This window comes from Metopolophium dirhodum, chromosome 1 (assembly GCF_019925205.1).
Source record: "Metopolophium dirhodum isolate CAU chromosome 1, ASM1992520v1, whole genome shotgun sequence".
NCBI lineage: Eukaryota > Metazoa > Arthropoda > Insecta > Hemiptera > Aphididae > Metopolophium > Metopolophium dirhodum.
The window spans coordinates 136979880-137051968 of record NC_083560.1 but is presented as its reverse complement, the minus strand read 5'-3'; the positions used below and the strand labels follow the sequence as shown (position 1 = coordinate 137051968).

Here is a 72089-nt window from a genome sequence, read left to right as displayed (position 1 = left end):
AAAGTCTCACCTCCCCGTCGACGCGATATTCGCGTTCCCAGCTAAATTTATAGGCCGCGCGCGGCCGTACTTCGTCCGAGACGAGTCCCGGGGCCGCGGGACGACGCCGAGAGCGGAGCGCCGATATCGCCGCCGTCGAGTGGGTATTACTATATACGGGCATAAATACGTGCGTCGGAGGGTCCGATTTTTTTTTCGCGAATATCGCGTTTTCGACGTCCGGGGGTGGCGGAGCCTGTCGTCCGCCGCCCGAAGCGGTGGGATCGCCGGCTCGAAAGCCCTCCGCGGACGCCGGGACCGCGTTCGCGATTCGCCGGGACGGCGAAACCGCTTAAGAGTCATAGATTCGACACGAGTTTTCAACTCGGTAGGTAGGTAGGTAGGTAAGGCGTCGGTGCGGTTGACCCGGGGGTCGTGGTTTCGATGCCGGCCGCCGGGAATTTCGTTAATTTGCGGCGGCCGTGATATTTCGGAATTTTTTTTTTTCGCGTTTTTTTTTTCGTCATTTTCCTTTCGCCATCACTTTCGCCTTATCGTGATATACGATAGGTTAGATACGATTTGACGAAAATTTGACGTTTTTTTTTTTAAATTCGAGTTTCACCCCTTTTGAAGACGTCGGACCTCCCCGTCGAAGACTTATTCGCGTTCCCCGCTAAATTTATAGGCCGCGCGCGGCCGTACTCCGTCCGGTACGAGTCCCGGGTCCGCGGGACGACGCCGAGAGCCGAGTGCGGAGAACGCCGCCGTCGAGTGGGTATTACTATATACGGGCATAAATACGTGCGTCGGAAGGTTCGATTTTTTTCACGAATATCGCGTTTTTGACGTCCGGGAGTGGCGGAGCCGGTCGTCCGCTGCCCGAAGCCGTGGGATCGCCGGCTCAAAAGCCCTCTGCAAACGCCGCGAGAGCGTTCGTGATTCGCCGGGACGGCGAAACCGCTTAAGAGTCATAGATTCGACACCGGTTTTCAACTCAGTAGGTAGGTAGGCAGGTTTAGGCGTATGTGCGGATGATCCGGGGGTCGTGGTTTCGATGCCGGCCGCCGGGATTGGAGATAATTTGCGGCGGCCGTGTTAATCCGGAATTTTTTTTTCACGTTTTTTTTTTTCGTTATTTTCCTTTCGCTATCACTTCCGCCTTATCACTTTTGATGAATTTTTTCAAAATTTCTTCAAAATTAGTGTTTTAACGCCTTCGCGCACCTCGGACGGCCCCGTTCGGACTTTATTCGCGTTCCCCGTTAAATTGTGAGGCCGCGCGCGGCCGTACTTTGTCTCGGCCCGTCCCGCCGCGGCCGAGACGACGTGCGATAGGAGTGCCGCCGTCGCCTGCGTTTTTCGATAATTTTTTCGAAAAGTCGAGTTTTAACTGTTTTGGAAACGTCTCACCTCCCGTTCGCGACTTATTCGCGTTCCCCGTTAAATTTATAGGCCGCGCGCGGCCGTACTTGAATATCTTAGAGCGCCGCGGCGTAGAGAACGATAGCGAAAAGCGCGGCGTCGTCGCCGTCTTACCGAGTTTTCCGAGTTTTTCGACTAAAGTCGCGTCTCACCGCTCTCTCGAAAGTCTCACCTCCCCGCCGACGTGATATTCGCGTTCCCCGCTGAATTTCTAGGCCGCGGGCGGCCGGACTTCGTCCGGGACGAGTCCCGGGGCCGCGGGACGACGCCGAGAGTGGAGTGCCGATATCGCCGCCGTCGAGTAGGTATTACTATATACAGGCATAAACACGTGCGTCGGAGGGTCCGATTTTTTCGCGTTTTCGACGTCCGAGGGTGGCGGAGCCGGTCGTCCGCTGCCCGATGCGGTGGGATCGCCGGCTCAAAAGCCCTCCGCGGACGCCGGGACCGCGTTCGCGATTCGCCGGGACGGCGAAACGGCTTAAGAGTCATGGATTTGACACCAGTTTTCAACTCAGTAGGTAGGTAGGTAGGTTTAGGCGTATGTGCGGATGATCCGGGGGTCGTGGTTTCGATGCCGGCCGCCGGGATTGGAGATAATTTGCGGCGGCCGTGTTAATCCGGAATTTTTTTTTCACGTTTTTTTTTTTCGTTATTTTACTTTCGCTATCACTTCCGCCTTATCACATTTGATGAATTTTTTCAAAATTTCTTCAAAATTAGTGTTTTAACGCCTTCGCGCACCTCGGACGGCCCTGTTCGGACTTTATTCGCGTTCCCCGTTAAATTGTGAGGCCGCGCGCGGCCGTACTTTGTCTCGGCCCGTCCCGCCGCGGCCGAGACGACGTGCGATAGGAGTGCCGCCGTCGCCTGCGTTTTTCGATAATTTTTTCGAAAAGTCGAGTTTTAACTGTTTTGGAAACGTCTCACCTCCCGTTCGCGACTTATTCGCGTTCCCCGTTACATTTATAGGCCGCGCGCACCCGTACTTGAATATCTTAGAGCGCCGCGGCGTAGAGAACGATAGCGAAAAGCGCGGCGTCGTCGCCGTCTTACCGAGTTTTCCGAGTTTTTCGACTAAAGTCGCGTCTCACCGCTCTCTCGAAAGTCTCACCTCCCCGCCGACGTGATATTCGCGTTCCCCGCTGAATTTCTAGGCCGCGGGCGGCCGGACTTCGTCCGGGACGACGCCGAGAGTGGAGTGCCGATATCGCCGCCGTCGAGTAGGTATTACTATATACAGGCAAAATACGTGCGTCCGATTTTTTCGCGTTTTCGACGTCCGAGGGTGGCGGAGCCGGTCGTCCGCTGCCCGATGCGGTGAGATCACCGGCTCAAAAGCCCTCCGCGGACGCCGGGACCGCGTTCGCGATTCGCCGGGACGGCGAAACGGCTTAAGAGTCATAGATTCGACGCCGGTTTTCAACTCTGTAGGTAGGTAGGTAGGTAAGGCGTCGGTGCGGATGACCCGGGGAGTTATGAACAGTTATGAACGTTGTCCGCGATTCGACGCAGTCGGATTGCATACTTGACGAAGTTACCCAGCCGTCGCACATTGTCCGCTATCCGACGAAGTCGGATTGCCTACTCGGACCACTGAGGTGACTGACCTGCTAGACACCCTTAAAAGACGATTGCTATATGATTTGCATAGAAGCCCGAAATGTTTTGAATTTTTTTTCACGTAATTAATTTTTCCGTTTTCGGTGACAGTTATGAACGTTGTCCGCGATTCGACGCAGTCGGATTGCATACCTGACGAAGTTACCCAGCTGTCGCACATTGTCCGCTATCCGACGAAGTCGGATTGCCTACTCGGACCACTGAGGTGACTGACCTGCTAGACACCCTTAAAAGACGATTGCTATATGATTTCCATAGAAGCCCGAAATGTTTTGAATTTTTTTCACGTAATTAATTTTTCCGTTTTCGGTGACAGTAATGAACGTTGTCCGCGATTCGACGCAGTCGGATTGCATACCTGACGAAGTTACCCAGCCGTCGCACATTGTCCGCTATCCGACGATTGCCTACTCGGACCACTGAGGTGACTGACCTGCTAGACACCCTTAAAAGACAGTTACTATATGATTTGCATAGAAGCCCGAAATGTTTTGAATTTTGCATAATTTTTTTTCACGTAATTTATTACTTAATTTTGCATTTTTGGCGACAGGTATGAACGCTGTCCGCTATTCGACGCAGTCGGATTGCATACCTGATGACGTGACCCGGCCGACGCATATTGTCTGCAATCTGACGAAGTCGGATTGCCTACCCACACCACTGAGGTGACTGACCTGCTAGACACCCTTAAAAGACGATTGCTATATGATTTGCATAGAAGCCCGAAATGTTTTGAATTTTTTTCACGAAACTTATTACCTAATTTCGCGTTTTCGGCGACAGTAATGGACGCTGTCCGCGATTCGACGCAGTCGGATCGCATACCTAACGACGTGACCCGGCCGTCGCATATTGTCTGCTATCCGACGAAGTCGGATTGCCTACCCACACCACTGAGGTGACTGACCTGCTAGACACCCTACCATTATTATTACGGTGAACGTCATTTGAGGTGACTGATCACCTAGACACTCAAAAATATACGACGGCTATATGACTTGCATGGACGCCCGAAATGTTACAATTTTTTTCATGAAACTTATTACCTAATTTCGCGTTTTCGGCGACAGTAATGAACGCTGTCCGCGATTCGACGCAGTCGGATTGCATACCTGACGACCGGCCGACGCATATTGTCTGCTATCCGACGAAGTCGGATTGCCTACTCGGACCACTGAGGTGACTGACCTGCTAGACACCCTTAAAAGACGATTGCTATATGATTTGCATAGAAGCCCGAAATGTTTTGAATTTTTTTTCAAGTAATTAATTTTTCCGTTCTCGGTGACAGTAATGAACGCTGTCCGCGATTCGACGCAGTCGGATTGCATACCTGACGAAGTTACCCAGTTGTCGCACATTGTCCACCATTCACAATCCACTATTCTTATCATTAACCCAGAATCCTTATCAGAAATCCAAAATCCTTATCACTAATCCACCATCCTTATCATAAATCCACTTTTCTTATCAAAATCTAAAATCCTTATCACTTAATTTTTTCACAGATCCCTATCACTAGACCTCTGTATCACTCATACACCGCGTCGGCTTCGGTTGACGACCAGACCACAAGACCACTGCGGCATCCGACATCGACAACACTCCTCACCAACCACGGGGGGTCTGGGGGTCTCCCCCAGCGACGCTCGGAGAGCTAGTCTTATAGTATAAAACAGAAACCCGAGGGCGCCCCCTATGGCGTTTTCCCGTACCAGCATAGAGGATAATGGAGGGAAAACAGAGAACCCGCCAATGGGACGGTCGGGACGTGGCGGCGGAGCCGTCGCCGCGCTATCACTTCCGCCTTATCACTTTTCGCGATTTTTTTCCAGATTTTCAAAATTTCTTCACGTTTTCGAGTTTTACCCCCCCCCCGGGGGTCCCCGGGCGGCCCTGCTCGGACCTTATTCGCGTTCCCCGCTAAATTTACGTACCGCGCGCGGCCGCACTCTTTTCCCGGCGGGCCCGCCGCGGTGGTGATTACGTGCAGACCGAGCGCCGCCGTCGCGCGCGATTTTTTGCCTTTTTTTTCGAGAATTCGAGTTTTAGCCCTCTTCGAGGCGTCCGCCCTCCCCGTTTGCCCCTTATTCGCGGTCCCCGTTACGTTTATAGGTCGCGCGCGGCCGTACTCGAATATTTTAGAGCGCCGCGGCGCAGAAAACGATAGCGGAAAGCGCGGCGTCGTCGCCGTCTTACCGATTTTTCCGACTTTTTCGACTAAAGTCGCGTCTCGCCGCTCTCTCGAAAGTCTCACCTCCCCGTCGACGCGATATTCGCGTTCCCAGCTAAATTTATAGGCCGCGCGCGGCCGTACTTCGTCCGGTACAAGTCCCGGGTCCGCGGGACGACGCCGAGAGCCGAGTGCGGAGAACGCCGCCGTCGAGTGGGTATTACTATATACAGGCATAAATACGTGCGTCGGAAGGTTCGATTTTTTTCACGAATATCGCGTTTTTGACGTCCGGGAGTGGCGGAGCCGGTCGTCCGCTGCCCGAAGCCGTGGGATCGCCGGCTCAAAAGCCCTCTGCAAACGCCGGGAAAGCGTTCGCGATTCGCCGGGACGGCGAAACCGCTTAAGAGTCATAGATTCGACACCAGTTTTCAACTCAGTAGGTAGGTAGGTAGGTTTAGGCGTATGTGCGGATGATCCGGGGGTCGTGGTTTCGATGCCGGCCGCCGGGATTGGAGATAATTTGCGGCGGCCGTGTTAATCCGGAATTTTTTTTTCACGTTTTTTTTTTTCGTTATTTTCCTTTCGCTATCACTTCCGCCTTATCACTTTTGATGAATTTTTTCAAAATTTCTTCAAAATTAGTGTTTTAACGCCTTCGCGCACCTCGGACGGCCCCGTTCGGACTTTATTCGCGTTCCCCGTTAAATTGTGAGGCCGCGCGCGGCCGTACTTTGTCTCGGCCCGTCCCGCCGCGGCCGAGACGACGTGCGATAGGAGTGCCGCCGTCGCCTGCGTTTTTCGATAATTTTTTCGAAAAGTCGAGTTTTAACTGTTTTGGAAACGTCTCACCTCCCGTTCGCGACTTATTCGCGTTCCTAATTTATAGGCCGCGCGCGGCCGTACTTGAATATCTTAGAGCGCCGCGGCGTAGAGAACGATAGCGAAAAGCGCGGCGTCGTCGCCGTCTTACCGAGTTTTCCGAGTTTTTCGACTAAAGTCGCGTCTCACCGCTCTCTCGAAAGTCTCACCTCCCCGTCGACGCGATATTCGCGTTCCCCGCTAAATTTACAGGTTGCACGCGGCCGTACTTCGTCCGGTTAGGTTCCCGGGGCCGCGGTACGGCGCCGAGAGTCGAGTGCCGATATCGCCGCCGTCGAGTAGGTATTACTATATACAGGCATAAATACATGCGTCGGAGGGTTTTATTTTTTTCGCGAATATCGCGTTTTCGACGTCCGAGGGTGGCGGAGCCGGTCGTCCGCTGCCCGAAGCCGTGGGATCGCCGGCTCAAAAGCCCTCCGTGGACGCCGGGACCGCGTTCGCGATTCGCCGGGACGGCGAAACGGCTTAAGAGTCATAGATTCGACATCAGTTTTCAACTCGGTAGGTAGGTAGGTAGGTAAGGCGTCGGTGCGGAAGTCCCGGGGGTCGTGGTTTCGATGCCGGCCGCCGGGAACGTCGTTAATTTGCGGCGGCCGTGATAATTCGAAATTTTTTTTTGCGTTTTTTTTTTCGTCATTTTCCTTTCGCCTTATCGGGATATACGGATTTGACGAAAATTTTACGTTTTTTTTTTAAATTCGAGTTTCACCCCTTTTGAAGACGTCGGACCTCCCCGTCGAAGACTTATTCCCATTCCCCGCTAAATTTATAGGCCGCCGGCGGCCGTACTTCCTCTGGGACGAGTCCCGGGGCCGCGGGACGACGCCGAGAGTGGAGTGCCGATATCGCCGCCGTCGAGTAGGTATTACTATATACAGGCATAAATACATGCGTCGGAGGGTTTTATTTTTTTCGCGAATATCGCGTTTTCGACGTCCGAGGGTGGCGGAGCCGGTCGTCCGCCGCCCGAAGCGGTGGGATCGCCGGCTCAATAGCCCTCTGCGGACGCCGGGAAAGCGTTCGCGATTCGACGGGATGGCGAAACGGCTTAAGAGTCATAGATTCGACTCCAGTTTTCAACTCAGTAGGTAGGTAGGTAGGTAAGGCGTCTGTGCGGATGACCCGGGGTCGTGGTTTCGATGCCGGCCGCCGGGAATGGACATAATTTGCGGCGGCTGTGTTAATTCAGAATTTTTTTTTTCACGTTTTTTTTTTTCGTTATTTACCTTTCGCTATCACTTCCGCCTCATCACTTTTGACGATTTTTTTCAAAATTTCTTCAAAATTCGTGTTTTAACGCCTTCGCGCACCTCGGACGGCCCCGTTCGGACCTTATTTTTTCGAAAAGTCGAGTTTTAACCGTTTTGGAAACGTGTCACCTCCCGTTCGTGACTTATTCGCGTTCCCCGTTACATTTATAGGCGTAGAAAACGATAGCGGAAAGCGCGGCGTCGTCGCCGTTTTACCGATTTTTCCGACTTTTTCGACTAAAGTCCCGTCTCACCGCTCTCTCAAAAGTTTAAATTTGTTTAAATATTTATTTTACCGGGTCCGCGTCCCCGTTCGCCCACTTATTCGCGTTCCTCGCTAAATTGATTAATATATTTACTTGGAGGTATATTATATACCTACTTGGTATATTTTTTTTATGCGTTTTTGTTTTTCGTCGGGAGTCGCGTTTTACCCCCTCCCTCTAAAGTCTCACCTCCCTGACGGCGCGATATTCGCGTTCCCCTCTAAATTTACCCCCGCCGGAGCGAAGACGTTAAGAGCGGACGGCCGAGATCGCCGCCGTCGCTTCGTTATTACTTATAACCATAGGTATACAGGCATAAATATATGCGTCGAAGCGTTCGATTTTTTTTCGCATATTTATAGAGTTTGTACAGTGCTGTTGACTTTATATACAATTATATTTGACTACGTTATATTATGACATATTATACATATATCTATATATATCGATTAACAGGGAAGTCAGTTGGTAAATTTAGATGTGTGGATTTATTAATTCACATAGGTAGGTATTTTTCGGTATTTATTGCTTAGGTTAAAATATATTATTCATTAGTCATTAATACAATTTTTATATTACACCTTAAAGCGAGATATTTGGTCGAGTTGATTCAATAGCTACCTATGAGCCTACCTAGCTCACACCACGAGCAGTATGTGCTTTCGACAATGTTGTCCGTGAATATCCACACTATAATATTTGTTGTGGTTGTTTTGCGTAATTAATATACATAAGTATGTGTATATTGTGTGTTTGTGGGTATGTGTGTGTGTGTGTGGGTGTGCAATATATCACTGCAATACCACGTAGTTGTTACAGTATGACCAGTAGATTATGATTATACGCATTCGTCCTCGGTGGTGTGGCGGTGTGCGGGGGACAACTTTAGCGACGCGGTGCGCGTCCGTGTCATCCAACGTCATCTTGTGACCGGCGCTCTCGCAACGCACGTCTACGAACACAGAAAAATCTATAAAGTGATAAAGTTTGTTGTTTAGAGCTTTTCTCTGTGTTTTGGTGTGCTTTGTTTTGGGCGCTTTTCATACCGGTGAGTACAAGTCAAGATAGGCACTATAATATTCAGATTACCTTTTCCGCACACACGTGTATTCGCGGTAGCGCGTGCCGTTTAACTACTTACACACACATCGTTTTCCGTTATTTTGACCACGTCGCTTTTTTTGTTTTTGACACCGCAGTTTCATTGTACTTTTTTAACTTTTTTATAGCCGCATTCGTATTGACAATTATCAATTGCTCTGATCGACGTAAGCCCGTTGGCCGTTTCGGCGCGTTACCATTGCGGTGACTATTATTTACGTTTTTAGTCGCTTTAGCATATTTTTACGCAAACAGTTAGGTGTGCTACGACGAGCTGGGTATGTCATTTTTCACATTTTCCAATTTTCTCTTACGTACACTACAATGTAAGGTGTATACCTATTAATTCTAAAAATACCACACGAGTCGCGTAGGTACATCAACACTGATAACAGACTGATACCGTCGTTATATTCGATTACAACGAGTTTTTCATATTATTTACTATTTAGTATATTTTACTTTTTACTTATATAAATCTTATAAATCAGATAATATAGATTTATTGAAGGAAGTAGGTTATTATAACCTGTTCGTGATGTCTTTAGGCTATTCAATATGGTCAAACGCTGCATTCTATGCGGAATCGTGGACGACATCAACGGCGTTTCAGTACACGGGTATTTACGATTTCACACAACACGTCAATGAATATCAATGTAATAAAATCAATAATATGTCACCTTTAGATTTCCGAACGACGTGCGTCGTCGTCTTGAGTGGGTGGCATTTGTGGTGGCCCAGGGTTTTGCTGTGAACCACGCCTCCAAAGTGTGTTCAAGGCACTTTATTCCGGGTTCTGACTACCTTGTAGGAAATGCACATCGCCGCCGTCTGTTGCACACAGCAGTGCCGTCTTTGGTGAGTATAAATTTTATTATGGTGGACCTCAACACTGTCACTATTACTGTCATGTACTCCCATAAGTTTAATGTAGGTACCTACTGTGTATTTCAAACTTGATTTAATAACTTAACTCAATGACATTCAACTATTTTGTAGCAACATACAAGTATACTACTAAACATAATAAATAGGTATGTACTACGGTTCTGTAACAAAGGTCATGATATCACATTGATATACATTTTGATCATTTACAATATGGGATTGACTTAATATAGTGTTTTTCAGATAGTGGAACCCACTTTTTAAACATCATTCTGCAGTGCTAATTTCATTTAATTTGTTCAAGTTTATTCCATAATGTGTAATTATCAGAGTTAATCCAATGACAATAAGTAGTGTCTTACTGCTGTTCAACATTTTAATTGGATATTAAACACTGGGTAAAGCTTATTTTAATACATTAACTAAAATTATTACGGGTATATTGACTTAACCTAAACAGAGTGCTTGACGTTTTCTTACATGAATTTACATTTTCTTAATATTACTACTACACAAAGTATTACTTGACTACTTGACTACTAATGTGTGGTAAAAGGTCATGTTAAACTGCCATCTCATACACAATTGTAGGTAGTGTGAGTTACAATTATCTCACTTTGTTTCAAACGTTATTTAATTCATCAACTTTTACTACGGTGTGCATTAAAATATCACATGTGTTTATTATTTCAATATACCCATGTGCCAGGTATTTCATAGCGGCTAGGTACTGTTTGATGCTTTACCAGACTGCAAACCATTTACAATAGGTACTTGCATTAAGTTATTGTTGTTGGTTAACATTCTGTGTTAAATTATACTCTTATTTTGTTATTGCTTTTATTCTTTAAACAATTACGAACAACATTGCTGTTTCATTGCATATTAAACACTGGGTCAAGTTTATTGTGATTCATTAACTAAAACAAATAATTATTTTGTTAATGTTGTTCAGTTGGACTTTTTTCACTTCAAAATGTCATGTTAAACTGTATATTATCTACTCATACGCAATGGGTAGTGTAATTTCCAGTTAACTCACTGTATTTTCACTTTTATTATGGGTGTTTACAACCAATAAACAAATTGAAATAAACAATGGGTGTATCATAAACCTTAAATTATCATGCAATTTCACTTATACAGTAAGATTATTTCAATACTTTCTTGACTTTATTTGTATGACTAACTTTGTTTAAAATAAAATATGTACACTGTGCACCCTGCGTATTATTTGATAGGTGTACTTAATTTTATCACATTGAAGACTCTTTAAAAAATAATTTTAATCATATCATGTATGCTTCTATTAGTGTAACATAAACCTTATATTCAACTTATCATGTGATTTAATATAAATGCACTTATTGCATATGACACTTACTGTTAAAGAGTACAATACATTTTTAAAATGTAAGTCATTGTCCACTCATACACAATTGTAGGTAGTGTGAGTTACAATTATCTCACTTAGTTTTAAATATTACCTAATACATCAACTTTTACTACGGTGTGCATTATCATGTGTTTATTATTTATATACACCCATGTGGTAGGTATTTCACAGTGGCTACAGTTTGATACTTTACTAGACTGCAAACCAAATCCAATAGCCTACTTGCATTCTGTTTTTTTGTTATTGCTTTTATTCTTTAAACAATTACGAACAACATTGCTGTTTCATTGCATATTAAACACTGGGTCAATCTTATTGTTTAGGTTAGGTTAGGTTACCTATATAATGTTGTTCAGTTGGACTTTTTTCATTTCAAAATGTCATGTTAAACTATATATTATCTACTCATACGCAATGGGTAGTGTAATTTCCAGTTAACTCACTGTATTTTCACTTTTATTATGGGTGTTTACAACCAATAAACAAAATACTTCAACGTTTCCTCACACTGTTCTTAATATTATTACTACTACTACTCACTACTTATTACTGACCTAGGTTTAATCTCCTGTAGTTTGAGTTACAATTATCTCACTTTATTTTAAATGTTACCTACTACATCAACTTTTGTGCATTAAAATGTGTTTATTATTTCAATTTACCCATGTGGGCGGTATTTCACAGTGGCTACAGTTTGATACTTCACTAGACTGCAAACCAAATCCAATAGCCTACTTGCTGTGCTGATGGTTTATAATTATCACATGATTTTATAACTAATTTTATTTCAAATAAAGTGTGTAGGTACACTGTACTACCAGTACGAAATGACAACAGCAAAAACATTCTATAAACCTTATTGCCAATATTTGATATAGTTATGGCGTTCAATATACAGCTCACTTTTTAAACTTCATTCAACCAAAGTTTTAATTTAAAGTTTAAATTTATTTATTTCACTGTAACAAAATTCAGTATACCTACTATTACCTACCTATTCAATATACCTACTGCAATGTTATCATAAAAGATTGTATTAAGGTTAGGTTAGGCAGGGCTTGTATATAGGTGTGACTTGATCACATTCAGCTAAACATTATTTTGTAACTATTTAAAAAAAAATTTGAACCATAACATGTATGCTTTTATTTGTGTGACATAAACCTTATTTCATATAAATTCACTTATTGCATATTATAGGTACCTACGCTTACTGTCAATTATTGTTGTTATTATTATAATTATATAGAATTATCAATACAATTGTACCTACTCTAAACTCAACCTAACTTTTAGGTGCTTGGGGACGTCGAGATGGAAGAGAGAGAGGACGTGGAGATCGTCGGCGTCCCAGTGGAGGGTGTGGAGTACGTGGAAGTCGTTGGTGTCCCAGTGGATGTAGGGGATGATGTGGAAGGAGTGGAGGTGGTGGAGGACATGGAATTTGTCGAGGCCCTGATGGAAGGTGTGGAGGAAGTGGAGGACGAGGTAGTCCAGATGGAAGTGGTGGAGGACGAGGTGGTCCAGATGGAAGTGGTGGAGGACGTGGAATTTGTTGAGGTTCAGATGGACGGAGGGGATGACGTGGAAGTGGTAGAAGTCCAGATGGACGGAGGGGAGGACGTAGAAGTGGTAGAAGTGCAGATGGACGAAGTGCAAGCGGAACTGGAGTTTGTGGACATGCTCGACGAGTTGCAGCCAGACGTCGACGAAGAGGTCAGTAAATATGTCTTACTTATAAAAAAAACCATAGATAAAACTTATCATTTAAATTGCAGTTCCGACCACTTGCCGTGGGTGAACAACCCCGAGGGCGTACGCCAATAATTGACAGGCCGGCAGGCGTGACACACCCGCTTCCAGAGCAGCACAACGCGGGCGCGTTAAACAGAATCTGCACACAGTGTAACGCCCGCCACTTCGAAGGCGAGGTTGTGGGCCGGGATGCCAATATGCACTTCTCCACTTGCTGTAACAACGGTCAAGTGACCGCTGCAGGACAACACGCGTTGTTGCCCGCCCCTTTTTTACTAATGAGTTTGTTGATTGGAGATTCACAGGATGGTCGTAGATTCCGAGACGACATTCGCCGGTACAACAACGCCCTGGCATTCGCTGCGTTTAGCTGTGGCACAGACGACAGGCGTTTGCGAGGGCGTGGACCGCGAACGATGTGTATCCAAGGCCAAACTTATCAGAGGATAAATAATGACGTGGCCGTTGACAGAGTAGATGCCAACTACTGTCAGTTGTATTTCCTCGAGTCCGCAGAGGCCAATGCCCGCCGCGTTGGGATGGCTCTGCAGAGAAATCATCGTGAACTGTCCGTAGTTGTGATGGGACTATTGGACGGTTTTCTGCGAGACGTAAATCCGTACGCAATGGCTTTTAAGTAAGATATAAATTTATTGTATTTATTAACAATAGGAATATAAATTGCCCCTTAGAGTAAATTTCTTTTACAGATACCTTTCTCAAAGTAGACAGAAAAAACAAAAAAAATTACACACTGTAACCAATAAACTAACTATGTTAACTGTTGAACTAGATATTACGTTGATATTAGACACTCACAGCTACCAATATACTGCAGTTATTACTTAATGTTGATTCAAAATAGTATACAAAGCAAAAAATTTTACTTTATTACTTAAATTATATTAAATATTATATGTATTTTATGTGTTTATTATAATTTTACTCTGCTACCAACAGAGTTATATGTACTTATGAATGATATAGGTAACATTAAATATAACTTAGGGCTGGGACGTTTTTATTATTATATCATAATTATACCAAAATATATTACTAATTTAATGCTTGGATTTATATGAAGTATAGGTTTTATTGTTATTACCCAACCTATGTGGTCTCCTAAGCTTACTACACTTCACACACATTTATAATATATATATTTATTATTATGTATTATGTTAATTATACAATTATAGAGTTAAATGCAGTTAAATGGAGTCTGTCTAAGTATAAAAATATACATGTCTATATTTGTTCCAGGAACATGCGTGAGGTGTGGCTGGCAGAAAGAGACCTAGCCGACGCCGATCCCGCAGGTGTGCGACCTAGGCCAGTGACGATGCATTTTGTCCGAGATGCGGCCCGGGACGACGGGCGAAACAACCTGCCTACCGCAAACGAAGTTGCGGCCGTGTTCGTAGGTGAAGGGGGTCGTCCGCCAAGAGACATTAATCTGGTCATCTACGATACGAATCCAATCAACCCGCAACACAGGATGCAAACCATACCAGCGGGTTAGTTAATAATTATTTACTAAAAACACAATTTTTTACACAGCTGTCTCAAATTGTTCACTTATATTCACTATATTTATTGCACATTAATATCAACACCATCAAATAGAACCATAGTTTTTGTTGTACAGTAAAGCTGACACTGCGATTTTAAATTTACATTAAGTATACACTACATTTTGGACATTATTTTGAAATATAATTACTTAATAACTAATTCGTTAGGTCAAAACCGACCTTAACCCGTTCACTTGTGCAGTAATACTTTACTAAATTACATCATTATACATTAAATACAGCGGGGATCAACATATAGTACTTATCATGTGTATCATCAATAAAATAATATAAGGATACTGAACAAGCTATTTAGCTAGAGAGATTACACAGCATATACAATTTACTATTTATTTATTTATTCAAACAGTTTTAAATCAAACATTATAACAATTTTTAACAAATGGACAGAAAAGTGCACAGATTATATTAAATATATAAAAATAGCGAATAATTAATTAAGATTAATAATAACAGTAATTAACATAAATAAGGTTTTTGATATTGATAAATAATTCGCATGTGATAATTATTAATATAATTATAAAAAGACTCGATACAATTATAACAAAAATGAGAAACTTATAAACTATGTAATTGAGATAACAAATTAGTTACCTTAGATACCTCTTAAAATTAATTTCTAGATTATTGAAATAAGTTGGTCCTAAATAGTCTAGAAATATCTGACCAATACTGTTTTTTGAATAATTGATATTTAGGTTGTATCTTATAGATTCACGTTTATTTATGTATATCAAATTATATTGGTGGTTTTAGTGTGTTTTCAGAGGTACCACCCCATATAGTTATCCCATATTGTAAAATAGATTGATATAGTGTCAAGTAATAATAGTTTGTAAGCGCATATTAATATGTTCCATCTCAAATTGCAGTCTTAATATTAAACCTAATTATCTGACTTTTATCTTTTAACTTTAAAATAATATGCACTGTCAGTTTTATGACTATCATTTTATATTATTAGTTTGTGCTTAAAAAACTGAGTACAATTATAAATAGAAAACGCAACAAAAACAGTTTTTTTCAGAATTAATAGTACATTTTACTTAGTTTTTACTTTTTTAAATTAAAGTTCTGAATGAATCTATTAAATTCTATTACTTTTTAAATTATTTTAATAAGCTTTATTTATATTTTGACAAATCCTGCAGCGTTCTCCTATTTTTTTTTTGAAAGACTGAAGGATAATTATATTATTGTTCGCATCTCCGATAATAAGTGTCGTTCAAAGATTTATCAGTGATTAGAATGTTAAATAGACAGGCCAGGAATTCTATTCAGGACATAATTTAATCATAATAGATCAGGTATTGCTATTCGAGCTAGGGGACCTATGTATACATAAAATATTAGATAAAGTTAAATTAACAATATTAAATTCAAACCATATTCATTATAAATTATATTCATCTTGTAGTGATAGTATGACAATAAGTCGTGTTATGATTTGTATGTAGTGTACTATATAATTTATCAATAATCAAACATAATATAGTCACATTAATTCGGTGCTTAATTTCATGATTTGTTTGGACTTCATAACAGACATCACTTACAAATATACACTATAAATCCTTGGAATACAAAGAGATCAGAGTTAATATTTTAATAACCTTTCTTTTGCGGTTATGTACTTGCTATACTCCATCCTCTAACCCCCAGCTACTACAAATCGTTGATTTAGCAATTCACTTTAAATAATATATACCATTCGTTACATTTCACAAGGGTCGTGTCACTCGGATCCGATGTTGTATCCGCTGTTTTTCCCGTACGGCGAGGCCGGTTGGCATAACGGGATGTTGCAAGCGGGCAACCGACGAAACAATGTCCGCAATCGCAACAGTATCAGAGAGTTTGCGTGCTACCGTTTGGCTGTTAGATATCAGGGAAATAACGACCAAAGACATGAACTGTTTAGTTTGTTACATCAAACTTGCCGTCGACGTTCACGGGTAGCGACCGATTCAACAAGATGAATTATCAAGACGCCATCACCGTAGTGCGTACCAAAGGGAAACCCGACCTGTTCATAACGTTTACGTGCAACCCCAGGTGGCCAGAGATCACTGAAAACCTGGCTGCCCACAGCACGGCAAGCGACAGGCCGGACCTGGTGGCCAGAGTGTTCAACAGGAAGCTACAGGAGCTAATAGGTGACATAACTGTAAATCGTGTGTTTGGTAATGTCGGCGCTTACGTGTACACTATCGAGTTTCAGAAACGTGGTCTGCCCCATGCGCATATACTGATAATCCTGGCGGAGGACTGTAAGTTCCGTACGGCCGAGGACGTGGACGACGTGGTTTGCGCCTTCTTGCCGGACCCCGCAATCGACAGGCGCTTACACGACTGCGTCAAGTCTCACATGATCCACGGGCCGTGTGGAACAGTCAATCCACAGTGTCCGTGCATGGTGGACAACAAATGCTCCAAAGATTTCCCGAAAGCGTACGCAGAGGAGACTGTGTACGTTGCGGACGGCGGATATCCAAAGTACCGCCGACCAGATGACGGCCGGGTGGTACTTGTGAGAGGTCGTGAGGTTGGTAACGAGTGTGTAGTGCCGTACAACCCTTACCTTCTGGCCAAGTATGACGCGCACATCAACGTCGAGATATGCACGTCCATAAAGAGTGTCATGTATATCTACAAGTATATATACAAGGGACACGACCGTGTGACGTTGGAAGTTCAGGACCAGGATGAGATTGCCAAGTGAGTCTTAACTTAATTTTATAATTTACATATTTCTAAATTTAGGTATAATCATTATAATAGTATATTGTATGTTTATTTAGTGTGTTTACTACTTTATATGTTCAGGAATTTTAAATATTAAATTGGACAATTTTTAAAATTCACATAAAAATCTTAAATTTAGAAATTCTGTTACTTAATTACATTTGTTTTTATTCCATTGTATTACTCTTGTTTTGTTTTTAATTTTAAATATGTACACGTTTTAGTTTGAAATAATAAAATTACTTTGGTTTGACATTGGCTAAAAACTAAAATTTTAATGATTAAAGAACTTTACTTTTTTATGAAAACATTTCTACATTTTAATAAGAATATTCAGTTGAGCAAAACTTTAGGAACTTCTACATTTATAAACTATTATTATTATACAGTAATAAACATCAATTGAATAAATAGTTAACTAATAAATCATTTATTAATTTTTAATAATTCCCATCAATAGTGTAATTTTTATAATTGTAATCCTTTTTTTCATGTGTCTTCATTCAAGCTGTGTATAATAAACATTCTATTGCATACAGTATTAAACATAAATTAAATAAATAGTTAATTAATAAATGATTTAATAGTGTCTTAAGATTTTTATAATATTATATATTAATTAATATGTAGGTTGTACCTTATATTATGTATTATGTACTTCTACAGAGAGTTCTATAGGTGGTCTACATTATTATTGATAGATTTTTATTATAGGTATTACATTGAAAATTATTACCATTCCATCATTATTAGCATATAACAATATTTTATGCATGTGTCATTTTTAGCAGTGTGTCCAGTGTGTATGAATTATTTTACTCACTATTTTTTAGGTTTTTAGGGTAGTTGTAATCGTTTACCGATAACTTTTAGTTTTTTTACTATTGTATACTAGCTATATTATTTAATGTGTGTTCTTTAGGTATTATTATTATTATTACATTAAATTTGATATTTTATGCTTTTCCATTCAAGTTGTTTATACACATTACATTGCATACAGAACTAAACATCAATGACATTAAGTACACCAATTAACTAACATACCTAATAGATATAAATTTTGGTTTATAACCTGATCTAAGTTTAACCGTGATCACATAATATACTGTCTAAAATTGTAAACTTCAACACCTCGGCAATGTGAAACACGCTTTTATGGATTGTTATTTTCGTTGGCATAAATTAACATTCCTACAGCTTTGCCATTCTTAAATAATATTATACAGTTATAATGTATTCCACCTGATACAAATTTTAAAATATAATATAATATAATAATAATAATAATAATAATTTAAATTTTGAATATTTTATGTGTACACTGTTATCACCTTGATCACCTAATATACTACTAATATACTAATACCAACTCTGTAAATTATAGATTAAATTGTATACTTATATAAATTAATTCATAACATTCACTAGACGTCCACTATGATTATATTTAGCTACTCGAGTTGACATTAACAATTTGATTTCACGACATTTATTTATTAAAACATCATAATATATCGTTCAACGGTTGTAGGGATTCTTCGTCACATGCACATTGTAATGCAATGCTTTGTGTCTACAGAACAAAAAATAAATTACATTTACTTGAATTATATAATAATAATAATAATAATACCAATCACAACACCAGACGGTATCATCTATAGAGCCATTGTTAGTTATCTTTTCAATATTAATTTTCAGTTACGTAAACTCAAGATATGTCAGCCCACCAGAAGGCATCTGGCGGTTGTTTTCGTACAAATTGCACGGCAAAAGTCACACGGTCGTCAGACTTCCTGTCCACCTGGAGGGTCGTCAGAACGTGTACTTTGCGCCGGGCCAAGCAGAAGAACGGCTACAGAACCAAGCTGTGCGTAGTACGAAACTCACGCAGTTCTTCGCGCTCAACACAACAGACGTGAATGCTCGACAATACTTGTACCAAGAAGTACCGACGCATTACACCTGGCAGATGCCACGTAATCAAGAAAACGTACTCGTAAGAAATGTCACCCAATGGTTGCCGCGGCGGATTCGGATGGCAAACGTTACGTTGGCTCGGATGTACATAGTAAACCCACTGGACCGGGACCGTTTCCACCTGAGATTGCTACTTCTGAACCGAAGAGGCCCGAAGTCCTTTCAAGACATAAGGACGGTGGACGGGGTCGTTCACGAAACATTCACGGCGGCTGCCGTTGCACTCGGATTATTGGAAGACGACCGAGCGTGGCGGGATTGCTTGACGGAATCGGCGACGTTGGACACACCGCGGCAGCTGCGGTATCTGTTCGTCACTATACTGGTGTTCTGCGAGCCCTCAAACCCGCTGGCGTTGTACGAGGCGAACGAAGCAAACATGATGGAGGACTTCAACCGCCGTCTCCAAGACGTCGACCGCGCGAGGGCCGCGTGTCTGGCGGCCATCGAGGATCTACTTCGTGTACACCGGAAATCGCCGGGCGACTACGGTCTGCCCCTCGCCGACCCCCGTCTACTGGAACCGCTGCAGGACGACGCGCTGTTCCGGGCAATAGACGCGGCGGCACGGTGGGCCCCACAAGTAGACGCCTTGAACGCCGAACAGCGAACGGTGTACGACCGCGTGATGGCGGCCGTCGATGACCAACGGGGGGTGGCGAAAACTTTCTTCGTCGACGGACCCGGGGGTACCGGAAAAACGACGCTGTACGGATGCCTGATATGGGCGCTTCGGCACCGACCTCCGCAGCGGGAGGTGTTGTGCGTGGCGTTCACCGGTATCGCCGCGTCGCTCATGGACGGCGGCATGACCGTACACTCGACGTTCGGACTGCCTTTCGGCACGCTGACCGAAGACTCGACGTCCAGCGTCACCATGCAGTCCGAGCGAGCGCAAAAGATACGCAACGCGGCGCTCATCGTCTGGGACGAAGCCCCAATGTCGCCGGGACTGCAACTGACGGTGGTGGACCGCCTGCTCAGGGACGTCATGGCATCGGAATTACCGTTCGGCGGTAAAACCATGCTGTTCGCCGGCGACTTCAGGCAGATATTGCCCGTGGTCCGGAGAGGGACGAGAGCCGAGATCGTCATGTCGTCGATCAAGGAAAACGGTCTTTGGCGCGTCATGGAGCGCTTCAATCTGGTCCAGAACATGCGCGCTGACCACGACGCGGACTTTGCGACTTGGTTGCTTGAGCTCGGCAACGGCCGACTGCCCGCGGTCGACGGCGTTCCGAACACCGTGAAAATCCCGCGGCAAATGGTATGCGACGTTGATGATTTGATCGATTTCGTGTACCCGCAGCAAATGTCGTTGGCCAACGTCGACGAATTCGCTCGGAGAATCGTTGTGTGTCCCACCAACGAAGACTGTAGAGGTGTCAACAGGGACGTGCTGGAGCGCGTCGACGGTGCTCAGATGAGCTACACCGCCGTCGACACCATGATGGCGGACGATCCCGACGAAGTGGCCAATTTTCCCACGGAGTTCCTCAACAGCTTGGAACCGGACGGCCTGCCGCCGTACCGGCTGACGTTGAAGGTGGGGTGCATCGTGATGTTGCTCAGAAATCTCGACCCGAGGAGACGACTGTGCAACGGTACGAGGTTGGTGGTCACCGAACTGCGGCGTCACAATTTCAAGGCTAGGATTTTGGGCGGTGAAGCACAGGACGACGACTTCGTCGTGCCCAAGATACCGCTCACGTCCAGCGGCGAGGACGACCTGCCCATCTTACTGCGGCGCCTTCAATTCCCGGTGAGATTGTCGTTCGCCATGACCATCAACAAGTCGCAGGGTCAGACGTTCGACCGTGTAGGTTTGTTACTGACGTCGCCTGTGTTCACGCACGGGCAACTGTACGTAGCGTTTTCGAGGGTGAGAAACGCACAGTCCGTGAGAGTCGGCATGTACGCCGATGACAGCGGCCGATTCGTCACCAAGAACATAGTGTACAGGGAAGTTCTGTAATGCAACGAGTGGTGACAATGGTAAGTATATTATAATTAGGTGACGCCTGCTGATAGTCTAGGTGACTTTAAACCTAACACGTGTAACATATTTTTCAAACATAATACGTTACACCGCTGTTCTACGTGGTATGTGTTCTACATGCGCCCGGTGGTCAAAGATGATGATGATAGTCTAGGTGACTTTAAACCTAACATGTGTGACATATTTTTCAAACATAATACGTTACACCGCTGTTCTACGTGGTCTGTGTTCTACATGCGCCCGATGTTCAAAGATGATGATGATAGTCTAGGTGACTTTAAACCTAACACGTGTGACATATTTTTCAAACATAATACGTTACACCGCTGTTCTACGTGGTCTGTGTGGAGGTACTTCGTACCTATATTATATGATGTATAAATAACATTAATAAGTTAATTTCACTATGTTCCCAATATTTATTACACCATTTTATTGTTGTATTTCTTTCTTAAGTAGTATTAATTTATATTGTATTAATGGTTATCCTTTGTTTTTATGTAATCATATATATATGCTATTGACATTAATCAGTCAATTTCACTGTACTCACAATATTTTTAATATTTTGTACACTGTATTTCGCTGAACTACTTGATTGATTTATATTGTATTATTAATGGTTGAGACATTACTTAATTGTATTAACGTATTGACATATTTTTATTAATTGTTTTACTCATGATTGAGATTTCATTACTATTAGATTCTATATAATTAGATTTTATTACTATTTACTTACTATATATAAATGTAATTATTTCAATATTTATATAATTGACATTGTATTAATTGTTTTGCTCAGTAAAAGAGTATTTGTTTTGTGTTAAACACCATTTGTTCAATAACAATTTTTTTAAAATACAGTAAATTAATAAGCACAACAGTTTTGTCCTATTTGGTACATGGGTAGAACCTAACCTAACTAATATAACTAAAATAACAATTTAAAAAACCATTGATACTATACACACAATTGGATATCTTAATAACAATATTTAATTTATAATTAACAACACTGCAAATTGCTGTTGATTATTTTTTACATAATTTGTTTTACATAAGAAAACACCATTGATGATACTATTTTATTCACTAAAAACTTTAATATTATGTAGTGTGCTACTACATACTAGGTCACCGTGAATTGATATAATTTATTTTGCCACTGGATCAATTGCTATGAAAAGTAACTCTCGGATGAGACGGAAACACATATTATATTATTTACTTTTTTATTAGTTTTTATTAGTTTTATATTATTATTACACATGAAATTAAATTACTTTAACAATGGAAATATTTATACAATTTAGGTTGTATTTGTTTTACTCATTGTAGTATATTGATTCTAAAATCTTTAATTTTGTTACATGCAAATCTTTAGACATCCCATGCAATACCTACCTAATGTCATTAACTTCACTGACATCCTGACAACCATTATAACTATTTATAACTCTTATTTGATCCACACACCACACATAATTGCAATAGTATGAACTATATTATGTTTTTGGTAACTAATAGAAATTTAAAAAAATCCTTCATACTGTACCCAAAGTACACACATAGTAATTTAAAAATATCCAGTAGGAGAGGAAAAGGAAAATAAAATATAATTTTAAATGATATAGTCATGTTTTTGTCATAAATGTCATTATTTTATTGATCATCTGAAAAAAACATAACAAATAAACATAGAAAAATTTTTGTTGAGAAAAAATGTTCCTGTTAAAAACTCACTTATTGGGTGTCTGCTATCGGTACCTGAAAATGATATGTTTGATTAGAATTATTAATTTCAAAAACTAAAGTATTTATATTATATCCTTACGACGTTTGGCGGTGGGCTCGGTGGCGTCTCCCTTGCTGTGACGTAGAGCTCCTGAAAATAATGTGTTTGATTAGACAAAACTTGAATTTTTCTTAAATATATTATATACTAATATATCCTTACGTTTGGCGGCTGCGCAGTTTCAGCGGTCTGATTGAGGTCCTGAAAAATTTGTTTAATTAGATTTATAAATTTCAAAAACTCAATAGCTTTTTTTTAATATACTAATATATCCTTACGTCTGCTGGTCGACTACTGCTGGCCTCCTGAAAATAATTTGTTTAATTAGATTTATAAATTTCAAAAACTCAATAGCTTTTTTTTAATATACTAATATATCCTTACGTCTGCTGGTCGACTACTGCTGGCCTCCTGAAAATAATTTGTTTAATTAGATTTATAAATTTCAAAAACTCAATAGCTTTTTTTTAATATACTAATATATCCTTACGTCTGCTGGTCGACTACTGCTGGCCTCCTGAAAATAATTTGTTTAATTAGATTTATAAATTTCAAAAACTCAATAGCTTTTTTTTAATATACTAATATATCCTTACGTCTGCTGGTCGACTACTGCTGGCCTCCTGAAAATAATTGGTTTAATTAGATTTATGAATTTCAAAAACTCAATAGCTTTTTTTTAATATACTAATATATCCTTACGTCTGCTGGTCGACTACTGCTGGCCTCCTGAAAATAATTTGTTTAATTAGATTTATAAATTTCAAAAACTTGATAATTATTTTAAATATACTAATATATCATTACGTTCGGCGGCCTCCGACTTTCCGTCTGCCTACGGTCCTGAAAAATTTGTTTAATTAGATTTATCAATTTCGAAAACTTGAACGCTTTTTTTAATTATACTAAATATATATCCTTACCTTCTTCGGCCGCGGCGAGGCCGTTTTCAGTAGACCGTCCTGAAAATAATTTATTTAATTAGATTTTTTGATTTCGAAAACTTGAATGTCTTTTTAAATATACTAATATATTCTTACGCTTGACGACGGCCGCCGCCTACCACCATCACCACCCCTCCGCCTACCATCATCACGACCCCTGCCACCGCCACCGCCACCGCCACCGCCCCTTTTGGACGGGCCACCTCTGGACTTGGCTACAATATAAATTACAATTATATACATAATATTAAGACTGTTATTAAGGAATGTGTAAAGTAAACACTCACCGCAATCCCGGGACAAATGTCCCTGTTTACCACAGTTATAGCATTCTGAAACGGGTAGATATCATTTTAATCGTTTCTAATTGTATACAATATATATATATTAACCAATAGTCTTATACAAATGTATGCTTACTTCGGTCGCGACCTCCACCGCCACCGCCATCGCCATCACCACCACCACCGTCCCCTTTCAACGGGCCACCTCTGGGCTTGGCTACAATATAAATTACAATTATATACATAATATACATAACAGTTATAACATTCTGAAACGGGTAGATAATATATAATATATTAACCAATGATCTTATACAAATTTATACTTACGCTGAGCGCGGTCTTGCCCGTGGTTCACATAAACCGTGCAGCTGTGGCTTATATTGAAGACGCTCATTCTAAATTGAATAAGACAGTTGAAAAGAACAATTGATTGGTCTGCATTATTATGTTTGTGGCATTATAAAATATTCAATTTGTCTAACGAAATGCATATGGTGCACACTAAAACTAAGCCAGCGTTCGAATTAATTGATAAATACGATCGGCGGTGACCGTGTTAAAAACAAAAACAAAAAATAGAAAAAATATTTAGTTTCACAGAAAGCATGTGTTGCAGACAAAACTAAGGCTCGATTTTCTTCGCAAATTTATATTATTATTTTATTATTTAAATTAATAAATTATTATATACGATCCGCGTTGAACGTGTTAAAAAAACAAGGCCCTGATGTACGCTTGGCAATTGCCGTTAATGTTTTAGACTTTGTTACTCATTCTGAAGTTGACAAATAAAAAGCAATAAAGAAAGTGTATAGTAAAACAAACAATAAGTGATCTGTCGGTATTATTAAGTCGATGGTATGATAAAATATTAAATTCGTTGAACGGAAAGCATGTGTTACATTACATTGATTGATTAATACCTACGATCTGCGGTCAACGTTTTAAAAAGCAACAAATTAAATTAATACTAAATTGTATACTCACGTGTTTTCTGTTATTCACGGCTGTCGGATGTTTAATAACGGTTATAGTCGGACGTCGGGTCGTCGGCGCAGTCTTAGAGCGGCGACAATAACAAGAGTCAAGGCAGGTAACCCATGCGGGTGACGATATCGCACGGCTGATTTATTGAATTGACATATTATATCGATATTTTATATTTTTATTATTCATTCGAACACAGCATTACACCTTACACTTTTGACCATCATTCTTTTTTTCATTTTTGCAAAAAATTTTCATATAGTCATAATAATGCCACAGGATCATCACTCAAATTCATTAATACACACGCAAACATGGTTTTCAAACATTCCCGCCTTTGACAGAATACCGCCAAAGTGGTAGGCCTTATCACCGACCGTTTATCGTCGATCCTCTCGCTATCAGCGAATGACTTACAGTAAGTTGTAGGCGCGACTTTTAACAAGCCGACCCCGCGTTACGTATCCCCCGATTACACGGTACGGGAGACCTTGGGTCAAACATCATGTTGGTGCGCGGAAACGTTTCCGTGTTTTTCGGAGGTTCGTATGGGAAACAGAACCCCGATCCGCTGATCGAGTTTCACTTCTATATTGCTCTACTCTACTACTAAGCTTATGACGACAGAAATTATTAACGTGGCCGCTGGAAATTCACATAATATTTCCAATATATATTACGCATGGAAATGTTTAATGTTTTTGTAGATCGTATTGGTTATTGTAATTGGTAACATTATATGGGTTTGCTTATTATATACCTAAAGTTTATTTACATATATACATAGTATACATAGTATAACATTATACTGCATATATATAATTATCCGGACCACTCAGGTGACTGACCTGCTAGACACCCTAAAAAGACGGTTACTAGAAGATTTGCATAGAAGCCCGAATTTTTTTTCACGTACATTATTACTTAATTTTCTGTTTTCGGAGACAGTTACGGAGACAGTTACGGAGACAGTTACGGAGACCTGGCCGTCGCATATTGTCTGCTATCCGACGAAGTCGGATTGCCTACTCGGACCCCTGAGGTGACTGACCTGCTAGACACCCTACCCTTATTATTACGGTGAACGTCATTCGAGGTGACTGACCACCTAGACACTCAAAAAATGATGTTGGCTATATGATTTGCATAGAGGCCCGAAATGTTTTGAATTTTTTTTCCCGAAATTTATTACTTAATTTCGTGTTTTCGGCGACAGTAATGAACGCTGTCCGCGATTCGACGCAGTCGGATTGCATACCTGACGACGTGACCCGGCCGTCGTACATTGTCTGCTATCCGACGAAGTCGGATTACCTACTCGGACCACTGAGGTGACTGACCTGCTAGACACCCTTAAAAGACGGTGGCTATATGATTTGCATAGAAGCCCGAAATGTTTTGAATTTTTTTTCACGTAATTAATTTTTCCGTTCTCGGTGACAGTAATGAACGATGTCCGCCATTCGACGCAGTTACGTTTGCATACCTGACGACATGACCCGGCCGTCGCACATTGTCCGCTATCTGACGAAGTCGGATAGCCTACCCTTATAACTACGGCGAACGTCATTCGAGGTGACTGACCTGCTAGACACCCATAAAAAGGCGGCGGCTATATGATTTTCATGGACCCCCGAAATGTTTTACAATTTTTTTCAGGTTTCACGTTGCATACCTGTTGCCGAGACATACAAGTCCAACATCGAGGTAGGTGACTGACCAGCTAGACCCCAAATAAATCGAGGTGGCTATATGATTATCCGAAATATTTGAATTCTATTACTTGATTTGGCGTTTTTGAAGGCAGTAAAAAACTTACAGCTCTCCGGTTAACTAATCCACTATCCTTATCACAAATCCACCATTCTTATCATTAATCCAACATCCTTATCAGCAATCCAAAATCCTTATCACTTATCCAATTTTCATATCAACATCCACCGTTCTTATCATATCACCCATACACCGCGTCGGCTTCGGTTGACGACCAGACCACAAGACCACTGCGGCTTCCGACATCGAAAACACTCATAACCAACACCGGGGGGTCTGGGGGTCTCCCCCAGCGACGCTCGGAGAGCTAGTCTTATAGTATAAAACGAAGACCCGTGTGGCGCCTCCTATGGCGTTTTCCCGTACCAGCATAGAGGATAATGGAGGGAAAACAGAGAACCCGCCAATGGGACGGTCGGGACGCGGCGGCGGAGCCGTCGCCGCGCTATCACTTCCGCCTTATCACTTTTCGCGATTTTTTTCCAGATTTTCAAAATTTCTTCACGTTTTCGAGTTTTACCCCCCCGGGGGTCTCCGGGAGGCCCCGCTCGGACCTTATTCGCGTTCCCCGCTAAATTTACGTACCGCGCGCGGCCGCACTCTTTTCCCGGCGGGCCCGCCGCGGTGGCGATCACGTGCGGACCGAGCGCCGCCGTCGCGCGCGTTTTTTGCCTTTTTTTTTCGAGAATTCGAGTTTTAGCCCTCTTCGAGGCGTCCGCCCTCCCCGTTCGCGACTCATTCGCGTTCCCCGTTACGTTTATAGGTCGCGCGCGGCCGTACTCGAATATTTTAGAGCGCCGCGGCGAAGAAAACGATAGCGGAAAGCGCGGCGTCGTCGCCGTCTTACCGATTTTTCCGACTTTTTCGACTAGAGTCGCGTCTCGCCGCTCTCTCGAAAGTCTCACCTCCCCGTCGACGCGATATTCGCGTTCCCAGCTAAATTTATAGGCCGCGCGCGGCCGTACTTCGTCCGAGACGAGTCCCGGGGCCGCGGGACGACGCCGAGAGCGGAGCGCCGATATCGCCGCCGTCGAGTGGGTATTACTATATACGGGCATAAATACGTGCGTCGGAGGGTCCGATTTTTTTTCGCGAATATCGCGTTTTCGACGTCCGGGGGTGGCGGAGCCTGTCGTCCGCCGCCCGAAGCGGTGGGATCGCCGGCTCGAAAGCCCTCCGCGGACGCCGGGACCGCGTTCGCGATTCGCCGGGACGGCGAAACCGCTTAAGAGTCATAGATTCGACACGAGTTTTCAACTCGGTAGGTAGGTAGGTAGGTAAGGCGTCGGTGCGGTTGACCCGGGGGTCGTGGTTTCGATGCCGGCCGCCGGGAATTTCGTTAATTTGCGGCGGCCGTGATATTTCGGAATTTTTTTTTTTCGCGTTTTTTTTTTCGTCATTTTCCTTTCGCCATCACTTTCGCCTTATCGTGATATACGATAGGTTAGATACGATTTGACGAAAATTTGACGTTTTTTTTTTTTAAATTCGAGTTTCACCCCTTTTGAAGACGTCGGACCTCCCCGTCGAAGACTTATTCGCGTTCCCCGCTAAATTTATAGGCCGCGCGCGGCCGTACTCCGTCCGGTACGAGTCCCGGGTCCGCGGGACGACGCCGAGAGCCGAGTGCGGAGAACGCCGCCGTCGAGTGGGTATTACTATATACGGGCATAAATACGTGCGTCGGAAGGTTCGATTTTTTTCACGAATATCGCGTTTTTGACGTCCGGGAGTGGCGGAGCCGGTCGTCCGCTGCCCGAAGCCGTGGGATCGCCGGCTCAAAAGCCCTCTGCAAACGCCGCGAGAGCGTTCGTGATTCGCCGGGACGGCGAAACCGCTTAAGAGTCATAGATTCGACACCGGTTTTCAACTCAGTAGGTAGGTAGGCAGGTTTAGGCGTATGTGCGGATGATCCGGGGGTCGTGGTTTCGATGCCGGCCGCCGGGATTGGAGATAATTTGCGGCGGCCGTGTTAATCCGGAATTTTTTTTTCACGTTTTTTTTTTTCGTTATTTTCCTTTCGCTATCACTTCCGCCTTATCACTTTTGATGAATTTTTTCAAAATTTCTTCAAAATTAGTGTTTTAACGCCTTCGCGCACCTCGGACGGCCCCGTTCGGACTTTATTCGCGTTCCCCGTTAAATTGTGAGGCCGCGCGCGGCCGTACTTTGTCTCGGCCCGTCCCGCCGCGGCCGAGACGACGTGCGATAGGAGTGCCGCCGTCGCCTGCGTTTTTCGATAATTTTTTCGAAAAGTCGAGTTTTAACTGTTTTGGAAACGTCTCACCTCCCGTTCGCGACTTATTCGCGTTCCCCGTTAAATTTATAGGCCGCGCGCGGCCGTACTTGAATATCTTAGAGCGCCGCGGCGTAGAGAACGATAGCGAAAAGCGCGGCGTCGTCGCCGTCTTACCGAGTTTTCCGAGTTTTTCGACTAAAGTCGCGTCTCACCGCTCTCTCGAAAGTCTCACCTCCCCGCCGACGTGATATTCGCGTTCCCCGCTGAATTTCTAGGCCGCGGGCGGCCGGACTTCGTCCGGGACGAGTCCCGGGGCCGCGGGACGACGCCGAGAGTGGAGTGCCGATATCGCCGCCGTCGAGTAGGTATTACTATATACAGGCATAAACACGTGCGTCGGAGGGTCCGATTTTTTCGCGTTTTCGACGTCCGAGGGTGGCGGAGCCGGTCGTCCGCTGCCCGATGCGGTGGGATCGCCGGCTCAAAAGCCCTCCGCGGACGCCGGGACCGCGTTCGCGATTCGCCGGGACGGCGAAACGGCTTAAGAGTCATGGATTTGACACCAGTTTTCAACTCAGTAGGTAGGTAGGTAGGTTTAGGCGTATGTGCGGATGATCCGGGGGTCGTGGTTTCGATGCCGGCCGCCGGGATTGGAGATAATTTGCGGCGGCCGTGTTAATCCGGAATTTTTTTTTCACGTTTTTTTTTTTCGTTATTTTCCTTTCGCTATCACTTCCGCCTTATCACATTTGATGAATTTTTTCAAAATTTCTTCAAAATTAGTGTTTTAACGCCTTCGCGCACCTCGGACGGCCCTGTTCGGACTTTATTCGCGTTCCCCGTTAAATTGTGAGGCCGCGCGCGGCCGTACTTTGTCTCGGCCCGTCCCGCCGCGGCCGAGACGACGTGCGATAGGAGTGCCGCCGTCGCCTGCGTTTTTCGATAATTTTTTCGAAAAGTCGAGTTTTAACTGTTTTGGAAACGTCTCACCTCCCGTTCGCGACTTATTCGCGTTCCCCGTTACATTTATAGGCCGCGCGCACCCGTACTTGAATATCTTAGAGCGCCGCGGCGTAGAGAACGATAGCGAAAAGCGCGGCGTCGTCGCCGTCTTACCGAGTTTTCCGAGTTTTTCGACTAAAGTCGCGTCTCACCGCTCTCTCGAAAGTCTCACCTCCCCGCCGACGTGATATTCGCGTTCCCCGCTGAATTTCTAGGCCGCGGGCGGCCGGACTTCGTCCGGGACGACGCCGAGAGTGGAGTGCCGATATCGCCGCCGTCGAGTAGGTATTACTATATACAGGCAAAATACGTGCGTCCGATTTTTTCGCGTTTTCGACGTCCGAGGGTGGCGGAGCCGGTCGTCCGCTGCCCGATGCGGTGAGATCGCCGGCTCAAAAGCCCTCCGCGGACGCCGGGACCGCGTTCGCGATTCGCCGGGACGGCGAAACGGCTTAAGAGTCATAGATTCGACGCCGGTTTTCAACTCTGTAGGTAGGTAGGTAGGTAAGGCGTCGGTGCGGATGACCCGGGGAGTTATGAACAGTTATGAACGTTGTCCGCGATTCGACGCAGTCGGATTGCATACTTGACGAAGTTACCCAGCCGTCGCACATTGTCCGCTATCCGACGAAGTCGGATTGCCTACTCGGACCACTGAGGTGACTGACCTGCTAGACACCCTTAAAAGACGATTGCTATATGATTTGCATAGAAGCCCGAAATGTTTTGAATTTTTTTTCACGTAATTAATTTTTCCGTTTTCGGTGACAGTTATGAACGTTGTCCGCGATTCGACGCAGTCGGATTGCATACCTGACGAAGTTACCCAGCTGTCGCACATTGTCCGCTATCCGACGAAGTCGGATTGCCTACTCGGACCACTGAGGTGACTGACCTGCTAGACACCCTTAAAAGACGATTGCTATATGATTTCCATAGAAGCCCGAAATGTTTTGAATTTTTTTCACGTAATTAATTTTTCCGTTTTCGGTGACAGTAATGAACGTTGTCCGCGATTCGACGCAGTCGGATTGCATACCTGACGAAGTTACCCAGCCGTCGCACATTGTCCGCTATCCGACGATTGCCTACTCGGACCACTGAGGTGACTGACCTGCTAGACACCCTTAAAAGACAGTTACTATATGATTTGCATAGAAGCCCGAAATGTTTTGAATTTTGCATAATTTTTTTTCACGTAATTTATTACTTAATTTTGCATTTTTGGCGACAGGTATGAACGCTGTCCGCTATTCGACGCAGTCGGATTGCATACCTGATGACGTGACCCGGCCGACGCATATTGTCTGCAATCTGACGAAGTCGGATTGCCTACCCACACCACTGAGGTGACTGACCTGCTAGACACCCTTAAAAGACGATTGCTATATGATTTGCATAGAAGCCCGAAATGTTTTGAATTTTTTTCACGAAACTTATTACCTAATTTCGCGTTTTCGGCGACAGTAATGGACGCTGTCCGCGATTCGACGCAGTCGGATCGCATACCTAACGACGTGACCCGGCCGTCGCATATTGTCTGCTATCCGACGAAGTCGGATTGCCTACCCACACCACTGAGGTGACTGACCTGCTAGACACCCTACCCTTATTATTACGGTGAACGTCATTTGAGGTGACTGATCACCTAGACACTCAAAAATATACGACGGCTATATGACTTGCATGGACGCCCGAAATGTTACAATTTTTTTCATGAAACTTATTACCTAATTTCGCGTTTTCGGCGACAGTAATGAACGCTGTCCGCGATTCGACGCAGTCGGATTGCATACCTGACGACCGGCCGACGCATATTGTCTGCTATCCGACGAAGTCGGATTGCCTACTCGGACCACTGAGGTGACTGACCTGCTAGACACCCTTAAAAGACGATTGCTATATGATTTGCATAGAAGCCCGAAATGTTTTGAATTTTTTTTCAAGTAATTAATTTTTCCGTTCTCGGTGACAGTAATGAACGCTGTCCGCGATTCGACGCAGTCGGATTGCATACCTGACGAAGTTACCCAGTTGTCGCACATTGTCCACCATTCACAATCCACTATTCTTATCATTAACCCAGAATCCTTATCAGAAATCCAAAATCCTTATCACTAATCCACCATCCTTATCATAAATCCACTTTTCTTATCAAAATCTAAAATCCTTATCACTTAATTTTTTCACAGATCCCTATCACTAGACCTCTGTATCACTCATACACCGCGTCGGCTTCGGTTGACGACCAGACCACAAGACCACTGCGGCATCCGACATCGACAACACTCCTCACCAACCACGGGGGGTCTGGGGGTCTCCCCCAGCGACGCTCGGAGAGCTAGTCTTATAGTATAAAACGAAGACCCGTGTGGCGCCGCCTATGGCGAATTTCCGAACCCTCTTAGAGGATAATGGAGGGAAAACGGGTCTCCCGGCGGCGGCGGAGCCGTCGCTGCGTTATCAATCCTTCTTATCACTTTTCGCGATTTATTTCAAAATTTTTGCAAATTTTCGAGTTTTACCCCCCCGGGGGTCACCGGGCGGCCCCGTTCGGACCTTATTCGCGTTCCCCGCTAAATTTACGTACCGCGCGCGGCCGCGATTTTTTCCCGACGGGCCCTCCGCGGCCGAGAAGACGCGCTTTACGTCCGCCGCCGTCGCCCGCGTTTTTTGCCTTTGTTTTCAAGAATTCGAGTTTTAGCCCTTTTCGAGGCGTCCGCCTTTCCCGTTTGCCCCTTATTCGCGTTCCCCGTTACGTTTATAGGTCGCGCGCGGCCGTACTCGAATATTTTCGAGCGCTGCGGCGTAGAGAACGATAGCGGAAAGCGCGGTGTCGTCGCCGTCTTACCGATTTTTCCGACTTTTTCGACTAAAGTCGCGTCTCACCGCTCTCTCGAAAGTCTCACCTCCCCGTCGACGCGATATTCTTGTTCCCCGCTAAATTTACAGGTTGCACGCGGCCGTACTTCGTCCGGTACGATTCCCGGGGCCGCGGGACGGCACCGAGAGTCGAGTGCCGATATCGCCGCCGTCGAGTAGGTATTACTATATACAGGCATAAATACGTGCGTCGGAGGGTTATATTTTTTTCGCGAATATCGCGTTTTCGACGTCCGAGGGTGGCGGAGCCGGTCGTCCGCTGCCCGAAGCCGTGGGATCGCCGGCTCAAAAGCCCTCTGCGGACGTCGAATCCGCGTTCGTAATTCGCCGGGACGTTGAAACGGCTTAAGAGTCATAGATTCGACACCTGTAATCATCTCAGTAGGTAGGTAGGTAGGTAAGGCGTCGGTGCGGATGACCCGGGGGTCGTGGTTTCGATGCCGGCCGCCGGGATTGAAAATAATTTGCGGCGGCCGTGTTAAATTGGAATTTTTTTTTCCACATTTTTTTTTTTTTGTCATTTTCCTTTCGGTATCATTTTCGCCTTATCATATTATATATTCGTATTGAACGAAAATTTTACCTTTTTTTCAAAATTCGAGTTTTACCCCTTTCGAAGACGACGGACCTCCCCCTTGATGACTTAATCGCGTTCTCCGCTAAATGTATTGACCGCCTGCGGCTGTACTTCTTTCGCGAACAGCGAGATCGGACGGCGTCGTTATTATTATGTACAAGCATAAATTTATGCGTCGAAACGTTCGATTTTCTATTTTACAGATTTTTGCCTACTCGGTCTCGGTGACGCCGTGAGCTACTCATATCGGTATACATATATATTTGATACACGATATATCCACAGAAGGTACTGTAGGTACATGTATACTTAATAAATAAACGCCTAAATGTTAAGAGTCGATACGGTGGTTGGGTTAGTTGAATTATATAATAATATCCTAGCTCGAGTCGACGATGGATGTGACGGAAACGTTCGAATACTTCAACGCAGAGTGTATTACAATACATATATTATTATTGATCGATTGGTCGATATGACTATACTACGGGTAGGTATATTTTGTATGCCACACTAAATTTTTGTTTACCAAATTTGACTCACCTAAAAACTGTAATTTATTATTTACCTTTTGATTATCTATTTATTAATTTGATTTTATGCTCATGATTAAATACACAATACCTACCTACATAAGTAATATCAAATAGTATAGCCATATCATTATACAATTTAACTTTATATTAATGATTACCAGTTCTGACTCACCTAAAAACTGCAATATAGTATGTACCTACTACATGGTAAAGAGCATAAATTCAAATTAATAAACAGTAAATTTAAAGGTAAATAACAAATTGATAATAACGAATTGCAACAGATTCTAAATAATATTAATACAATAACAAAATATAACTTATGGAATATATGGGACGGTTCTTTTATACTTGAATTAGACAATAGTAATATAATTTACCTACGTTGTATAATATGTAGGTAGTACTAAATATATTACAGTTTTTAGGGCAGTTGATTGTTTGAGGTAATATAATTTGCTAATTATAAATTTTATGTATGATACAAAGCTGCTGCAGATACTATATAATACAATAATTATTATGGACTTATAGATCTTAATGTATTTAATTAAATTCTGGCAGTTAAATTGTATAAAGATATGGCTATACTATTTGATATTACTTATGTAGGTAGGTTTAGCTACATTTATTAAGCATTGTTTGATTGGTTCAATCATTAGCATAATATCAAATTAATAAAATATAACAAATATACACAGCTAATGCTTTTATTATCTTATAATAACTAAACTAAAGTTAACTATGTAGTACCCACTTCATTCATTACAGATTTTTGGTGAGTCAAATTTGTTGTAGCATACAAATGATGATACAGATTTTAAATAATACAATATTAATAAAGAAAATAAAAATGTATGTATTTAATTAAAGTCTGGAAATTAAATTGTATGATTATATGACTATATACTATTTGAAACAACTTATATAAGTAGGTTTAATTATGAGTATTATATGAAATCAACTATTTAATACATAATAAATTAATTACTCGAATAGACAATAGTAACATAACTAATGTACATGTATACTATGTTGTGCTAAATATATTACAGTTCAAGTGAGTTTATTTACCCCGTAAAGAGCATAAAATCAAATTAATAAACAGTTAATTTAAAGGTAAATAACAAATTGATAATAACGAATTGCAACAGATTCTTAATAATATTAATACAATAACAAAATATAACTTATGGAATATATGGGACGGTTCTTTTATACTTGAATTAGACAATAGTAATATAATTTACCTACATTGTATAATATGTAGGTAGTACTAAATATATTACAGTTTTTAGGGCAGTTGATTGTTTGAGGTAATATAATTTGCTAATTATAAATTTTATGTATGATACAAAGCTGCTGCAGATACTATATAATACAATAATTATTATGAACTTATAGATCTTAATGTATTTAATTAAATTCTGGCAGTTAAATTGTATAAAGATATGGCTATACTATTTGATATTACTTATGTAGGTAGGTTTAGTTATGAGTATTAAGTGATCAATTAGACTATTTGATAAATAATTAGCTACATTTATTAAGCATTGTTTGATTGGTTCAATCATTAGCATAAAATCAAATTAATAAAATATAACAAATATACACAGCTAATGCTTTTATTATCTTATAATAACTAAACTAAATGTTAACTATGTAGTACCCACTTCATTCATTACAGATTTTTGGTGAGTCAAATTTGTTGTAGCATACAAATGATGATACTGATTTTAAATAATACAATATTAATAAAGACAATAAAAATGTATGTATTTAATTAAAGTCTGGAAATTAAATTGTATGATTATATGACTATATACTATTTGAAACAACTTATATAGGTAGGTTTAATTATGAGTATTATATGAAATCAACTATTTAATACATAATAAATTAATTACTCGAATAGACAATAGTAACATAACTAATGTACATGTATACTATGTTGTGCTAAATATATTACAGTTCAAGTGAGTTTATTTACCCCGTAAAGAGCATAAAATCAAATTAATAAACAGTTAATTTAAAGGTAAATAACAAATTGATATACACAGCTATGGCTTTTATTGACTAGGTACATATTTTATTGAGCAATATTTATTGGGCTCGATTATGTGGTTAAATATTAAATATGTAAATAAATTTAGTGTAGCATACAAAATATACTGCAACAGATTCTAAATAATACAATAACAAAATAGAACTTATGGAATATATGGGACGGTTCTTTTATACTTGAATTAGACAATAGTAATATAATTTACCTACATTGTATAATATGTAGGTAGTACTAAATATATTACAGTTTTTAGGGCAGTTGATTGTTTGAGGTAATATAATTTGCTAATTATAAATTTTATGTATGATACAAAGCTGCTGCAGATACTATATAGTACAATAATTATTATGAACTTATAGATCTTAATGTATTTAATTAAATTCTGGCAGTTAAATTGTATAAAGATATGGCTATACTATTTGATATTACTTATGTAGGTAGGTTTAGTTATGAGTATTAAGTGATCAATTAGACTATTTGATAAATAATTGGCTACATTTATTAAGCATTGTTTGATTGGTTCAATCATTAGCATAAAATCAAATTAATAAAATATAACAAATATACACAGCTAATGCTTTTATTATCTTATAATAACTAAACTAAATGTTAACTATGTAGTACCACTTCATTCATTACAGATTTTTGGTGAGTCAAATTTGTTGTAGCATACAAATGATGATACAGATTTTAAATAATACAATATTAATAAAGAAAAAATAAAAATGTATGTATTTAATTAAAGTCTGGAAATTAAATTGTATGATTATATGACTATATACTATTTGAAACAACTTATATAGGTAGGTTTAATTATGAGTATTATATGAAATCAACTATTTAATACATAATAAATTAATTACTCGAATAGACAATAGTAACATAACTAATGTACATGTATACTATGTTGTGCTAAATATATTACAGTTCAAGTGAGTTTATTTACCCCGTAAAGAGCACAAAATCAAATTAATAAACAGTTAATTTAAAGGTAAATAACAAATTGATATACACAGCTATGGCTTTTATTGACTAGGTACATATTTTATTGAGCAATATTTATTGGGCTCGATTATGTGGTTAAATATTAAATATGTAAATAAATTTAGTGTAGCATACAAAATATACTGCAACAGATTCTAAATAATACAATAACAAAATAGAACTTATGGAATATATGGGACGGTTCTTTTATACTTGAATTAGACAATAGTAATATAATTTACCTACATGTATACTATAAAGGTAGTACTAAATATATTACAGTTTTGAGGTAATATAATTTGCTAATTATAAATTTTATGTATTTTATGTACAGTTTTTAGGTGAGTCAAATTTGGTGTAAAATACAAACGATGCTACAGATTTTAAATAATACAATATAAATAAACATAGTAAAAATGAATGTATTTAATTAATTTCTTGAAATTCTTCAATCTTTAGCATAAAATCAAATTAATAAATAAAAAATATACACAGCTACTGCTTTTATTAAATTGTATGATTATATGACTATATACTATTTGAAACAACTTATATAGGTAGGTTTAATTATGAGTATAATATGAAATAAACTATTTAAAACATAATAAATTAATTACTTGAATAGACAATAGTAACATAACAGACTTATAGTATGTTGTGCTTAATATATTACAGTTCAAGTGAGTTAATTGGTTGAGGTAATGTATTATGATATGACTATACTATATGGGTAGGTTTTGAGCCCATGTCAAACGATTATGTGGTTAAATATTAAATGTATAATAAAATATTTCAGTTGTTAGGTTAGTCAAATTATGTATATTAATAGACAAAATATAATTTATTATGTATTTAATTAAATTCTGGCAGTTAAATTGTATTATGATATGACTATACTATTAAACTATTTAATAATTAATATTTAATTAATACTATTTTATTATCTACACATTTATTGAGCGACCCACCTATATTATTTAACAAGGGCTGCATTATATGGTTCTTTACTTGAATAGACAATAGTACAATATAACTATATAGTACCCACTTAATTCATTACAGGTTTTAGGTGACTTGATTGGTTGAGGAAATTAAAAATTATAATGCTGCAGATACCATATAATACAATATTAATAAACAAATAGATCTTCATATGTTTCAGTAAAATCTGGTAGTTAAATTGTATAATGATATGCCTATACTGTTTGATATTGCTTATGTATAGATACGTTTACTAAATATTGTTTTTATATAAGTAATTGATTAACAACAATAATAAATTTAGCGGCGTCAAGTCGTTATTACTATATACAGGCTTGAATATATGCGTCGGAGGGATATATTTTAAGAGTCATAGATATATTTTAAGAGTCATAGATTTGACTTCAGTTTTCAACTCGATAGGTAGGTAGGTAGGTTTAGGCGTATGTGCGGATGACCCGGGGTCGTGGTTTCGATGCTGGCCGCCGGGATTGAAGATAATTTGCGGCGGCCGTGTTAATTCGGAATTTTTTTCTCGCGTTTTTTTTTTTCGTTATTTACCTTTCGCTATCACTTCCGCCTTATCACTTTTGACGAATTTTTTCAAAATTTCTTCAAAATTCGTGTTTTAACGCCTTCGCGCACCTCGGACGGCCCCGTTCGGACCTTATTCGCGTCCCCGTTAAATTTTAAGAAAGACGACGTGCAATAACAGTTCCGCCGTCGCCCGCGTTTTTCGATAATTTTTTCGAAAAGTCGAGTTTTAACCGTTTTGGAAACGTCTCACCTCCCGTTCGCGACTTATTCGCGTTCCCCGTTACATTTATAGGCCGCGCGCCTACTTGAATATTTTAGAGCGCCACGGCGTCGTCGCCGTTTTACCGATTTTTCCGACTTTTACGACTAAAGATGCGTCTCACCGCTCTCTCAAAAGTCTCACCTCCCCGTCGACGTGATATTCGCGTTCCCAGCTAAATTTACAGGCCGCAGGACGACGCCGAGAGCAAAGTGCCCATATCGCCGCCGCCGTCGAGTGGGTATTACTATATACAGGCATAAATACGTGCGTCGGAAGGTTCGATTTTTTTCGCGAATCTCGCCGTTTCGACGTCCGAAGACAGCGGAGCACGTCGTCCGCTTCCCGACGCGATCACGTCCCCCTTTACGCGCCCTTTGAAGGACGTCGAAACCGCGTTCGTAATTCGCCGGGACGGCGATACGGCTTAAGAGTCATAGATTCGACTCCAGTTTTCAACTCAGTAGGTAGGTAGGTAGGCAAGGCGTTGGTGCGGATGACCCGGGGGTCGTGGTTTCGATGCCGGCCGCATAGCCTGCTATCCTACTACATAGTATAGAGCATAAAATCAAACTAATAAACAGTTAATTTAAAGGTAAATAACAAATTGATAATAACGAATTGCAACAGATTCTAAATAATATTAATACAATAACAAAATATAACTTATGGAATATATGGGACGGTTCTTTTATACTTGAATTAGACAATAGTAATATAATTTACCTACATTGTATAATATGTAGGTAGTACTAAATATATTACAGTTTTTAGGGCAGTTGATTGTTTGAGGTAATATAATTTGCTAATTATAAATTTTATGTATGATACAAAGCTGCTGCAGATACTATATAATACAATAATTATTATGAACTTATAGATCTTAATGTATTTAATTAAATTCTGGCAGTTAAATTGTATAAAGATATGGCTATACTATTTGATATTACTTATGTAGGTAGGTTTAGCTACATTTATTAAGCATTGTTTGATTGGTTCAATCATTAGCATAATATCAAATTAATAAAATATAACAAATATACACAGCTAATGCTTTTATTATCTTATAATAACTAAACTAAATGTTAACTATGTAGTACCCACTTCATTCATTACAGATTTTTGGTGAGTCAAATTTGTTGTAGCATACAAATGATGATACAGATTTTAAATAATACAATATTAATAAAGAAAAAATAAAAATGTATGTATTTAATTAAAGTCTGGAAATTAAATTGTATGATTATATGACTATATACTATTTGAAACAACTTATATAGGTAGGTTTAATTATGAGTATTATATGAAATCAACTATTTAATACATAATAAATTAATTACTCGAATAGACAATAGTAACATAACTAATCTACATGTATACTATGTTGTGCTAAATATATTACAGTTCAAGTGAGTTTATTTACCCCGTAAAGAGCACAAAATCAAATTAATAAACAGTTAATTTAAAGGTAAATAACAAATTGATATACACAGCTATGGCTTTTATTGACTAGGTACATATTTTATTGAGCAATATTTATTGGGCTCGATTATGTGGTTAAATATTAAATATGTAAATAAATTTAGTGTAGCATACAAAATATACTGCAACAGATTCTAAATAATACAATAACAAAATAGAACTTATGGAATATATGGGACGGTTCTTTTATACTTGAATTAGACAATAGTAATATAATTTACCTACATGTATACTATAAAGGTAGTACTAAATATATTACAGTTTTGCGGTAAAATAATTTGCTAATTATAAATTTTATGTATTTTATGTACAGTTTTTAGGTGAGTCAAATTTGGTGTAAAATACAAACGATGCTACACATTTTAAATAATACAATATAAATAAACATAGTAAAAATGAATGTATTTAATTAATTTCTTGAAATTCTTCAATCTTTAGCATAAAATCAAATTAATAAATAAAAAATATACACAGCTACTGCTTTTATTAAATTGTTTGATTATATGACTATAAACTATTTGAAACAACTTATATAGGTAGGTTTACTTATGAGTATAATATGAAATAAACTATTTAAAACATAATAAATTAATTACTTGAATAGACAATAGTAACATAACAGACTTATAGTATGTTGTGCTTAATATATTACAGTTCAAGTGAGTTAATTGGTTGAGGTAATGTATTATGATATGACTATACTATATGGGTAGGTTTTGAGCCCATGTCAAACGATTATGTGGTTAAATATTAAATGTATAATAAAATATTTCAGTTGTTAGGTTAGTCAAATTATGTATATTAATAGACAAAATATAATTTATTATGTATTTAATTAAATTCTGGCAGTTAAATTGTATTATGATATGACTATACTATTAAACTATTTAATAATTAATATTTAATTAATACTATTTTATTATCTACACATTTATTGAGCGACCCACCTATATTATTTAACAAGGACTGCATTATATGGTTCTTTACTTGAATAGACAATAGTACAATATAACTATATAGTACCCACTTAATTCATTACAGGTTTTAGGTGACTTGATTGGTTGAGGAAATTACAAATTATAATGCTGCAGATACCATATAATACAATATTAATAAACAAATAGATCTTCATATGTTTCAGTAAAATCTGGTATAATGATATGCCTATACTGTTTGATATTGCTTATGTATAGGTACGTTTAGTAAATAAACAACAATAATTAATTTAGCGGCATCAAATCGTTATTACTATATACAGGCTTGAATATATGCGTCGGAGGGTTAGATTCTTTTGAGCATTATGGTTTAAGAGTCATAGATTTGACATCAGTTTTCAACTCGATAGGTAGGTAGGTAGGTTTAGGCGTATGTGCGGATGACTTGCGGGTCGTGGTTTCGATGCCGACCTCCGGGATTGTCGTTAATTTGCGGCGGCCGTGATAATCCGAATTTTTTTTTCCGTTATTTACTTTTGCTATCACTTCCGCCTATATTATTCGTAATTAACGAAAATTTCAATATTTTTTTCGAAATTCGAGTTTTACCTCCTTTTCGAACTCCATACAGTTCCGTTGAAACCTTATTCGCGTTCCCTCCTAGATGTATAGACTGCTCGCGGCCGCACTTCGTTCGCGACGAGTCCCGGGGGCCGATTGACATCGCGGAGAGCTCCGCCGTCGTGTCGCTATTACTATCTTATACAGGCTTGAATATATGCGCCCGAAATGTTTTGAATTTATTACTTAATTTTGTGTTTTCGGTGACAGTAATGAACGCTGTCTGCTATCCGACACAGTCGGATTGCATACCTGACGACGTGACCCGGCCGTCGCATATTGTCTGCTATCCGACGAAGTCGGATTGCCTACTCGGACCACTGAGGTGACTGACCTTGCTAGACACCCTAAAAAGACGGTTACTATATGATTTGCATAGAAGCCGAAATGTTTTGAATTTTATTACTTAATTTTCCGTTTTCGGTGACAGTAATGAACGTTGTCCGCGATTCGACGCAGTCGGATTGCATACCTGACGACGTGACCCGGCCGTCGCACATTGTCCGCTATATGATTACTATATGATTTGCATAGAAGCCCGAAATATTTTGAATTTTTTTTCACGTAATTTATTAATTAATTTTTCATTTTCGGCGACAGTAATGAACGCTGTCCGCGATTCGACGCAGTCGGATTGCATACCTGACGACGTGACCCGGCCGTCGCACATTGTCGGATGCCTACCTTTATAACTACAGTGAACGTTATTCGAGGTGACTGACCTGCTAGACACCCATAAAAAGACGGAGGCTATATGATTTGCATAGAATCCCGAAATGTTTTGAATTTTTTTTTCTGTTTTCGGTGGCAGTAATGAACGTTGTCCGCGATTCGACGCAGTCGGATTGCATACCTGACGACGTGACCCGGCCGTCGCACATTGTCTGCTATCCGACGAAGTCGGATTGCCTACTCGGACCACTGAGGTGATTGACCTGCTAGACACCCTTAAAAGACGGTGGCTATATGATTTGCATAGAAGCCCGAAATGTTTTGAATTTTTTTTCACGTAATTAATTTTTCCGTTTTCGGTGACAGTTATGAACTTTGTCCGCGATTCGACGCAGTCGGATTGCATACCTGACGAAGTTACCCAGCCGTCGCACATTGTCCGCTATCTGACGATTGCCTACTCGGACCACTGAGGTGACTGACCTGCTAGACACCCTTAAAAGACGATTGCTATATGATTTGCATAGAAGCCCGAAATGTTTTGAATTTTGCATAATTTTTTTTCACGTAATTTATTACTTAATTTTGCATTTTTGGCGACAGTTATGAACGCTGTCCGCTATTCGACGCAGTCGGATTGCATACCTGATGACGTGACCCGGCCGACGCATATTGTCTGCAATCTGACGAAGTCGGATTGCCTACCCACACCACTGAGGTGACTGACCTGCTAGACACCCTTAAAAGACGATTGCTATATGATTTGCATAGAAGCCCGAAATGTTTTGAATTTTTTTCACGAAACTTATTACCTAATTTCGCGTTTTCGGCGACAGTAATGGACGCTGTCCGCGATTCGAAGCAGTCGGATTGCATACCTGACGACGTGACCCGGCCGTCGCATATTGTCTGCTATCCGACGAAGTCGGATTGCCTACCCACACCACTGAGGTGACTGACCTGCTAGACACCCTACCCTTATTATTACGGTGAACGTCATTTGAGGTGACTGACCACCTAGACACTCAAAAATATACGACGGCTATATGACTTGCATGGACGCCCGAAATGTTACAATTTTTTTCATGAAACTTATTACCTAATTTCGCGTTTTCGGCGACAGTAATGAACGCTGTCCGCGATTCGACGCAGTCGGATTGCATACCTGACGACCGGCCGACGCATATTGTCTGCTATCCGACGAAGTCGGATTGCCTACTCGGACCACTGAGGTGACTGACCTGCTAGACACCCTTAAAAGACGATTGCTATATGATTTGCATAGAAGCCCGAAATGTTTTGAATTTTTTTTCAAGTAATTAATTTTTCCGTTCTCGGTGACAGTAATGAACGCTGTCCGCGATTCGACGCAGTCGGATTGCATACCTGACGAAGTTACCCAGTTGTCGCACATTGTCCACCATTCACAATCCACTATTCTTATCATTAACCCAGAATCTTTATCAGAAATCCAAAATCCTTATCACAAATCCACCATCCTTATCATAAATCCACTTTTCTTATCAAAATCTAAAATCCTTATCACTTAATTTTTTCACAGATCCCTATCACTAGACCTCTGTATCACCCATACACCGCGTCGGCTTCGGTTGACGACCAGACCACAAGACCACTGCGGCATCCGACATCGACAACACTCCTCACCAACCACGGGGGGTCTGGGGGTCTCCCCCAGCGACGCTCGGAGAGCTAGTCTTATAGTATAAAACAGAAACCCGAGGGCGCAGCCTGTGTCGATTTTTCGTACCAGCGTAAGAGACTACCAATGAAAAAATTCGACGGGCGGTCTCCCGGCGGCGGCGGAGCCGTCGCCGCGTTATCACTCCTTCTTATCACTTTTCGCGATTTCTTTCGATATTTTCAAAATTTCTTCACATTTCGAGTTTTACCCCCCCCTGGGGTCCCCGGGCGGCCCCGCTCGGACCTAATTCGCGTTCCCCGGTAAATTTACGTACCGCGCGCGGCCGTAATTTTTTCCCGGCGGGCCCGCCGCGTAGGCCGTTACGTGAAAACCGAGCGCCGCCGTCGCGGGCGTTTTTTTGCCTTTTTTTTTCGAGAATTCGAGTTTTAGCCCTCTTCGAGGCGTCCGCCCTCCCCGTTCGCGACTTATTCGCGTTCCCCGTTACGTTTATAGGTCGCGCGCGGCCGTACTCGAATATTTTAGTGCGCCGCGGCGTAGAGAACGATAGCGGAAAGCGCGGCGTCGTCACCGTCTTACCGATTTTTCCGACTTTTTCGACTAAAGTCGCGTCTCGCCGCTCTCTCGAAAGTCTCACCTCCCCGTCGACGCGATATTCGCGTTCCCAGCTAAATTTATATCGATATCGCCGATATCGCCGCCGTCGAGTAGGTATTACTATATACAGGCATAAATACGTGCGTCGGAGGGTCCGATTTTTTTTCGCGAATATCGCGTTTTCGACGTCCGGGGGTGGCGGAGCCTGTCGTCCGCCGCCCGAAGCGGTGGGATCGCCGGCTCAAAAGCCCTCCGCGGACGCCGGGACCGCGTTCGCGATTCGCCGGGACGGCGAAACCGCTTAAGAGTCATAGATTCGACACAACTTTTCAACTCGGTAGGTAGGTAGGTAGGTAAGGCGTCGGTGCGGTTGACCCGGGGGTCGTGGTTTCGATGCTGGCCGCCGGGAATTTCGTTAATTTGCGGCGGCCGTGATATTTCGGAATTTTTTTTTTTCGCGTTTTTTTTTTTTGTCATTTTCCTTTCGCCATCACTTTCGCCTTATCACTTTTGACGAATTTTCAAAATTTCTTCAAAATTCGTGTTTTAACGCCTTCGCGCACCTCGGACGGCCCCGTTCGGACCTTATTCGCGTTCCCCGTTAAATTGTGAGGCCGCGCGCGGCCGTACTTTGTCCCGTCCCGTCCCGCCGAGGCCGAGACGACGTGCGATAGGAGTGCCGCCGTCGCCTGTGTTTTTCGATAATTTTTTCGAATAGTCGAGTTTTAACCGTTTTGGAAACGTCTCACCTCCCGTTCGCGACTTATTCGCGTTCCCCGTTACATTTATAGGCCGCGCGCGGCCGTACTTGAATATTTTTTAGCGCCGCGGCGTCTTACCGATTTTTCCGACTTTTTCGACTAAAGTCGCGTCTTGCCGCTCTCTCAAAAGTCTCACCTCCCCGTCGACGCGATATTCGCGTTCCCAGCTAAATTTATAGGCCGCCTGCGGCCGTACTTCCTCCGGGACGGGTCCCGAGGCCGCGGGATGACGCCGAGAGCCGAGTGCGGAGAGCGGCGCCGTCGAGTGGGTATTACTATATACAGGCATAAATACGTGCGTCGGAAGGTTTGATTTTTTTCGCGAATATCGCGTTTTTTACGTCCGGGGGTAGCGGAGCCGGTCGTCCGCTGCCCGAAGCCGTGGGATCGCCGGCTCAAAAGCCCTCTGCGGACGCCGGGAAAGCGTTCGCGATTCGCCGGGACGGCGAAACGGCTTAAGAGTCATAGATTCGACACCAGTTTTCAACTCAGTAGGTAGGTAGGTAGGTTTAGGCGTACGTGCGGATGATCCGGGGGTCGTGGTTTCGATGCCGGCCGCCGGGATCGGAGATAATTTGCGGCGGCCGTGTTAATCCGGAATTTTTTTTTCACGTTTTTTTTTTTCGTTATTTTCCTTTCGCTATCACTTCCGCCTTATCATATTATTATTCGTATTGAACGAAAATTTTACCTTTTTTTTCAAAATTCGAGTTTTACTCCTATTGGAGACGTCGGACCTCCCCGTTGATGACTTATTCGCGTTCCCCGTCAGATTTTGAGGCCGCGCGTGACCGTACTTTTTTCCCGGCGGGCCCTCCGTGGCCGATACGACGTGCTTTACGTCCGCCGCCGTCGCGCGCGTTTTTTGCCGTTTTTTTCAAAAATTCGAAATTTAGACCTTTTCGACACGTCTGCCCTACCCGTCGAAGACTTATTCGCATTCCTTGTTAAATTTCTAAGCCGCCTGCGGTCGTACTTCCTCCGGGACGAGTCCCGAGGCCGCGGGACGACGCCGAGAGCCGATTGCGGAGAGCGCCGCCGTCATGTGGGTATTACTATATACAGGCATAAATACGTGCGTCGGAGGGTTCGATTTTTTTTGCGAATATCGCCGTTTCGACGTCCGAGGGTGACGGAGGCGGTCGTTCGCTGCCCAAAGCGGTGGGGTCGCCTTTTACGACGCCCATTGAAGGATGTCGAAATCGGCTTAAGAGTCATAGATTTGACATCAGTTTTCAACTCAGTAGGTAGGTAGGTAGGTAAGGCGTTGGTGCGGATGACCCGGGGTAGTGGTTTCGATGTCGGCAGCCGGGATTGAAGTTCATTTGCGGCGGCCGTGTAATTTCTGAAATTTTTATTCGTTATTTACCTTTCGCTATTACTTCCGCTTTATCATATTTATAAGGACAATGTTATGATTTTCTCAAAATTCGAGTTTTACCGCCCTAACGGACTCCGTTCGGCCTTGTTGAAACCAACGAAGAGTGTATATTGATCGATTGGACATACTACTTCGATGCTATTGCTTTTATCTACATTTATTAAGCAACACACCTAAATCGTTTGACATGGGCTCGATTATGTGGTTAAATATCTAATATACTATGTAGTAGGTACTTGATATATTACAGTTTAAAACACTGCTACAGATTATAAATAATAATACAATATTAATAAACAAAATATAACTTTATGTATTTAAATTCTGGCAGTTAAGTTGTATAATGATATGACATAATTTGATATTACTCAAAATATAGATACATTTTTTGTATAATTTAATTATTTATTCAATAAAATTAATAGATAAATGATAAATAACAAAGATTAATTGATAATATATGTACACAACTAATTTTGTTGTTGCGATGATACTAAACGCATAATGTTTAATACTGGATTTTATTATCTAATATTTATTAAGAAGCTATTATACATATTAACATATACCTATATACAAATTCCAATGTGTTGTTATTTAGTATGATATTGGCATGTCTGTGATACACTTTATTAATTATAATATTCAATATTAATGCTCAGATCACCACAGTAGTATTCATATATATATATATATATATATATATATATATATATATATAATTATTGACGGGAGACACGGTAATACCTACACACCGGATACGTGAGAATACACACGATTCGTACGATTTACCAATTAAACGATATTTCGTCGTAGTGTAGATAAAGTTTAAGTGTTATAGATTTGAACAACATTTACAATTCAATTCGTAGGTAGGTAGGTTAGGGCTTTGGACAAATAACACCTAGGGACGACGTATCGAATGCGTGTCGGACGGTTAATAATAATTATAAATAAAATATAATAAACGTTACACGCAATGCTACAGTATGGCCATTATTAATTGATACGTGTTTGTCGGTCGAGTGGTGGCGTGCGGGGGACAACTTTAGCGACGCGCAACGCGCCCGTGTTATCTAACGTCATCTTGTGACGAACGCCCATGCAACACACAACCCAAGCGCACAGAAAAACATATTTTTTTTTTATAATATAATATTATAATATTAGGCTTTTAGCTTTCTTAGCTTTCATTAGCGTATTGTGTTCTGCGTTGGGCGCTTTTCAAAACCGGTGAGTACAATTTTGAAATACATAATAATAATAATTAATAGTAGAACGTTTGTATAGCCCGCGTACCTACTGGTTTATTCATGACATTGTACGTACGCGAGGTGGATTCATCTTCTTTCATCCGTGTACGATGCGTTTCCGTATTCACGATATTGTGTATTACTATATACACGCTATTTCCACCTTTTCGCGTTTCATATTCAATGTTAATACGACATTTGTACTTCCGTGTTCATATCCGGACATAAACTTAAACGCCTACGTGCACAAAAATTTTTAAACGACGCTTTTTGCAGTTACGATTTCCAAGACCATATTGTGTGTGCGGACGTCACCCTACAATAGTATGTCACTTTTTTTAGTTCATACTCAATACTCTATGTACACGTAATAATATTTTATACCTACCGTGAACAAATAATATTTACTGCATTTCTAAAAATAAACACACAACACCGGATTATTAACTGATAACATAGGTACTGATAAGATAATTCCATTATACGAACACGGAGTTTTGCTTATATTACATTATTATTAAAATATAATATATAATATAATAATAATAATAATAATAATAAATATACTAAATGTTTGGCCATTACCTTTTAAAAATGTTATTATATATCTTTTCAGACAAATATAACAATGGTCAAACATTGTATGATTTGTGGCAACGTCGAAGGCGTGGATGGCGTTTCAGTGCATGGGTATTTATATAATGTATACGTACTTATTACGATTACTTTTGACATATTATAACACAACTATTCATGATACGATGATTGTATTAGTTTTCCAGCAAATGTCGATCGGAAGCGTCAATGGGTGATGTTCGCCGAGGACAATGGTGTCAATGCTCGACAGATATTGGCTCACTCCAAGCTCTGTTCAAGGCATTTTGTTGCCGGTCGTGATTACTACGGAGGAGCCGTACATCGCCGTCGACTAACTGTTGGAGCAGTGCCGTCAGTAGTGAGTGACAACCAACATACAACCTTTGATCACTGTATTAAACAAATAGTGTCGGGCTGCACGTACCGTATAAGATTCACTCGCTTGATCATTACATTACTATACTCACTAATACAGTGTGCATTAAAATATCACATATTGGTTTATTATTTCAATATACCCATTTTGATACTATTCTATAGGTACTTGCATTAAGTTATTGTTGTTGGTTAACATTCTGTATTAAATTATACTCTTTTTTATTGCTTTTATAGCTTATTGTGACATTTATTATGGGTATTTACAACCATTAAACAAAATACTCAAACGTTTTCTTACAGTTCTTAATATTAGGTACTACTACTACAACTACTACTTACTACAGACCTAGGTCTACTCTTCTTTATTTGTAAGTTGTGTACTAGATAAGTATTTTATCATTTCACATGTGGTACTCTTAGAAATGTTTATACTATTTCAATACTTAATACAAACAATAGATTGTTAGATAGAGCTTACTTACTTACTTACTTATTTTGTACAGCTCTGAAAAATTAACTATAACATGTATACTTTTATTGTTGGTATATCATAAATCTTAAATTATTATCATATGATTTTACTATAACACTTACTGTTATACAGTGCAATACAGTTTTACAATGCTTCAAAGTTATTAATATGTATGAAACCACTTAAACATTCTTCTGTGGATTTCTTTGTTCTATGATTGGTACTTGTTAATTTTTAATACAACATTTATCTTAACCAATAGCATTGTACTGATGTTATTTAGGTAGATTTTTTTCAGTGCTCACACACCTTCAATGGCATTTAGTAGTATTATACATGTTCTACGGTTACAGTTAGTTATTATATTATTATAGGCATTTGGAATGTTTTCTTACACAGCTAAAAAAAAAAAACATTTATATTAACATACGTGTGTGCTTATTTACTTTGCTACATTATCCACAAACTATATATTGTATTGTATACATTCATAACAATGATTACAGTAACCATGCAATACATGTTTACATATCTGATATTGTATACTTAATATTGTGTTTATACAGTTGAGTGAAACTAATAATATACATTCTACTACCAATAAACAAAATACTTTTCTCACACACTTCTTAATATTACCCCCACCACTACTACTACTACTATTCACTATTTACTACTGACCTAGGTTTACCCTCATTTGTAAGTTGGGTACTAGATAGGTATTTTATCATTTCACATGTGATACTCTTAGACTTAGACTTACTCTAACTACAACATGTATACTTTTATAAACCTTAAATTATCATGTAATTTCACCATAACACATACAAAACATTTGACGTTTTCTTACATGAATTTACATTTTCTTAATATTACTACTACACAAAATAGACTCTTTACTGGATAAGTATTTTATCATTTAACAACATTTGTCTCATATGTTAGCAATGTTAAGATTATTTCAATACTTTCTTCACTTTATTTATACAACTAATAACTTTGATTAAAATAAAATATGTACACTGTTTACCCTATACACTACAGTGTAATATTACTACTAATGTGTGGTAAAAGGTCATGTAAAACTGCCATCTGTCCACTCATACACGATTGTAGGTAGTGTGAGTTACAATTATCTCACTTTGTTTCAAACGTTATTAAAATATCACATGTGTTTATTATTTCAATAAACCCATGTGCCAGGTATTTCATAGCGGCTAGGTACTGTTTAATGCTTTACCAGACTGCAAACCATTTACAATAGGTACTTGCATTAAGTTATTGTTGTTGGTTAACATTCTGTGTTAAATTATACTCTTATTTTGTTATTGCTTTTATTCTTTAAACAACATTGCTGTTTCATTGCATATTAAACACTGGGTCAAGCTTATTGTGATTCATTAACTAAAACAAATAATTATTTTGTTAATGTTGTTCAGTTGGACTTTTTTCACTTCAAAATGTCATGTTAAACTGTATATTATCTACTCATACGCAATGGGTAGTGTAATTTCCAGTTAACTCACTGTATTTTCACTTTTATTATGGGTGTTTACAATGGGTGTATCATAAACCTTAAATTATCATGCAATTTCACTTTAACACTTACTGTTATACAGTAAGATTATTTCAATACTTTCTTGACTTTATTTGTATGACTAACTTTGTTTAAAATAAAATATGTACACTGTGCACCCTGCGTATTATTTGATAGGTGTACTTAATTTTATCACATTGAAGACTCTTTAAAAAATAATTTTAATCATATCATGTATGCTTCTATTAGTGTAACATAAACCTTATATTCAACTTATCATGTGATTTAATATAAATGCACTTATTGCATATGACACTTACTGTTAAAGAGTACAATACATTTTTAAAATGTAAGTCATTGTCCACTCATACACAATTGTAGGTAGTGTGAGTTACAATTATCTCACTTAGTTTTAAATATTACCTAATACATCAACTTTTACTACGGTGTGCATTATCATGTGTTTATTATTTATATACACCCATGTGGTAGGTATTTCACAGTGGCTACAGTTTGATACTTCACTAGACTGCAAACCAAATCCAATAGCCTACTTGCTGTGCTGATGGTTTATAATTATCACATGATTTTATAACTAATTTTATTTCAAATAAAGTGTGTAGGTACACTGTACTACCAGTACGAAATGACAACAGCAAAAACATTCTATAAACCTTATTGCCAATATTTGATATAGTTATGGCGTTCAATATACAGCTCACTTTTTAAACTTCATTCAACCAAAGTTTTAATTTAAAGTTTAAATTTATTTATTTCACTGTAACAAAATTCAGTATACCTACTGCAATGTTATCATAAAAGATTGTATTAAGGTTAGGTTAGGCAGGGCTTGTATATAGGTGTGACTTGATCACATTCAGCTAAACATTATTTTGTAACTATTTAAAAAAAAATTTGAACCATAACATGTATGCTTTTATTTGTGTGACATAAACCTTATTTCATATAAATTCACTTATTGCATATTATAGGTACCTACGCTTACTGTCAATTATTGTTGTTATTATTATAATTATATAGAATTATCAATACAATTGTACCTACTCTAAACTCAACCTAACTTTTAGGTGCTTGGGGACGTCGAGATGGAAGAGAGAGAGGACGTGGAGATCGTCGGCGTCCCAGTGGAGGGTGTGGAGTACGTGGAAGTCGTTGGTGTCCCAGTGGATGTAGGGGATGATGTGGAAGGAGTGGAGGTGGTGGAGGACATGGAATTTGTCGAGGTCCTGATGGAAGGTGTGGAGGAAGTGGAGGACGAGGTAGTCCAGATGGAAGTGGTGGAGGACGAGGTGGTCCAGATGGAAGTGGTGGAGGACGTGGAATTTGTTGAGGTTCAGATGGACGGAGGGGATGACGTGGAAGTGGTAGAAGTCCAGATGGACGGAGGGGAGGACGTGGAAGTGGTAGAAGTGCAGATGGACGAAGTGCAAGCGGAACTGGAGTTTGTGGACATGCTCGACGAGTTGCAGCCAGACGTCGACGAAGAGGTCAGTAAATATGTCTTACTTATAAAAAAAACCATAGATAAAACTTATCATTTAAATTGCAGTTCCGACCACTTGCCGTGGGTGAACAACCCCGAGGGCGTGCGCCAATAATTGACAGGCCGGCAGGCGTGACACACCCGCTTCCAGAGCAGCACAACGCGGGCGCGTTAAACAGAATCTGCACACAGTGTAACGCCCGCCACTTCGAAGGCGAGGTTGTGGGCCGGGATGCCAATAGGCACTTCTCCACTTGCTGTAACAACGGTCAAGTGACCGCTGCAGGACAACACGCGTTGTTGCCCGCCCCTTTTTTACTAATGAGTTTGTTGATTGGAGATTCACAGGATGGTCGTAGATTCCGAGACGACATTCGCCGGTACAACAACGCCCTGGCATTCGCTGCGTTTAGCTGTGGCACAGACGACAGGCGATTGCGAGGGCGTGGACCGCGAACGATGTGTATCCAAGGCCAAACTTATCAGAGGATAAATAATGACGTGGCCGTTGACAGAGTAGATGCCAACTACTGTCAGTTGTATTTCCTCGAGTCCGCAGAGGCCAACGCCCGCCGCGTTGGGATGGCTCTGCAGAGAAATCATCGTGAACTGTCCGTAGTTGTGATGGGACTATTGGACGGTTTTCTGCGAGACGTAAATCCGTACGCAATGGCTTTTAAGTAAGATATAAATTTATTGTATTTATTAACAATAGGAATATAAATTGCCCCTTAGAGTAAATTTCTTTTACAGATACCTTTCTCAAAGTAGACAGAAAAAACAAAAAAAATTACACACTGTAACCAATAAACTAACTATGTTAACTGTTGAACTAGATATTACGTTGATATTAGACACTCACAGCTACCAATATACTGCAGTTATTACTTAATGTTGATTCAAAATAGTATACAAAGCAAAAAATTTTACTTTATTACTTAAATTATATTAAATATTATATGTATTTTATGTGTTTATTATAATTTTACTCTGCTACCAACAGAGTTATATGTACTTATGAATGATATAGGTAACATTAAATATAACTTAGGGCTGGGACGTTTTTATTATTATATCATAATTATACCAAAATATATTACTAATTTAATGCTTGGATTTATATGAAGTATAGGTTTTATTGTTATTACCCAACCTATGTGGTCTCCTAAGCTTACTACACTTCACACATATTTATAATATATATATTTATTATTATGTATTATGTTAATTATACAATTATAGAGTTAAATGCAGTTAAATGGAGTCTGTCTAAGTATAAAAATATACATGTCTATATTTGTTCCAGGAACATGCGTGAGGTGTGGCTGGCAGAAAGAGACCTAGCCGACGCCGATCCCGCAGGTGTGCGACCTAGGCCAGTGACGATGCATTTTGTCCGAGATGCGGCCCGGGACGACGGGCGAAACAACCTGCCTACCGCAAACGAAGTTGCGGCCGTGTTCGTAGGTGAAGGGGGTCGTCCGCCAAGAGACATTAATCTGGTCATCTACGATACGAATCCAATCAACCCGCAACACAGGATGCAAACCATACCAGCGGGTTAGTTAATAATTATTTACTAAAAACACAATTTTTTACACAGCTGTCTCAAATTGTTCACTTATATTCACTATATTTATTGCACATTAATATCAACACCATCAAATAGAATCATAGTTTTTGTTGTACAGTAAAGCCCTGATTTTAAATTTACATTAAGTATACACTACATTTTGGACATTATTTTGAAATATAATTACTTAATAACTAATTCGTAAGGTCAAAACCGACCTTAACCCGTTCACTTGTGCAGTAATACTTTACTAAATTACATCATTATACATTAAATACAGCGGGGATCAACATATAGTACTTATCATGTGTATCATCAATAAAATAATATAAGGATACTCAACAAGCTATTTAGCTAGAGAGATTACACAGCATATACAATTTACTATTTATTTATTTATTCAAACAGTTTTAAATCAAACATTATAACAATTTTTAACAAATGGACAGAAAAGTGCACAGATTATATTAAATATATAAAAATAGCGAATAATTAATTAAGATTAATAATAACAGTAATTAACATAAATAAGGTTTTTGATATTGATAAATAATTCGCATGTGATAATTATTAATATAATTATAAAAAGACTCGATACAATTATAACAAAAATGAGAAACTTATAAACTATGTAATTGAGATAACAAATTAGTTACCTTAGATACCTCTTAAAATTAATTTCTAGATTATTGAAATAAGTTGGTCCTAAATAGTCTAGAAATATCTGACCAATACTGTTTTTTGAATAATTGATATTTAGGTTGTATCTTATAGATTCACGTTTATTTATGTATATCAAATTATATTGGTGGTTTTAGTGTGTTTTCAGAGGTACCACCCCATATAGTTATCCCATATTGTAAAATAGATTGATATAGTGTCAAGTAATAATAGTTTGTGCTTAAAAAACTGAGTACAATTATAAATAGAAAACGCAACAAAAACAGTTTTTTTCAGAATTAATAGTACATTTTACTTAGTTTTTACTTTTTTAAATTAAAGTTCTGAATGAATCTATTAAATTCTATTACTTTTTAAATTATTTTAATAAGCTTTATTTATATTTTGACAAATCCTGCAGCGTTCTCCTATTTTTTTTTTGAAAGACTGAAGGATAATTATATTATTGTTCGCATCTCCGATAATAAGTGTCGTTCAAAGATTTATCAGTGATTAGAATGTTAAATAGACAGGCCAGGAATTCTATTCAGGACATAATTTAATCATAATAGATCAGGTATTGCTATTCGAGCTAGGGGACCTATGTATACATAAAATATTAGATAAAGTTAAATTAACAATATTAAATTCAAACCATATTCATTATAAATTATATTCATCTTGTAGTGATAGTATGACAATAAGTCGTGTTATGATTTGTATGTAGTGTACTATATAATTTATCAATAATCAAACATAATATAGTCACATTAATTCGGTGCTTAATTTCATGATTTGTTTGGACTTCATAACAGACATCACTTACAAATATACACTATAAATCCTTGGAATACAAAGAGATCAGAGTTAATATTTTAATAACCTTTCTTTTGCGGTTATGTACTTGCTATACTCCATCCTCTAACCCCCAGCTACTACAAATCGTTGATTTAGCAATTCACTTTAAATAATATATACCATTCGTTACATTTCACAAGGGTCGTGTCACTCGGATCCGATGTTGTATCCGCTGTTTTTCCCTTACGGCGAGGCCGGTTGGCATAACGGGATGTTGCAAGCGGGCAACCGACGAAACAATGTCCGCAATCGCAACAGTATCAGAGAGTTTGCGTGCTACCGTTTGGCTGTTAGATATCAGGGAAATAACGACCAAAGGCATGAACTGTTTAGTTTATTACATCAAGGTCGGTTCTTGTTGCAGATGTATGTGTGCGACCAGTATGTTCGAATGGAGTCGAACAATCTGAACTACATACGTTTGCACCAGAGGGATCTCCTCGCCGAAGCGTATCAAGGGCTCATGGACCATGTGAACCAACAGCTCCACGTCGATCCCATGGCGGTCGGGCGTAGGGTCATATTGCCGTCGACGTTCACGGGTAGCGACCGATTCAACAAGATGAATTATCAAGACGCCATCACCATAGTGCGTACCAAAGGGAAACCCGACCTGTTCATAACGTTTACGTGCAATCCCAGGTGGCCAGAGATCACTGAAAACCTGGCTGCCCACAGCACGGCAAGCGACAGGCCGGACCTGGTGGCCAGAGTGTTCAACAGTAAGCTACAGGAGCTAATAGGTGACATAACTGTACATCGTGTGTTTGGTAATGTCGGCGCTTACGTGTACACTATCGAGTTTCAGAAACGTGGTCTGCCCCATGCGCATATACTGATAATCCTGGCGGAGGACTGTAAGTTCCGCACGGCCGAGGACGTGGACGACGTGGTTTGCGCCTTCTTGCCGGACCCCGCAATCGACAGGCGCTTACACGACTGCGTCAAGTCTCACATGATCCACGGGCCGTGTGGAACAGTCAATCCACAGTGTCCGTGCATGGTGGACAACAAATGCTCCAAAGATTTCCCGAAAGCGTACGCAGAGGAGACTGTGTACGTTGCGGACGGCGGATATCCAAAGTACCGCCGACCGGATGACGGCCGGGTGGTACTTGTGAGAGGTCGTGAGGTTGGTAACGAGTGTGTAGTGCCGTACAACCCTTACCTTCTGGCCAAGTATGACGCGCACATCAACGTCGAGATATGCACGTCCATAAAGAGTGTCATGTATATCTACAAGTATATATACAAGGGACACGACCGTGTGACGTTGGAAGTTCAGGACCAGGATGAGATTGCCAAGTGAGTCTTAACTTAATTTTATAATTTACATATTTCTAAATTTAGGTATAATCATTATAATAGTATATTGTATGTTTATTTAGTGTGTTTACTACTTTATATGTTCAGGAATTTTAAATATTAAATTGGACAATTTTTAAAATTTACATAAAAATCTTAAATTTAGAAATTCTGTTACTTAATTACATTTGTTTTTATTCCATTGTATTACTCTTGTTTTGTTTTTAATTTTAAATATGTACACGTTTTAGTTTGAAATAATAAAATTACTTTGGTTTGACATTGGCTAAAAACTAAAATTTTAATGATTAAAGAACTTCACTTTTTTATGAAAACATTTCTACATTTTAATAAGAATATTCAGTTGAGCAAAACTTTAGGAACTTCTACATTTATAAGCTATTATTATTATACAGTAATAAACATCAATTGAATAAATAGTTAACTAATAAATCATTTATTAATTTTTAATAATTCCCATCAATAGTGTAATTTTTATAATTTTAATCCTTTTTTTCATGTGTCTTCATTCAAGCTGTGTATAATAAACATTCTATTGCATACAGTATTAAACATAAATTAAATAAATAGTTAATTAATAAATGATTTAATAGTGTCTTAAGATTTTTATAATATTATATATTAATTAATATGTAGGTTGTACCTTATATTATGTACTTCTACAGAGAGTTCTATAGGTGGTCTACATTATTATTGATAGATTTTTATTATAGGTATTACATTGAAAATTATTACCATTCCATCATTATTAGCATATAACAATATTTTATGCATGTGTCATTTTTAGCAGTGTGTCCAGTGTGTATGAATTATTTTACTCACTATTTTTTAGGTTTTTAGGGTAGTTGTAATCGTTTACCGATAACTTTTAGTTTTTTTACTATTGTATACTAGCTATATTATATACTTAACATTTAATGTGTGTTCTTTAGGTATTATTATTATTACATTAAATTTGTTATTTTATGCTTTTTCATTCAAGTTGTTTATACACATTACATTGCATACAGAACTGAACATCAATGACATTAAGTACACCAATTAACTAACATACCTAATAGATATAAATTTTGGTTTATAACCTGATCTAAGTTTAACCGTGATCACATAATATACTGTCTCAAATTGTAAACTTCAACACCTCGGCAATGTGAAACATGCTTTTATGGATTGTTATTTTCGTTGGCATAAATTAACATTCCTACAGCTTTGCCATTCTTAAATAATATTATACAGTTATAATGTATTCCACCTGATACAAATTTTAAAATATAATATAATATAATAATAATAATAATAATAATTTAAATTTTGAATATTTTATGTGTACACTGTTATCACCTTGATCACCTAATATACTACTAATATACTAATACCAACTCTGTAAATTATAGATTAAATTGTTTACTTATATAAATTAATTCATAACATTCACTAGACGTCCACTATGATTATATTTAGCTACTCGAGTTGACATTAACAATTTGATTTCACGACATTTATTTATTAAAACATCATAATATATCGTTCAACGGTTGTAGGGATTCTTCGTCACATGCACATTGTAATGCAATGCTTTGTGTCTACAGAACAAAAAATAAATTACATTTACTTGAATTATATAATAATAATAATAATACCAATCACAACACCAGACGGTATCATCTATAGAGCCATTGTTAGTTATCTTTTCAATATTAATTTTCAGTTACGTAAACTCAAGATATGTCAGCCCACCAGAAGGCATCTGGCGGTTGTTTTCGTACAAATTGCACGGCAAAAGTCACACGGTCGTCAGACTTCCTGTCCACCTGGAGGGTCGTCAGAACGTGTACTTTGCGCCGGGCCAAGCAGAAGAACGGCTACAGAACCAAGCTGTGCGTAGTACGAAACTCACGCAGTTCTTCGCGCTCAACACAACAGACGTGAATGCTCGACAATACTTGTACCAAGAAATACCGACGCATTACACCTGGCAGATGCCACGTAATCAAGAAAACGTACTCGTAAGAAATGTCACCCAATGGTTGCCGCGGCGGATTCGGATGGCAAACGTTACGTTGGCTCGGATGTACATAGTAAACCCACTGGACCGGGACCGTTTCCACCTGAGATTGCTACTTCTGAACCGAAGAGGCCCGAAGTCCTTTCAAGACATAAGGACGGTGGACGGGGTCGTTCACGAAACATTCACGGCGGCTGCCGTTGCACTCGGATTATTGGAAGACGACCGAGCGTGGCGGGATTGCTTGACGGAATCGGCGACGTTGGACACACCGCGGCAGCTGCGGTATCTGTTCGTCACTATACTGGTGTTCTGCGAGCCCTCAAACCCGCTGGCGTTGTACGAGGCGAACGAAGCAAACATGATGGAGGACTTCAACCGCCGTCTCCAAGACGTCGACCGCGCGAGGGCCGCGTGTCTGGCGGCCATCGAGGATCTACTTCGTGTACACCGGAAATCGCCGGGCGACTACGGTCTGCCCCTCGCCGACCCCCGTCTACTGGAACCGCTGCAGGACGACGCGCTGTTACGGGCAATAGACGCGGCGGCACGGTGGGCCCCACAAGTAGACGCCTTGAACGCCGAACAGCGAACGGTGTACGACCGCGTGATGGCGGCCGTCGACGACCAACGCGAGGTGGCGAAAACTTTCTTCGTCGACGGACCCGGGGGGTACCGGAAAAACGACGCTGTACGGATGCCTGATATGGGCGCTTCGGCACCGACCTCCGCAGCGGGAGGTGTTGTGCGTGGCGTTCACCGGTATCGCCGCGTCGCTCATGGACGGCGGCATGACCGTACACTCGACGTTCGGACTGCCTTTCGGCACGCTGACCGAAGACTCGACGTCCAGCGTCACCATGCAGTCCGAGCGAGCGCAGAAGATACGCAACGCGGCGCTCATCGTCTGGGACGAAGCCCCAATGTCGCCGGGACTGCAACTGACGGTGGTGGACCGCCTGCTCAGGGACGTCATGGCATCGGAATTACCGTTCGGCGGTAAAACCATGCTGTTCGCCGGCGACTTCAGGCAGATATTGCCCGTGGTCCGGAGAGGGACGAGAGCCGAGATCGTCATGTCGTCGATCAAGGAAAACGGTCTTTGGCGCGTCATGGAGCGCTTCAATCTGGTCCAGAACATGCGCGCGGACCACGACGCGGACTTTGCGACTTGGTTGCTTGAGCTCGGCAACGGCCGACTGCCCGCGGTCGACGGCGTTCCGAACACCGTGCAAATCCCGCGGCAAATGGTATGCGACGTTGATGATTTGATCGATTTCGTGTACCCGCAGCAAATGTCGTTGGCCAACGTCGACGAATTCGCTCGGAGAATCGTTGTGTGTCCCACCAACGAAGACTGTAGAGGTGTCAACAGGGACGTGCTGGAGCGCGTCGACGGTGCTCAGATGAGCTACACCGCCGTCGACACCATGATGGCGGACGATCCCGACGAAGTGGCCAATTTTCCCACGGAGTTCCTCAACAGCTTGGAACCGGACGGCCTGCCGCCGTACCGGCTGACGTTGAAGGTGGGGTGCATCGTGATGTTGCTCAGAAATCTCGATCCGAGGAGACGACTGTGCAACGGTACGAGGTTGGTGGTCACCGAACTGCGGCGTCACAATTTCAAGGCTAGGATTTTGGGCGGTGAAGCACAGGACGACGACATCGTCGTGCCCAAGATACCGCTCACGTCCAGCGGCGAGGACGACCTGCCCATCTTACTGCGGCGCCTTCAATTCCCGGTGAGATTGTCGTTCGCCATGACCATCAACAAGTCGCAGGGTCAGACGTTCGACTGTGTAGGTTTGTTACTGACGTCGCCTGTGTTCACACACGGGCAACTGTACGTAGCGTTTTCGAGGGTGAGAAACGCACAGTCCGTGAGAGTCGGCATGTACGCCGATGACAGCGGCCGATTCGTCACCAAGAACATAGTGTACAGGGAAGTTCTGTAATGCAACGAGTGGTGACAATGGTAAGTATATTATAATTAGGTGACGCCTGCTGATAGTCTAGGTGACTTTAAACCTAACACGTGTAACATATTTTTCAAACATAATACGTTACACCGCTGTTCTACGTGGTATGTGTTCTACATGCGCCCGGTGGTCAAAGATGATGATGATAGTCTAGGTGACTTTAAACCTAACATGTGTGACATATTTTTCAAACATAATACGTTACACCGCTGTTCTACGTGGTCTGTGTTCTACATGCGCCCGATGTTCAAAGATGATGATGATAGTCTAGGTGACTTTAAACCTAACACGTGTGACATATTTTTCAAACATAATACGTTACACCGCTGTTCTACGTGGTCTGTGTGGAGGTACTTCGTGGACCTTGCCTTCGGGCTAAACGGAGAGAAAGTTTGACAACCTCCTCGTGGTTCTCTCTGGATGCGAATTCACTATAATGTGAATTCGTAACTAATGTCAAACAATGTATGTAATGTCTGTGTTATTTGTATTGTACCACATCCTATTGAATAGTATGATATAGTACAGATAGTACAGACAATTTAATTTAAATGTTGTATTTTATTTCACACATTAAGATTCTAATGTACCTATATTATATGATGTATAAATAACATTAATAAGTTAATTTCACTATGTTCCCAATATTTATTACACCATTTTATTGTTGTATTTCTTTCTTAAGTAGTATTAATTTATATTGTATTAATGGTTATCCTTTGTTTTTATGTAATCATATATATGCTATTGACATTAATCAGTCAATTTCACTGTACTCACAATATTTTTAATATTTTGTACACTGTATTTCGCTGAACTACTTGATTGATTTATATTGTATTAATGGTTGAGACATTACTTAATTGTATTAACGTATTGACATATTTTTATTAATTGTTTTACTCATGATTGAGATTTCATTACTATTAGATTCTATATAATTAGATTTTATTACTATTTACTTACTATATATAAATGTAATTATTTCAATATTTATATAATTGACATTGTATTAATTGTTTTGCTCAGTAAAAGAGTATTTGTTTTGTGTTAAACACCATTTGTTCAATAACAATTTTTTTTAAATACAGTAAATTAATAAGCACAACAGTTTTGTCCTATTTGGTACATGGGTAGAACCTAACCTGACTAATATAACTAAAATAACAATTTAAAAAACCATTGATACTATACACACAATTGGATATCTTAATAACAATATTTAGTTTATAATTTATTATATAAGATAATGTGTAATGCAACATTTTGTACACGCTACAACACTGCAAATTGCTGTTGATTATTTTTTACATAATTTGTTTTACATAATAAAACACCATTGATGATACTATTTTATTCACTAAAAACTTTAATATTATGTAGTGTGCTACTACATACTAGGTCACCGTGAATTGATATAATTTATTTTGCCACTGGATCAATTGCTATGAAAAGTAACTCTCGGATGAGACGGAAACACATATTATATTATTTACTTTTTTATTAGTTTTTATTAGTTTTATATTATTATTACACATGAAATTAAATTACTTTAACAATGGAAATATGTATACAATTTAGGTTGTATTTGTTTTACTCATTGTAGTATATTGATTCTAAAATCTTTAATTTTGTTACATGCAAATCTTTAGACATCCCATGCAATACCTACCTAATGTCATTAACTTCACTGACATCCTGACAACCATTATAACTATTTATAACTCTTATTTGATCCACACACCACACATAATTTATTGTGTTGTAATAGTATGAACTATATTATGTTTTTGGTAACTAATAGAAATTTAAAAAAATCCTTCATACTGTACCCAAAGTACACACATAGTAATTTAAAAATATCCAGTAGGAGAGGAAAAGGAAAATAAAATATAATTTTAAATGATATAGTCATGTTTTTGTCATAAATGTCATTATTTTATTGATCATCTGAAAAAAACATATCAAATAAACATAGAAAAATTTTTGTTGAGAAAAAATGTTCCTGTTAAAAACTCACTTATTGGGTGTCTGCTATCGGTACCTGAAAATGATATGTTTGATTAGAATTATTAATTTCAAAAACTAAAGTATTTATATTATATCCTTACGACGTTTGGCGGTGGGCTCGGTGGCGTCTCCCTTGCTGTGACGTACAGCTCCTGAAAATAATGTGTTTGATTAGACAAAACTTGAAGTTTTCTTAAATATATTATATACTAATATATCCTTACGTTTGGCGGCTGCGCAGTTTCAGCGGTCTGATTGAGGTCCTGAAAAATTTGTTTAATTAGATTTATAAATTTCAAAAACTCAATAGCTTTTTTTTAATATACTAATATATTCTTACGTCTGCTGGTCGACTACTGCTGGCCTCCTGAAAATAATTTGTTTAATTAGATTTATAAATTTCAAAAACTCAATAGCTTTTTTTTAATATACTAATATATCCTTACGTCTGCTGGTCGACTACTGCTGGCCTCCTGAAAATAATTTGTTTAATTAGATTTATAAATTTCAAAAACTCAATAGCTTTTTTTTAATATACTAATATATCCTTACGTCTGCTGGTCGACTACTGCTGGCCTCCTGAAAATAATTTGTTTAATTAGATTTATAAATTTCAAAAACTCAATAGCTTTTTTTTTAATATACTAATATATCCTTACGTCTGCTGGTCGACTACTGCTGGCCTCCTGAAAATAATTGGTTTAATTAGATTTATGAATTTCAAAAACTCAATAGCTTTTTTTTAATATACTAATATATCCTTACGTCTGCTGGTCGACTACTGCTGGCCTCCTGAAAATAATTTGTTTAATTAGATTTATAAATTTCAAAAACTTGATAATTATTTTAAATATACTAATATATCATTACGTTCAGCGGCCTCCGACTTTCCGTCTGCCTACGGTCCTGAAAAATTTGTTTAATTAGATTTATCAATTTCGAAAACTTGAACGCTTTTTTTAATTATACTAAATATATATCCTTACCTTCTTCGGCCGCGGCGAGGCCGTTTTCAGTAGACCGTCCTGAAAATAATTTGTTTAATTAGATTTTTTGATTTCGAAAACTTGAATGTCTTTTTAAATATACTAATATATCCTTACGCTTGACGACGGCCGCCGCCTACCACCATCACCACCCCTCCGCCGCGGCCGAGACGACGTGCGATAGGAGTGCCGCCGTCGCCTGCGTTTTTCGATAATTTTTTCGAAAAGTCGAGTTTTAACTGTTTTGGAAACGTCTCACCTCCCGTTCGCGACTTATTCGCGTTCCCCGTTAAATTTATAGGCCGCGCGCGGCCGTACTTGAATATCTTAGAGCGCCGCGGCGTAGAGAACGATAGCGAAAAGCGCGGCGTCGTCGCCGTCTTACCGAGTTTTCCGAGTTTTTCGACTAAAGTCGCGTCTCACCGCTCTCTCGAAAGTCTCACCTCCCCGCCGACGTGATATTCGCGTTCCCCGCTGAATTTCTAGGCCGCGGGCGGCCGGACTTCGTCCGGGACGACGCCGAGAGTGGAGTGCCGATATCGCCGCCGTCGAGTAGGTATTACTATATACAGGCATAAATACGTGCGTCGGAGGGTCCGATTTTTTCGCGTTTTCGACGTCCGAGGGTGGCGGAGCCGGTCGTCCGCTGCCCGATGCGGTGAGATCGCCGGCTCAAAAGCCCTCCGCGGACGCCGGGACCGCGTTCGCGATTCGCCGGGACGGCGAAACGGCTTAAGAGTCATAGATTCGACGCCAGTTTTCAACTCTGTAGGTAGGTAGGTAGGTAAGGCGTCGGTGCGGATGACCCGGGGAGTTATGAACAGTTATGAACGTTGTCCGCGATTCGACGCAGTCGGATTGCATACTTGACGAAGTTACCCGGCCGACGCACATTGTCCGCTATCCGACGAAGTCGGATTGCCTACTCGGACCACTGAGGTGACTGACCTGCTAGACACCCTTAAAAGACGATTGCTATATAATTTGCATAGAAGCCCGAAATGTTTTGAATTTTTTTTCACGTAATTAATTTTTCCGTTTTTGGTGACAGTAATGAACGTTGTCCGCGATTCGACGCAGTCGGATTGCATACCTGACGAAGTTACCCAGCCGTCGCACATTGTCCGCTATCCGACGAAGTCGGATTGCCTACTCGGACCACCGAGGTGACTGACCTGCTAGACACCCTTAAAAGACGATTGCTATATGATTTGCATAGAAGCCCGAAATGTTTTGAATTTTTTTTCACGTAATTAATTTTTCCGTTTTCGGTGACAGTTATGAACGTTGTCCGCGATTCGACGCAGTCGGATTGCATACCTGACGAAGTTACCCAGCCGTCGCACATTGTCCGCTATCCGACGAAGTCGGATTGCCTACTCGGACCACTGAGGTGACTGACCTGCTAGACACCCTTAAAAGACGATTGCTATATGATTTCCATAGAAGCCCGAAATGTTTTGAATTTTTTTCACGTAATTAATTTTTCCGTTTTCGGTGACAGTAATGAACGCTGTCCGCTATCCGACGCAGTCGGATTGCATACCTGACGACGTGACCCAGCCGTCGCACATTGTCCGCTATCCGACGAAGTCGGATTGCCTACTCGGACCACCGAGGTGACTGACCTGCTATACACCCTTAAAAGACGATTGCTATATGATTTCCATAGAAGCCCGAAATGTTTTGAATTTTGCATAATTTTTTTTCACGTAATTTATTACTTAATTTTGCATTTTTGGCGACAGTTATGAACGCTGTCCGCTATTCGACGCAGTCGGATTGCATACCTGATGACGTGACCCGGCCGACGCATATTGTCTGCTATCTTACGAAGTCGGATTGCCTACCCACACCACTGAGGTGACTGACCTGCTAGACACCCTTAAAAGACGATTGCTATATGATTTGCATAGAAGCCCGAAATGTTTTGAATTTTTTTCACGAAACTTATTACCTAATTTCGCGTTTTCGGCGACAGTAATGAACGCTGTCCGCGATTCGACGCAGTCGGATTGCATACCTGACGACCGGCCGACGCATATTGTCTGCTATCCGACGAAGTCGGATTGCCTACTCGGACCACTGAGGTGACTGAGCTGCTAGACACCCTTAAAAGACGATTGCTATATGATTTGCATAGAAGCCCGAAATGTTTTGAATTTTTTTTCAAGTAATTAATTTTTCCGTTCTCGGTGACAGTAATGAACGCTGTCCGCGATTCGACGCAGTCGGATTGCATACCTGACGAAGTTACCCAGTTGTCGCACATTGTCCACCATTCACAATCCACTATTCTTATCATTAACCCAGAATCCTTATCAGAAATCCAAAATCCTTATCACTAATCCACCATCCTTATCATAAATCCACTTTTCTTATCAAAATCTAAAATCCTTATCACTTAATTTTTTCACAGATCCCTATCACTAGACCTCTGTATCACCCATACACCGCGTCGGCTTCGGTTGACGACCAGACCACAAGACCACTGCGGCATCCGACATCGACAACACTCCTCACCAACCACGGGGGGTCTGGGGGTCTCCCCCAGCGACGCTCGGAGAGCTAGTCTTATAGTATAAAACAGAAACCCGAGGGCGCCCCCTATGGCGTTTTCCCGTACCAGCATAGAGGATAATGGGGGAATACAGAGAACCCGCCAATGGGACGGTCGGGACGCGGCGGCGGAGCCGTCGCCGCGCTATCACTTCCGCCTTATCACTTTTCGCGATTTTTTTCCAGATTTTCAAAATTTCTTCACGTTTTCGAGTTTTACCCCCCTGGGGGTCCCCGGGCGGCCCCGCTCGGACCTTATTCGCGTTCCCCGCTAAATTTACGTACCGCGCGCGGCCGCACTCTTTTCCCGGCGGGCCCGCCGCGGTGGCGATTACGTGCGGACCGAGCGCCGCCGTCGCGCGCGTTTTTTGCCTTTTTTTTCGAGAATTCGAGTTTTAGCCCTCTTCGAGGCGTCCGCCCTCCCCGTTCGCGACTTATTCGCGTTCCCCGTTACGTTTATAGGTCGCGCGCGGCCGTACTCGAATATTTTAGAGCGCCGCGGCGCAGAAAACGATAGCGGAAAGCGCGGCGTCGTCGCCGTCTTACCGATTTTTCCGACTTTTTCGACTAAAGTCGCGTCTCGCCGCTCTCTCGAAAGTCTCACCTCCCCGTCGACGCGATATTCGCGTTCCCCGCTAAATTTACAGGTTGCACGCGGCCGTACTTCGTCCGGTACGATTCCCGGGGCCGCGTAACGGCGCCGAGAGTCGAGTGCCGATATCGCCGCCGTCGAGTAGGTATTACTATATACAGGCATAAATACGTGCGTCGGAGGGTTATATTTTTTTTGCGAATATCGCGTTTTCGACGTCCGAGGGTGGCGGAGCCGGTCGTCCGCTGCCCGAAGCCGTGGGATCGCCGGCTCAAAAGCCCTCTGCGGGCGCTGGGACTGCATTCGTAATTCGCCGGGACGTTGAAACGGCTTAAGAGTCATAGATTCGACTCCAGTAATCAACTCAGTAGGTAGGTAGGTAGGTAAGGCGTCGGTGCGGATGACACGGGGGTCGTGGTTTCGATGCCGGCCGCCGGGATTGAAAATAATTTGCGGCTGCCGTGTTAATTCGAAATTCTTTTTTTCGCGTTTTTAATTTTCGGTATTTAACTTTCGCTATCGCTTCCGCCTTATCGTGATATTCGTATTTAGCCAACATTTTACGTTTTTTTTTTCAAAATTCGAGTTTTACGCCTATTGAAGACGTCGGACCTCCCCGTTGATGACTTATTCGCGTTCCCCGTCAGATTTTGAGTACCTTTTGGCCCTCCGCGGCCGAGACGACGCGCTTTACGTCCGCCACCGTTGCGCGCGTTTTTTGCCTTTTTTTTAAAATATTCGAGTTTTAGCCCTTTTCGAGGGGTCTGCCCTCCCCGTTTGCCCCTTATTCGCGTTCCCCGCTAAATCTATAGGCCGTACTTCCTCCGGGACGAGTCCCGTGGCCGCGGGACGACGCCGAGAGCCGAGTGCCCATATCGCCGCCGTCGAGTGGGTAATACTAAATACAGGCATAAATACGTGCGTCGGAGGGTTCGATTTCGACGTCCGAGGGTGGCAGAGCCGGTCGTCCGCTGCCCAAAGCGGTGGGATTGCCCTGTCAAAAGCCCTCTGCGGACGTCGAATCCGCGTTCGTAATTCGCCGGGACGTTGAAACGGCTTAAGAGTCATAGATTCGACGCCAGTTATCAACTCAGTAGGTAGGTAGGTAGGTAAGGCGTCGGTACGGAAGACCTGGGGTCGTGGTTTCGATGCCGGCCGCCGGGAGTTAATTTGCGGCGGCCGTGTTAAATCGGAATTTTTTTTTCCACATTTTTTTTTTTTGTCATTTTCCTTTCGCTATCATTTTCGCCTTATCATATTATATATTCGTATTGAACGAAAATTTTACCTTTTTTTTCAAAATTCGAGTTTTACCCTTTTCGAAGACGTCGGACCTCCCCCTTGATGACTTAATCGCGTTCTCCGCTAAATGTATTGACCGCCTGCGGCTGTACTTCGTTCGCGAACAGCGAGATCGGTCGGCGTCGTTATTATTATGTACAGGCATATATATATATATGCGTCGAAGCGTTCGATTTTATATTTTACAGACTTTTGCCTACTCGGTCTCGGTGACGCCGTGAGCTACTCATATTGGTATACATATATATTTGATACACGATATAGCCACAGAAGGTACTGTAGGTACACGTATACTTAATAAATAAACGCCTAAATGTTAAGAGTTGATACGGTGGTTGGGTTAGTTGAATTATATAATAATATCCTAGCTCGAGTCGACGATGGATGTGACGGAAACGTTCGAATACTTCAACGCAGAGTGTATTACAATACATATATTATTATTGATCGATTGGTCGATATGACTATACTACGGGTAGGTATATTTTGTATGCCACACTAAATTTTTGTTTACCAAATTTGACTCACCTAAAAACTGTAATTTATTATTTACCTTTTGATTATCTATTTATTAATTTGATTTTATGCTCATGATTAAATACACAATACCTACCTACATAAGTAATATCAAATAGTATAGCCATATCATTATACAATTTAACTTTATATTAATGATTACCAGTTCTGACTCACCTAAAAACTGCAATATAGTATGTACCTACTACATAGTAAAGAGCATAAAATCAAATTAATAAACAGTTAATTTAAAGGTAAATAACAAATTGATAATAACGAATTGCAACAGATTCTAAATAATATTAATACAATAACAAAATATAACTTATGGAATATATGGGACGGTTCTTTTATACTTGAATTAGACAATAGTAATATAATTTACCTACATTGTATAATATGTAGGTAGTACTAAATATATTACAGTTTTTAGGGCAGTTGATTGTTTGAGGTAATATAATTTGCTAATTATAAATTTTATGTATGATACAAAGCTGCTGCAGATACTATATAATACAATAATTATTATGAACTTATAGATCTTAATGTATTTAATTAAATTCTGGCAGTTAAATTGTATAAAGATATGGCTATACTATTTGATATTACTTATGTAGGTAGGTTTAGTTATGAGTATTAAGTGATCAATTAGACTATTTGATAAATAATTAGCTACATTTATTAAGCATTGTTTGATTGGTTCAATCATTAGCATAAAATCAAATTAATAAAATATAACAAATATACACAGCTAATGCTTTTATTATCTTATAATAACTAAACTAAATGTTAACTATGTAGTACCCACTTCATTCATTACAGATTTTTGGTGAGTCAAATTTGTTGTAGCATACAAATGATGATACAGATTTTAAATAATACAATATTAATAAAGAAAAAATAAAAATGTATGTATTTAATTAAAGTCTGGAAATTAAATTGTATGATTATATGACTATATACTATTTGAAACAACTTATATAGGTAGGTTTAATTATGAGTATTATATGAAATCAACTATTTAATACATAATAAATTAATTACTCGAATAGACAATAGTAACATAACTAATGTACATGTATACTATGTTGTGCTAAATATATTACAGTTCAAGTGAGTTTATTTACCCCGTAAAGAGCACAAAATCAAATTAATAAACAGTTAATTTAAAGGTAAATAACAAATTGATATACACAGCTATGGCTTTTATTGACTAGGTACATATTTTATTGAGCAATATTTATTGGGCTCGATTATGTGGTTAAATATTAAATATGTAAATAAATTTAGTGTAGCATACAAAATATACTGCAACAGATTCTAAATAATACAATAACAAAATAGAACTTATGGAATATATGGGACGGTTCTTTTATACTTGAATTAGACAATAGTAATATAATTTACCTACATGTATACTATAAAGGTAGTACTAAATATATTACAGTTTTGAGGTAATATAATTTGCTAATTATAAATTTTATGTATTTTATGTACAGTTTTTAGGTGAGTCAAATTTGGTATAAAATACAAACGATGCTACAGATTTTAAATAATACAATATAAATAAACATAGTAAAAATGAATGTATTTAATTAATTTCTTGAAATTCTTCAATCTTTAGCATAAAATCAAATTAATAAATAAAAAATATACACAGCTACTGCTTTTATTAAATTGTATGATTATATGACTATAAACTATTTGAAACAACTTATATAGGTAGGTTTAATTATGAGTATAATATGAAATAAACTATTTAAAACATAATAAATTAATTACTTGAATAGACAATAGTAACATAACTAACGTATAGTATGTTGTGCTCAATATATTACAGTTCAAGTGAGTTAATTGGTTGAGGTAATGTATTATGATATGACTATACTATATGGATAGGTTTTGAGCCCATGTCAAACGATTATGTGGTTAAATATTAAATATATAATAAAATATTTCAGTTTTTAGGTGAGTCAAATTATGTATATTAATAGACAAAAAATAACATATTATGTATTTAATTAAATTCTGGCAGTTAAATTGTATTATGATATGACTATACCATTAAACTATTTAATAATTAATATTTAATTAATACTATTTTATTATCTACACATTTATTGAGTGACCCCCCTATATTATTTAACAAGGGCTGCATTATATGGTTCTTTACTTGAATAGACAATAGTACAATATAACTATATAGTACCCACTTAATTCATTACAGTTTTTAGGTGACTTGATTGGTTGAGGAAATTAAAAATTATAATGCTGCAGATACCATATAATACAATATTAATAAACAAATAGATTTTCATATATTTCAGTAAAATCTGGTAGTTAAATTGTATAATGATATGCCTATACTGTTTGATATTGCTTATGTATAGATACGTTTAGTAAATATTGTTTTTAAATAAGTAATTGATTAACAACAATAATTAATTTAGCGGCGTCAAGTCGTTATTACTATATACAGGCTTTAATATATGCGTCGGAGGGATATATTTTTTTGCGCATTACGGTTTAAGAGTCATAGATTTGACTTCAGTTTTCAACTCGATAGGTAGGTAGGTAGGTTTAGGCGTATGTGCGGATGACCCGGGGTCGTGGTTTCGATGCCGGTCGCCGGGATTGAAGATAATTTGCGGCGGCCGTGTTAATTCGGAATTTTTTTCTCGCGTTTTTTTTTTTCGTTATTTACCTTTCGCTATCACTTCCGCCTTATCACTTTTGACGAATTTTTTCAAAATTTCTTCAAAATTCGTGGTTTAACGCCTTCGTGCACCTCGGACGGCCCCGTTCGGACCTTATTCGCGTTCCCCGTTAAATTTTGAGCAAGACGACGTGCGATAGGAGTTCCGCCGTCGCCCGCGTTTTTCGATAATTTTTTCGAAAAGTCGAGTTTTAACCGTTTTGGAAACGTCTCACCTCCCCGTCGACGCG

At 40.0% G+C, this 72089-nt stretch overlaps 7 protein-coding genes across 7 annotated transcripts; 6 read left to right on the top strand and 1 right to left on the bottom strand.

The window, feature by feature from the left end:
• Positions 1-12306: 12306 nt before the first annotated feature.
• LOC132932609 (uncharacterized) lies at positions 12307-16619 on the top strand. The gene is made up of 6 exons (XM_060998986.1): positions 12307-12708; positions 12771-13384; positions 14011-14264; positions 16074-16222; positions 16267-16501; positions 16567-16619. Exons 1-6 carry the CDS (start codon positions 12307-12309, stop codon positions 16617-16619), a joined length of 1707 nt encoding a protein of 568 aa, XP_060854969.1.
• A 94-nt stretch (positions 16620-16713) lies between these two features.
• Positions 16714-17067, top strand: LOC132934638 (uncharacterized). The gene has a single exon (XM_061000965.1). It carries the CDS (start codon positions 16714-16716, stop codon positions 17065-17067), a length of 354 nt encoding a protein of 117 aa, XP_060856948.1.
• A 2997-nt stretch (positions 17068-20064) lies between these two features.
• On the top strand, positions 20065-21048 carry LOC132932608 (ATP-dependent DNA helicase PIF1-like). The gene has a single exon (XM_060998985.1). It carries the CDS (start codon positions 20065-20067, stop codon positions 21046-21048), a length of 984 nt encoding a protein of 327 aa, XP_060854968.1.
• A 1770-nt stretch (positions 21049-22818) lies between these two features.
• LOC132932606 (uncharacterized) lies at positions 22819-24495 on the bottom strand. The gene is made up of 8 exons (XM_060998984.1): positions 24429-24495; positions 24235-24315; positions 24102-24146; positions 23911-24029; positions 23794-23832; positions 23033-23071; positions 22910-22960; positions 22819-22842 (listed from the first exon to the last, which is right to left on the bottom strand). The coding sequence occupies exons 1-8, from the start codon at positions 24493-24495 to the stop codon at positions 22819-22821; spliced, it is 465 nt and encodes a 154-aa protein (XP_060854967.1).
• A 24419-nt stretch (positions 24496-48914) lies between these two features.
• LOC132932605 (uncharacterized) lies at positions 48915-54339 on the top strand. Its single transcript, XM_060998982.1, has 5 exons — positions 48915-48976; positions 49061-49241; positions 52359-52790; positions 52841-53454; positions 54081-54339. The coding sequence occupies exons 1-5, from the start codon at positions 48915-48917 to the stop codon at positions 54337-54339; spliced, it is 1548 nt and encodes a 515-aa protein (XP_060854965.1).
• Positions 54340-56737: 2398 nt separating this feature from the next.
• LOC132933961 (uncharacterized) lies at positions 56738-57174 on the top strand. The gene has a single exon (XM_061000233.1). The coding sequence runs from the start codon at positions 56821-56823 to the stop codon at positions 57172-57174; it is 354 nt and encodes a 117-aa protein (XP_060856216.1). The 5' UTR covers positions 56738-56820.
• A 2945-nt stretch (positions 57175-60119) lies between these two features.
• On the top strand, positions 60120-61154 carry LOC132932604 (ATP-dependent DNA helicase PIF1-like). Its single transcript, XM_060998981.1, has one exon. It carries the CDS (start codon positions 60120-60122, stop codon positions 61152-61154), a length of 1035 nt encoding a protein of 344 aa, XP_060854964.1.
• Positions 61155-72089: the final 10935 nt, after the last annotated feature.

Excerpts from the sequence above, each read along its gene's own strand:
- LOC132932606 (XM_060998984.1), bottom strand. The coding sequence starts at position 24,495 with ATGAGCGTCTTCAATATAAGCCACAGCTGCACGGTTTATGTGAACCAC. Across the intron at positions 24,030-24,101 it reads ACATTTGTCCCGGGATTGCG|CCAAGTCCAGAGGTGGCCCG; the intron begins GTGAGTGTTTAC and ends TTTATATTGTAG. Across the intron at positions 23,072-23,793 it reads CCTCGCCGCGGCCGAAGAAG|GACCTCAATCAGACCGCTGA; the intron begins GTAAGGATATAT and ends CAAATTTTTCAG.
- LOC132933961 (XM_061000233.1), top strand. The coding sequence starts at position 56,821 with ATGATCCACGGGCCGTGTGGAACAGTCAATCCACAGTGTCCGTGCATG.
- LOC132932605 (XM_060998982.1), top strand. The coding sequence starts at position 48,915 with ATGGTCAAACATTGTATGATTTGTGGCAACGTCGAAGGCGTGGATGGC. Across the intron at positions 49,242-52,358 it reads TTGGAGCAGTGCCGTCAGTA|GTGCTTGGGGACGTCGAGAT; the intron begins GTGAGTGACAAC and ends CCTAACTTTTAG. Across the intron at positions 53,455-54,080 it reads CCGTACGCAATGGCTTTTAA|GAACATGCGTGAGGTGTGGC; the intron begins GTAAGATATAAA and ends TATTTGTTCCAG.
- LOC132932608 (XM_060998985.1), top strand. The coding sequence starts at position 20,065 with ATGGCATCGGAATTACCGTTCGGCGGTAAAACCATGCTGTTCGCCGGC.
- LOC132932609 (XM_060998986.1), top strand. The coding sequence starts at position 12,307 with ATGGAAGAGAGAGAGGACGTGGAGATCGTCGGCGTCCCAGTGGAGGGT. Across the intron at positions 14,265-16,073 it reads GATGCAAACCATACCAGCGG|GGTCGTGTCACTCGGATCCG; the intron begins GTTAGTTAATAA and ends ACATTTCACAAG. Across the intron at positions 16,223-16,266 it reads TTGCGTGCTACCGTTTGGCT|TTTGTTACATCAAACTTGCC; the intron begins GTTAGATATCAG and ends TGAACTGTTTAG.
- LOC132934638 (XM_061000965.1), top strand. The coding sequence starts at position 16,714 with ATGATCCACGGGCCGTGTGGAACAGTCAATCCACAGTGTCCGTGCATG.
- LOC132932604 (XM_060998981.1), top strand. The coding sequence starts at position 60,120 with ATGTCGCCGGGACTGCAACTGACGGTGGTGGACCGCCTGCTCAGGGAC.